This window comes from Sinohyriopsis cumingii, chromosome 17 (genome assembly GCF_028554795.1).
Source record: "Sinohyriopsis cumingii isolate HCF-2022 chromosome 17, ASM2855479v2, whole genome shotgun sequence".
In the NCBI taxonomy this organism is placed as follows: Eukaryota; Metazoa; Mollusca; class Bivalvia; order Unionida; family Unionidae; genus Sinohyriopsis; species Sinohyriopsis cumingii.
In genome coordinates, this window is record NC_142977.1 from 11,050,052 (window position 1) to 11,122,140 (window position 72,089).

The 72,089-nt window shown below is 36.3% G+C and overlaps 1 long non-coding RNA gene across 1 annotated transcript; it reads left to right on the top strand.

Moving 5' to 3' along the window:
* The first annotated feature begins 802 nt into the window (after nt 1–802).
* On the top strand, nt 803–20,170 carry LOC149777739 (uncharacterized). The gene is made up of 5 exons (XR_016415454.1): nt 803–1,686; nt 2,196–2,317; nt 12,782–12,896; nt 19,503–19,609; nt 20,062–20,170. It is a non-coding gene; the product is annotated as an uncharacterized LOC149777739 (long non-coding RNA).
* The last annotated feature ends 51,919 nt before the right edge of the window (nt 20,171–72,089 follow it).

The window sequence follows — 72,089 nt, forward strand, 5'->3', positions numbered from 1 at the left end:
TATATAAAATTTTGTTTTAATAAAACGTAGAACACATCTGAGGGGGAAATACACAAATATAAAATACTTTTTATTTTTTTTGGGAAATGGGGGCATCTGTCCGTTGCCCCCCCCCCCCACTCCCAAAAAAGTGTGTGTGTGTGTGTGTGTGTTATTATACCCATTACATTACTTGCAAAATATATATGGTGCTGACATTTTCGGCAAGAGGGAGACCTACCGATATTCTGCATATAATTATTTTAATGTTTTTCAGAGCGAGAGTATTGGGGCCTGATCTGTTCAATATATTTCTCAACTGATACAGCAGGTATAATCAGAGGCGTAGCTGGGGGGGGGGGGGGGGGGGAAGGGGAGTACATATGTCCCCGGGCGCCAAGGTACAGGGGCGCCAAAATGAGGCTTACAACGTTACATTATAATAAGTAAACAAGGGTAATATTCAAAAATATGATTAAACGGGGAGGGGGCTGGGGCGCCAATTTTATAGTTCGTCCCCGGGCGCAAAATATCATAGCTACGCCTCTGGGTATAATAGAGACCCCCCCCCCCCCCACCGAGTTTGCCACAGAGCGCTCGTGTAATATACGGTTTAATACAAAATACATGATTGTGGGCAGGAATATACAACATTTGGTCGATATACATGATCGTTGGTATCTATTCAAACGAGGGCCATGAAATACATTAGCAAATTCCTACAGTATTTTAAGGCAGGCGATTACGAATTATTTAAACCACGTTTTTCATCTGTCACAGATTTTATAATCATTTTGAAGTGGCTGCTTTATCTCGAGGAAAACGAGCGGTAAGTGTTATACAAAACAAAATCTTAATAGCAATTTGATCACTTTTGCGTCATTTGACAGTAAGAATAGTAATAAATAGAGGATAATTTCTTTTCCTACGTTAGGCCTAATACCTGGTATGTTTTTTTAGTGTGGTACACACACAAAAAACAACCCCAAAACAACACTAACAACATTTTAAAAAACCCACAAAAACGAGTGCCGTGCCGAAGCCACGGGCTAAAATGCTTTATTATCATTTTTTTTTATTTATAGCATCAATCACAAATTGAAATATATACAGTATTAGCGTTGGAAAAGAAAGTTTTCTTTTTGTTATATTTTTTTTTTCTCACCCTAGCGAAACACTTTCTGCAAATGACCTTAATAAAGAAAAATAATAAATTAACCTAAACCACTTTGAATGTCGACCGTATCTTTTATTTACACGGCATCATGCGCGGAAGAAAATACCAACTGAACCGGGATTTCAGACAGCAGATGAATTGAAGTTGATTCATTGAACATCATTAGCAATTGTACAATCAAACAGATGCAACAATGAAAAGTGGAACTATGAAAAATCGAGAATGTTAGATTTGCGAAGGATTTATTCCGAATCATTGTCTGCTAATAGAGAATTCATGTCAGTTGCTGTGTCGGCGATGCCCACACAGCGCGCCGTCCAAATGTGAAGTTGCGTTTTGCTGACAGACATAACACTGTGCCATAATTTATCTGATGGCATGTAAAGAAGCTGCTTAAATTATAGTATTTAAAAGTTTCTTCATTTTGTAAGAGCTCAAGAAATTAATTCTGGTTTGAAAGACAAGATGACGGTAAAACTCAGAAGACGTAGCTGTACAGTACCGTTGGTGTTGGAGACATCATAATAAAGGTAACTGCGTTAACTTCGCTTTTTGTTTGGTAATTTGTTGGATATTATCTTTTGCTGATCTTCTTTGAGCTTGGAGTAAATTTTACATTCTGAACATTTTTATTTGCACTTATCTGCTTAATATGTATTGCTGGGATATCATATAGAATATGAAGTCAGTATAATGGTACTATATTACATATTTGAATGATAAAAGACTGGTAAATGATATAATGATAAACTACAAAATAAATAATTTGCCCAATATCCCAAATATGTTAATTAAAACAAACATTGAATGTAAATTCAGATATAATCAGCAGTTGTAAGAAGTAAGAAATAACATTTTATCCATTGAACCTGTTATGTGTTATCATCATCAGTTTTAAAATAAACACATGGAGACAAGTTTGCTTAAATTCTAAACTTAACACACACACACACACACACACACACACACATGGTATTTTAATCTAATACAGAAATGGTGACATTGATATATGCAGACCAATAGTTTTTTTCTTCTACAGATATAAATTAAAAAGCCTAATTCTGAGAGTTTCACCTACAACATTCATGATGGGAAAGGGCCACTAATTAAGAGCTGACATATGTGGAAGAAAAATACCATCCATGTTGAAAAGGGCTAGAGGTAATGTGAGAAAACATAATTTATCAATCTTATTTAACATTATTGTTGATATTTTATTTCAACTGGTCAAAAGGCTAAGTGGGTTTATGTAATGGTCCAGAGTGTGTTATTTATTTCACATCCCCTTCTGTCTTTCAACAGTAAGAAATTAGCTACTTTGGAGTCCATAGTTCTGATCAATTTGTTTATATAAAACTTGGTTTTGGGCTTAAATCAACATCTTGGATAAATCTAATAATGAGCAAAATCCAAGTATATACATGTGATCATGTATAAGATTAGTTGAGTTTTTTAACCAGCCTAAAAGCCATACTTCCACAATATAGGCTAAAATCATTAAGTTGTCCTTGAAGTTTGATGAGTGTTAACCATTAATAATAATAAGGTGATCTTTCATCTGAGTATGTTACCACCGCATGCAATATTTATACATGTAGTGCAGTTTTTACTAAACGTAGAATACATGCTTATATAAATGAGATCTAGATTGAAGAAGTGAAGATGCATACAAATACATGAGGTTATAACCACTACTGCTGATTCAAGTTTGATCATGCTTGGCCATTGGGCTTATAGAGTCAAGTTTCACAATGATGCTTATTATGAGTGTGATAAAGGTATGGTAGTGAAGTGACCTTGCATCTGATTGGCAGAGTTTCTTATGATTTGCACAACAGTGTTTATGATCCAATTTAGATCTGACTTGTTTAATTATTTGCTTGTATGTCTGAGGCTATAAGCAAAATCTATGCATATAATGTGGTGGTTCTACATCTCACTAGCCATTCTTGCTACTGCTCTTAAAACTATTTCTCATTAATTTCATCAGACTTGGTGAATAGATTTATCTCATCAAGATATAGCAAAAGAGCAATTTTGTAAAAAAAATATTCATTCATATTAAACTCAAATTCTGCATCTGATTGGTTGACCTTGCAAATACTATAAGGGCTCTATTTCTGACAAAAAGATTATTTTGATCTAATGTAGCAGAAATGCTTATATGATCAAAACGTTGAACATATTTGATGACAAATAAGAAATAGTTTTTCATGCAAATTTGATAAACATTGATAAATCGGTTCATATCATTAAAAGCTTGGAAGAGTTTGATTACATGCGAGACCATCACATATTAATCATTCTTTATTTAGAGAATTATTTTTGTCAGGATTTAGTAAAATATGTAAAATCAATATGGACTGGTTTTGTTATGTACAGCAACACTAGTTGTTTACTGAGTACTGAGGGAATTGGAGTAAGGCAAGGGTACATTGCAGTAGGTAACCTGGTTGACTTGATAACAGGATTTTAACACAAACATTTTTATCAGGAGTCTAGCATACTAACCATTGATTCACTGCAGATCCTGCCCCCATTAGTTACCTTTTAATACATAAAGCATTTGGGTTTTTTATGTCACAAATCCCATAGGGATTAAAATTAACATCATAGGTCTCACTGGATAGTTTCGTATTTTGACATCCCTCTAATTTTTAAAGTAGAAGGCATGAACCTAATTATCACAAGCCTAGCATTTATAAATTTACACATAAGCTAAATCTATAATGTGGTTCAGATTTACTTTGAGTTAGGCATGAAAATAGGTTGGCTTGTTGGTGACTGCCTGTCACAGTTAGATGAGCATTGGAGATCATATGCGTAACTTAGTCTGCAAATGAGCTGCCGACTTTTATTTGTGTCTGCTACAGAGGTAAATATAAAAAAATCTTGATGGTAGAGGGGTGATGAAAAGTATGCTAATTTGTTATAGTACTAGTGAACTTTATTCATGCATAAGGCACATACTGATTCTTTTAGTTGCCTTGTCACAGAAAAATATTGAAAATAGCTATTTCTAGTAAAAAATGAATGTAAAATGTACCTGCATCCTTTGACCCTACCAGAACCAAACTAAAAGCTCAAATTTGTGCAGCTGCTTTTGCTCATCACAAACATAATTGGGAGTATAACTGCTAACCCTACCCTCTAGCACACATTTCATTCATTCATTGGATTAAAGTCACGTGCACCTTTCGGTATGTGCGACTGTTTAGTTTGTACACGTTTGTGTACTTTTTGAATTTAGCGATTAACTTATACAATGCCCCCAAGCAAGCAAGCCGAAGCCCAGGTGCCCCAAAAGGTCCCGCCCAGGCTCTCGTCGCTGCAACCTTCTCCATCGTTGTACTCCGTTGGTGGTCTGTTTCTGCATCCTGCATCTCCTTCCTCTCTCATTTCAGGCAGTAACCGAAGCACACCAGCAGCAGTATTATTAAATTTTCGTTGCAATCAATGCCCAGTTCCCTATATTTATTGGGCTATTCCTGTACTATCTTGCCAAACATGTGATTGTCACATACGCTTCAGATATTCCTGAGTTGTGAATTTTCCTATCTTTTGTAAGGTCTATTAAATTTTGTGTACTTTGCGTACTTGAATTTTCCGAAAATTTTTTCACATCTAGTAGGCTTTTAGTAGCCCTTTATTTTGTTTTGGAGATCTCAATTTGGTTAAGTATTTCGTACGTGTGGCTTTAAACCAATCAGTGTGTTTCAGGGCCAGTAAGTTGTTGGTCAAAAGAGGGCTTTCGTGGGTCAGAATGAAAGCCCTATGTGGTAAAATTTGTTTGTAAAAAAGAAAAAAAAAAAGAAAAGAAAAGAAAAAAAAGGTGGGTAGGGAGTGTGTATGCTATATTTGTGTGATGGCTATAGACATTTTTGTTCGTTTTTCTGCTTTTCCCACATATCCCGACAACAGACATTCACGCTCACTTTCTCATTCACACTTATAAGTAGATGTGGGGGGGGTGGCCTTATTTCTTTTGTTTGATTTCGGGAAGGCAATTCTTTTCATACTGGGGGGTGGGGGTGGTTTGATTATTTGAGGCATACTCTTTTCATTGTTTCTGCCTTCATTCCCCAAGGTCTGCAAGTGTCCTGTTCTTTCTTCTTTTACTGCCTTAGGACGTTTAACTTCATTCTGTGCCTTTTCCTGCTCTTCTTTATTTCAGCTCTTTCTGCCTTATCCCGTGTCCGTTTCTGTTTTGGTCTTCTAGTCCTTTTGATACTGCCATGTTCACCGTGAGATGTTTTCTTCGAGGGAGGTGGTTTGATTGCCTTTGTTTCCCTTCGCTTTGACCACTTGGCTATTTACCTGTTATTTTTGTTTAGCTTAGCTATTTGTGATTTATTTTAATGTATATTTTTTTTATTTTTATTTTTTTATATTTTTTTTTTTTTTTTGGAACCTACGGGGCCTAGCATGCCATTATAATTCCAAAACAGTGATTTTGTAATATTCGTCCTTATCTGGTTTTTATTGTTCGGGTTATGAGCGGCGGTGTCAGTCTGTGAACCCACTAGCCCGAGCCGGCCGTCACAATTCCCAAACAGTGATTTGTAATATTTTGATTGGTTTTTTTCTTTTTTGGTTCGATCTTTTAGGTTTATTGGTTTTAATTTCTTTACATGGTCCCTCTTTATACCCAACCCTTCATTTGGTTTAGATTTGTCCCCTTTTGCCTATTTTGTTAATGAATGTCATGATGTTATTATAGGTCATTCCTATGTTATTGTTTTTTGCCACAAGTAACTCCGGGTATGTCCACCATTCTCCTATTTGTTCCTGTTGAGATTTTAGTTCGGCCCTTTCCTGGTTGTATTTGGGGCATATATTTATTAAGTGTGCAATTGTTTCTGGAGTTGGGCAGTAGGGGCAGTTTTCGGTTGGTCCCCTTTTTATGTGTTTCCCTGCGCATCCTGCCAGTAGTATTTTACCTGTTCTTATTCTATTTATTATTGTTATATCGTATGGATTTTTGAAGGTCGGACTTTCGACTTTTCTACTTACTTTTTTCATCATCGTGTGTATTAGACTGTTTGCATCCGATTTTTCCCATAGCTCTTGCCACATGTCATTGATCTTGTCCCATGTTATTGATTTCAGTGACGCTGTATGCTATATTTTGGGCTTTTGGTTCGTTTGTGGCGTTTTTTGCTTCTGCATCTGCTTTGTCATTGCCTGGGATTATGGATGTGAGAGGGTATCCATACGAATTCAACGTGTTTGTTGTTTTTTTCAATCTCTTTAAGTAGCGATCTTGCATGATTAATCATATTAGGTCTGCTCTTGGATTGGTCCGTTGCTAACGATTGTAGTACACTGTAAGAGTCGCTTAGAATGACTGCCTTAGTTGTGGGGTATGTTTTGACGTATGTTAATGCCATTAGTATTGCCATGAATTCTACCGTGTATATAGCGCATTGGTCTGGGAGTCTTTTTCCAACGGCGACATCTAATTTTGGGATCACTATCCCTGCTGCAGTTTTATTTGGATTTTTGGTTTTTGATCCATCTGCGAAGATTTGCGTGTATGTCTCGTATTTGTTGTCAATGTACGTTAGTATTGATGCTCTTAGTCCTATCGGGTCATTTTGTTTTTGTCCTAGTTTACGTAAGCTAAGATCTATTTGTGGTGTGGGACAGGTCCACGGGGGGTGTGGGTAGTACCTTATTTTTTCTGGGTTGATATTTGCGATTTGAAATTTCCTTTTTAATTCTATAATTATTTTCCCACTAGGTATTTTTTTATTTTTTCCTTTTGTATCGAATGGTTTGTCGCATGCTAAGAGGGCTTGTAGCGTGAGGTGGTTGGGTTGGTGTATTGATATTCGAGTCGAGTATCGCAGCATCAATTCCTTCCGCCTTAGGTCTAGCGGGGGTTCTCCTACTATTATTAAGATATCTTGTGTGGGGGTACCATTTAGGATGCCGGTGTATACCCTTAGCGCTTTTGATTGGACTGTGTCTAGTTTCTTTAGTAACGTGGCGTTCGCCGCTCCATATACCTGGCAACCGTAGTCCAATTTTGCTCTTATAAGTGCTCTATATAGGGTAACGAGTGTTTTTTGATGAACCCCCCAATTCACCCCTCTGAGGTTTCTGTGGAGGTTGATGTCTCGTTTGCACTTCGTTACGAGTTCTTGGATATGAGCTGCCCACGTGAGTTCGTGGTCGAATACCATACCTAGGAGTGTCGCTTGTTTTTCGAATTTGATGGGTACCCCCTTTAGGGTTAAGTTTGGAGTGGGTGGGGGGTGGCCACCTCCCGGATTGAAAACTATGCCTACTGTTTTTAGAGGTGACAATTTAAATCCCCATTTATCTGTCCAATTTCCTATATCGTTTAGTCCTTTTTGTAAGTGCTTGGTCGTTTCTCTGCTGGCCGGGTTGCCAGTTTTCCATACGGCGCTGTCATCGGCGAATTGGGATAAGTCAAGGTGGTTGGGTTTTACCGCTGTTTCCAGGTCGTTTATCATTATATTAAATAAAGTTGGGCTGATTACGCTTCATTGTGGCATGCCATTTTCCAGTTTGTATCGTTCGGAGTAGTCTTGTCCTAGTCTGACTTGTATCTTTCTATCGGTTAGGAAGTTAGCAATAAATTTGTATATATTGCCAGTTATTCCGTATGGTTTAAGTTTACTTATCAGTCCCTTAGTCCACATTAGATCATATGCTTTTTCCATGTCTAAAAAGATGGCTGTAACATATCTGGATTTTTAAAATTTTTCTCTAGATGCTAATTTGACAGCGGTTTCTAGTCTCATGAGTTGGTCTATTGTGCTTCGGTAGTTGCGAAACCCGCTCTGTGTATTAGCTAGTAGTCCTTTGCTTTCTAAATGGTATTTCAGCCTGTTGTTTACCATAGTTTCCATTATTTTACATATATTGTCTGTTAGTGATATGGGCCTGTATGATTTTATATCGCTTGAGGGTTTTCAGGCTTAAGAATCGGGACCACTACTGCCTTTTTCCATCTTATAGGTATGGTACCGGTTTCCCATATTTTATTAATGAGGTTAAGTGCAATTGTGACAAGTTTTTTGGGTAGGTTCTTGTACATTTCATACCCCAAAGTATCCTCCCCGGGGGATGTGGTCTTTTTGCCGGCGAGGGCCTTTCTCCATTCGGCTTCTGTAAACGGAAGGTTTAGTGGGCCGTCATTATTTCCTGCTTCCTTTATGTTGTCAGAGTTGCTTTCCTCAAATTGCCTTTTATGATTTTTAAACTTATCCTCTAAGTTGGTATTGCTACACATGTTGGCGAAATAGTTTGCGAATAATTCTGCCTTATGTTTGTTGTTTTGTCCAGGTATGTTGGGGGTTATTGATTTAGTTTTGCCTCTCATTTTTTTAATTCTTTGCCACACCTCCTTCGATTTTGTGTTAATATCTAGTTTTGAGCAGAATTCTCTCCATGAGTTTTGTTTAGCTATCATAATAGTTTGTTTGGCAGTTTTTTCCTTTTCCTTGTAGTAGTTAAAGTCCCTATTATTTTTAGTTCTTTTGAATTTGTTTAGAGCTCTTTTTTTCTCTTTAATTGCTATTTTACATTCATTATTCCACCAGGGCACCGTGGGTTTGGGTGCTACTCCTTTAGTTTTAGGAATTGTTTCTTGGGCCATTGTGTTAATGGTTTCTATTAATTTGTCATTAAAGGTGTCAATGTCCCGGTGATATATGGTTTCTGGGTCGATTGAGTCACCTATCTGTTTGAACCTAATCCAGTTGGCCTGTTCGTATTTCCATCTTGGTGTGAAGGACGCTTTATTTTGAGGTATTCTAATTTGTATTTCTATATTTATAAGGTAATGGTCACTTCCCATAGGGTCGCTTTCATCAACTTGCCAATCAGAAATGCCTGCTAATCTTGGTGTGCATAGAGATAGGTCTATTGCTGATGTGTGGCCTGTTCTGTCATCTATCCGGGTGTGCATTCCGTTGTTTAGAAAAACTAAGTTGCATTTTTGTGCCCATTTTTCTACAATTTTTCCTTTAATGTCCGTCTTTTGACTCCCCCATAGTTCATTGTGCGCATTGAAGTCCCCGCATATTACCACCCATTCTCCACAGTCTTTAATCATTTTGATTGTTTCGTCTGCACTTAAATTGCGCTGCTCATTTGTTTCATAGAGGTTAACGATTAGTACCTGCTTAGTTTGAGCGGTTATTTTGACTATCTGTATTTCGAAGTCATTGGGCGGTCTACTATCTGTTAATTTATGCATTTCTGATGTAATTCCATCTCTAACAAAGGTTGCTAACCCCCCTCCTCTTGCTGTGGGGGATCGATGCTTTAGGTATTTGGTGTTGTAGCCTATGATGTTTGGGATACGTGAGGTATCATTTAGATGGGTGTCCTGTATGCATATAACATCTGGTTTTCTTTCCTGTTCAAGTATTTTGTTATTTAGTTGGTCAGCGTGGGCCCTAAGGCCGCGTGCATTCCATTGCCATATTTTGATTTCTGCTCTGGAATCCATCTCTAGTGCAAAAAGTCTTAATAGTTTGTTTAATTTACTGTTGTTTTCGTTTTATGCGTGTTTCCTACCAGTGAGGGTGCTACCTATTTATTTTGTTTTTGGTATCCTGATTTTTGTTTTGGCCTGCTTATAGTTTACCCCATGGGAGATCATATATTCGACTATTAGGGCTTCTCTAAGATCCCTGGGGCATTCTGCGTGGTTTGGTTTGTGGTTACCACTACAGTTAGCGCAGTGCTGATTGGTGGCGCTACATGTTTTCCGGTCTGGGTGGTGAAGACCACATTGATTGCACCGGAATAGGTTTCCGCAACTCTTAGAGTAATGCCCCCAATTTTTGCAGTTGCCACAGAACCGTGGTTTGTTTTTGAAAGCAAAAATTTTTTTAGCCTCGAGTTTTTCGGCTATTTTGATAGTTTCTGGGGTGGCGCCCTTAAAAAAGAGTACCACTGCAGTGCTATCCTTTCCCCTTCTTGTTTTTAGGCGGATTGCTTTCTCTACTTCCTGTCCTTTACTCCTTATGTAGTCTACTATTTCATTGGTTTTATTTTGAGTTGATACGTATATGACTCCTTTGTTGTGTGTTTTTGGGGGGTTTGGGTCTATGTGTTGTTTTGTTCTGTTGTGTCTAGTGACCTGAACATTTATTTGGCCTATTCTTTCAATTTCCATATATTTGGCAATCTGTTGTTCAGTGGTGCATTTGATTATCAGCAAGTCGTCTCTAGTGCTTTTAAGCGTGAATTCTCCTTGGTGATGTTTGTTCAATTGCCATGCTATGGTTTTAAAGGCTAACTTCGTTATTTTGGAATTTACTCCCTTGACGAAGAGAGTCAGTTCAGCGGGGTGTTTCTTGTTTTGGATATTTTGCAGACTGGTCTTTTTTCCCCTGGTGTTTGTCTCTTTAGCTGACTTTGTTTCGTTGTCCATAACCGGCTTGCTGGGTCTTGTATTCTGACAGTTAGTGTGTTCCTTATTCTTTCTAACTGGTATTTGGGATTTGGTTTTCCTATTATTCTTACCTTTTGTTGAGTCGTGTGTGACTGCTTTATTTGTGGTAGGGTGAGGGCGTTCTGTTTCATCTAGTAGGTTCTCAGTTTGAGTCCCCTGGCTGCTAGTGTTTTTAACCAGCGTGGTCTGGGTTGTTTTTGTGCTTGTTGAGTATTGTTCCTCAGTTTGGGTACTCATGTCGGATGTAGTTTTGCGGTTACTCGGTAGATTGTCCACATTCTCGTTTACGCTTGGTGACAGGTAGAGTCTACTCATCGAGTCAGTTGGGGTCGAGTTGAAAATTGGCGTTAAGAACTGTATCTGTTGTTTTTCTCTTAGGGGGGATGAGACTGCTTCGGAGTAAGTTTGCCTTAGTTTATCTGCCTTTAGGTTGACCAGGCAGCTGAGATAACTATTTGATGATGTGACATTAATTTTGTTGTTATCCATCTTGAGTTTCTTTATTTGATGTAAGGTATATATGACGGGATATTTCTTTAGTTTTAATCCTGGGTTTGTTTTGATTTCTTGCAATTTATTTGAGTTTAATTCTAGCTTAAAGCTATCTGTCTTAACTATACTTTATTCTACTTAGTACTATGAAAAAGCAACAGCTGTAAGGGGATATGCAAATAGCTTTTATTCTGATTTGTGTAATTAATTATTATATTACTATTATCCAATTTAAACTTATTGAAAATTATTTTCTAGCCAAATGGTCAAAGTAAAAGGTTTTACTTACCCCGATCCAATTTTCTTTTTAAGATCTTTAGAGTTTTTAAATACAGCCTTCTAATTATACAAGTTTCATTACATTGGTCAATAATTAGTCACATGTGATGACACTTGTAACTAATCAAACCACAGCAACTGAGAGCAGACTAAGCACTGATATTTATATGGTACAGTGGCAATATACAGTCTGTCTGCCGCAACACATGAAACAAACTGGACAAATCTGAAAGCCTTGAATTTGACTTTATTTATCTGTATGGTAGAACAGAACCTGAGTTGAAAAGCTTTTAAAGAAAGACCTTGATATCAAACCTAATAATAACTGCAGGAGTTATATTATGGATAATTAACCATTCTCTCAGTTTCAAACTGGGCATTCCATCCCATGGGGTTCTAAATGTAAACCAAGTGTAACTGATATCCTAATGAACTGTAACGACCATAGCAGCACAACAGCAGGGGACCAGGTATGTCCAGATCCAGAAATCACAGACCAGTTTCAAACTGATGATGAACCACATAAAAATTACACATCTGCTAGAACTTATGTTATGAAGATAACTTAAATTGCATTATTATTAATCCTCCTCCTCACATTCATCATAATTGAGATGCATCATATATGTTTTATTGTAAAATAGTTTTTGCAACATAATTCAGTGAAGACCTTTGCTGCCAATTTACCAGTGAACCATTTGTTTCAATGAACATATTTTATGTTGTAACAAGGAGCATCATTTAAACATTATGATACACTTATCATACCTGTATATGAAATCTTAATACTAACACTTATACTTGCAATACTACTACTAATAAAAACACCTGCATTGATAATTTGATTATGTTCAATTGGACTTGTATCTAAATGATCACCAGCTGTATGAAAAGACATATTTTAATATATAGATATTGGATGGAATACTAGTTACCACAATTGAATAGTCATATGATAAATGATATATTATTTTAAACAATTTATATTTGCAGTGAAACATACTTTTACATTATTTTCACTTAAATTTCATTTATAGAGCAGTATACTCTGCATTCATTAAATTACTGAAATGGTTATAATACAACAACAAATACTGCAACTTCCAGAATCACAAAAATCAAAAGATATAAACAAAAACTTCCCTACATGTATCAACAGTTGTCACTTAATAGACAGAACTCTGAAGATTTAGAATAGGATGTTAACAAATTAGGTATTCAAGTTAAAAAGAAAAAAATACCAAGTAAGCTTACTACCAAAAAATCAAACAATAACAGTGAATTTTAGTACATTCCCAGGAAACAGAATATATGATTTTTCTTAACTTGATCTGATACATCTTAAATCTATAGAAAATGATTCATATTGTATGACTAAAATATTATGTAAACAAAAATTCCATCACTTTTTTCAGATGCAACATGCATACCCCAACCCATCCTTCTTGATCATAAAGTATACCAGCATTCCACTATAAGATGGGGAGCTGTAGTGGCTCAGTGGTTAGCTTTCTGGACCTGTGAAATAAGGTAGGTTCAAATTCTACCATCAGACCAACCTGGGTTAGCTACCATGGTGTGTCCTTGGGCAAGGCACTATACTTAAAGTGCCTTGGCACTAAATAACTTACTTGTGTTGGTTTACCATAAAAGGCCAAACCAAACATAAAAAAACAACAACTTTAAAATATGAGTTTTGTCAATACTATGTAATTGAAAATCATACTGAAGAAATGTTTTTGTTAATACAGATTAATGGATCTAAAAAATCTCTTTCTTCTGCAGGAGTTTAAAATGTTAAATTAAAAAGGTCATGGTACACATTGCTTTGTTCGTACACTTCAGCTTTATCATAATATTTATTTGAAATGAATTTATACAAATGGCATTAAATTGGGTTTCAGGCTGGTAATGACAATGGTAGTAGTGAATAGGGACGGTCTAGGGACTAGGGAACTTCCATGTTAAAAAGGGTATATCCACTCTGGGGACTATGTAATTTAACATGGGAGGAAAAAAAAAATATTCATTCTAGGGACAAGGGGAATTTAACATGGGAGAAAGAAAAAAAACTATTCACTCTAGAGACAAGGGAAATTGAACATGGGGAATAAATCGTGGGACTGTCTTGGGACTAGGGGAAATGGAACAGGGTCGGGACCCTATTTTAATAAGGTCCCGACCTGATGGGTCTATGAAAATGGAACAGGCGAAAATTGAAACAGGGAGGGGTCTCTATTTTTTTATTATTTTTTTAAACAAAAAAATAAAAAAAGGGGTAGGCAATTGAAAGTCAAGATCTTTTCGAGAGATAGGAATGGCCCTGAAAAGGGCCTTTGGTTTTATGTTAATATACCCTTAACATAAAGGGCATCTGTGACATCTTCTTCTTGACCTTAGGCTGTGCCTGACTGCAGGACCATAGATTAAGACTCTTTTGAGGCATCCTTGATGCTCCACATAAGATTCTTCGCATCCACAGGCTGGTGTCTGTCCTGTGGATAACTGTCCAGTTGGATCGGACATACATTGATATGTCCGTCCGGAACATCATCGAAGACACAAGCGTTGAAGATTGTACATCGGTCCACATGTTGGGGTGCTGAGTAACAGGTGAAGGAATGCAGTGAACTGTACTTATTTATAGGGGGAGGAAGGATTGAAACGGGTTGAGTTTGTTGACCAATCCAAACACGCGTTACAAAATTCAGTCAGCCCACGTCCAATCCGAAGAGAGCAGTCTGTGACGTCACATAGTCTATATAGATTCGCTAGCGCCTGTGCGTAGTCAATCTAAGCAACAGTTTTTCAACATGACGGAAACTCAGAAAACGATCAGTTTGGGTGCACTGATGGTGGAGACTACCCAAGGGAACCCAGACTTACTTTCAGAAGAGGTGAATTGGGATTTTGTGGATTTTTTTACCTTGCAAGAATTTGCTCCTGAACCTTCGTCACCTTCTCCTTCATTACCGCACATGGAAAATTTTAGACAGAGACAGAAAGAAGAATTGGAGAAATTTATACAACAGCAAAAGGAAGCGGAACAAGCTTTTCTCCTACAGCAACAGCAGCAAGAAGAAGAGGTAAGAAAAAAACAAGAAGAAGAAGATGCAGTATGCAGTCCAGAAGTAGGCCTTGGCCATGGCAAAGGCTTAAGACAGTTAAAGTTGATTGTTTAAACTCACCCCTTACACCAAAAAAGGCCCTTTTCAGGGCCATCCACGTCTCTCGAAAAGATATAGGCTTTCAATTGCCAATAACTAATAAAAACCATTTTACCCAATAGTACCTGTCTGTGTATGAGTGTGTGTGAGTGTAGGTTCTTATTTTACAATCAAAACCCAAAGACACTTACCTTTTATAATTAATTTATTCTTTTATAAATATTTACAATTCACAATTCACAACAGAGCACTTTAAAAAGTTCATAGACTTATTCTGTCTCATTGTTCACTCTCTGTTTGTTTAATTTCTTCACCGTCATAGTCTTTTCCTCCTCTTCCTCCTCACTTTCTTCCCTTCTTTTCTTCTCCTGTTTCTTTTTCTTCACCTGTCTGTTTTCTTCCTCTTCTTCTTCCTCTTCCTCTGAAGAATCCCTCTCTTCTTCTGACTCCTCTTGTTTCTTTTTTGGGCAGTCTGGTGACCAATGTCCTTTTTCTTGACAATAATAACAGGTATCTTGACTTTTGTCTCTTCTAACCCCTTTTTTTTCTTTTTTGACGGTCTGGACACTCTGAAGACCAATGCCCTTTCTTCTGACAGATATAGCAAGTATCTTGACTTTTATTTTGAAAGGAAGGAGAGTAGTCCCTCGGCTGGTCTGAAGAGAATTTTCTAATGACCCCTCGCAAAGCTCTGATGAAACGTTCGATCTTGGTAGTCTCTTCCATTGTTGTGCTCAGTTTGAGAGTGAAATGAATAGTGAAAGGACAAGACACATACCCTTTATATACACTGGTCTGCTATGACTATAAATTAATCCATGGTGTTTAAACTTTAGTCATTTGACTTTTTGCTATCGAGATGAAATGATCCAATTCATTTGAGAAGAAAGAAGAAGAAAGTAAGAGGCAGAAACGTGATCTATCGCCTCGTACTAGGGCTGAAGTCTTGGCACAAATTCATGCCAGTGATTTTGAAGAGGACATGAGTGATCATTTAAAAGAGGCTGGCACCATTGCCAAAGCGTGTTCCTTAGTCTACCGACAACGATTCATGCTTGAAAACACTGTGGCTGTCATCAGTCCTCAAACGACCAACTATGTCAAACGTCAATACTCGGTCAAAGCCCCATGCTGGTTGCATTACTTGTGCGACAAGGAAGACAAATGGATTCAGCATGCCCGCAACGGACAGGGCGAAAGATCATCGGAATGCATTCGGTCAATGGCTGGGACTTAGAAAACCCCAAGATCATGTACGAGTTTAACGGTTGCTTATTTCACGGATGTCCCGTCTGTTACCCTGACCGCGGCACTAAAAATCAGTTCTTACAACGAACCATGGAAGACTTGTACCAGGCCATTTGTCAGCCACGCCTAAAGTTAGAACAGGAAGGATACCAAGTGGTGGAAATGTGGGAACACAAATACAATCACCGTTTGAACACCGATCCCGAGTTTAAACGCCTCATGGAAAGTTACCAGTTCATGGACCCCCTGAACCCAAGTAATAGTTTGTACGGAGGAAGGACCAATGCCACCTGTTTGCTGTACCAAGCTGACGAAGAGAAAGGAGAAGAAATCAAATACTTGGACGTGTGTTCACTGTATCCCTACGTGTGCAAATGTTGTTGCTTTCCTGCAGGGCACCCACAATTGTTCACCGAACACATCGACCTAAAAAACATTCGACAATACGAAGGCTTGATCAAGTGCAAAGTTTTGCCTCCCACGAACCTATACCATCCCGTCTTACCTCGCCATTGCCAAGGCAAACTTATGTTTCCTTTGTGCCGTACTTGTGCTGAAACGTGCAACCAAGATCAACCTTGTCATCACACCCAGGAAGAACGGGCCTTGACGGGGACATGGGTCAGCGTAGAATTGTTCAAAGCTCTGAACATGGGATACCAACTGTTAGAAGTGTACGAAATTTGCCACTTTCCCAAGACACAATAATTCCACAAGGGTGACCCCACGCAGATAGGCATTTTCGCAGACTACGTGGATGCCTTTTTGAAACTGAGCAAGAAGCCAGTGGCTATCTGTCCTGGTGTCACACTCCCGAAGACCAAAAGACATTCAGAGAGAAATTCTGGGCACAAGAAGGCATTACTTTAGATCACATTGAGAAAAACGAAGGCAGGCGATCGTTTGCCAAAGTGATGTTAAATTGCTTGTGGGGTAAAATGGCACAATGACCGTGTTTACCCAAGACGGAGTATTTGACCGAACCTTCCCGCTACTTTCAGATGATTCACGACAAAGCCAAATTCATGAAACACGTGGACGTCGTTCGTGAGGATTTGATCTTGGTGAATTACGAAGAAGATCTGAACTTTGTAGAAGATGACCCCTTTGGAAATGTCATCATTGCAGCTTACATGACAGCTCATGCTCGCTTAAAATTGTACGAAGCTTTAGAACTGTTAGGGGAACGTGTCTTGTACTTTGACATGGACAGTTGCATTTATATCGATCACCCGAGTCAACAGCACCCTGACATCGAAGGAGACCGTTTAGGAGCCTGGACAGACAAGCACCCCGATGACAAGATTCTAAGTTTCGTTAGTGGTGGTCCCAAAAATTACGGCTACGAATACTGGGACAAACAAGAAGTGCACACGAAGTGTAAAGTGAAAGGACTTACTCTTAATTATCGTACCAGTCGAGTGGTCAACTTTGGCATATTGAAAGAAGCCTTGCAGTCTAGAGAAAGTGACCACCTATCAACCCAACAAGATTGTACGTTTACCCACACACCACATCGTCAGTCGACCCTTGGAAAAAGTCTATCAGATCGTGTAGCAGAAGCGAGTGCGGCTTCCCACCCACTTTACTTTGCCGTATGGACATGTCGGTATAAAACATTGGTTGTAAGAGGATAGCCACCCACCAGAAGGATGACTTCGCCGCAGCAAGAATCGAGTGAGAAATCCAGTGAGAACTCCAAGTTCAAACCCTACCATTTTCCAGTCTTCTTACCTGACTATTGTGATTGTGCCCGTCGATTGGACACGTTTCAAAAATGGCCTACGGATAGGGAAGGATTACCTTCTTCGTATGTTTTAGCTAGAACAGGATTTGTCTACTTCGGACCTGAGTCAGGATTGGGATACGAAGTACAGTGTTTCGCTTGCGGACTGAAGTTACGAATGGATCTATGTATCTACAAAGATTCAGCTATTCTGGAACATACTCGATGGTCTCCGCACTGCCCTTACCTTTCAATGGCCTTTCCACCCATTAAACTACGGTACAATTATGACGGTACCTTAGAGACGGTACCTTCCAAAACTAGACGTAAACACATTGCATCCTATTTCATTGTTGTTTCTTTTCCACATAATAGCTTATTTTTTATAAAATGTTAAACTTTACTAATCTTTTTTCAAGATCACTTTAGTTTGCAAAAATATATCTTGTCATTTATTGGCATTCTACATTGAATTTTGTAAACTAGCTATAAACCTGACCTAATTACTCAACTTAACTGCTGACAGAAACAGTCTACAGTAAATGTATTTCATTTCTATAGCTCGATGGATAAACATTACATCTTTTAAAGCTGTGCACAGAATAGGCCGACATATCACGAGTCAGGAAAACATGGGGGTGGTATCCCCTGTGTCCAAAATTAACATCATTTTGAATAGAATATTCTAGTGACAATTGCCTCTTTTCAAATGGTAAGCATTGCTTTTTTTTATTTTCATCAATCTGTCAAATTCGGTATGCATTTTGCTTTAATATTTGAGATGGAAACCTTAGGTGCATAGAAATGTCAGACAGCATTGTACATCATGGATGGTGTCCAACATACTTTTATGATCATAAAACAAAATCCTATTTTTTAGTTATGGCCACTGATTTAAAAAATATTCATCCAAGCTAAATATAATAATAATAATAATGAGGACTTTGTATAGCGCCTAATCTTTAGAAGCTCTAAGCACTTTGCAACATTAGACAACATAAAAACATACACAATGATATGATTACAAAAACAAACACCGTGAAATTAGAAAACATAAAAAACATGCTGAGAATATTTAAGGTAGTTAACATTATTAAGTCATTAAGTTTGTTTTTGTAGTCAGAATAAGTAGTTTTGAGAGCACTCTTGAATGGGATCACTGCGTCTTTGTGTCTAAGTTCAGTGGGCAATTCATTCCATGTTGCTGGGCCCTGGTATGCAAAAGAATGCTGTCCATGTGACTTTGTTTTCATAGTGAGAATAATGAGTATATGATTGTCGGAAGAGGAGTGTAAGTATCTTGCTTGTGTGTACACATAGGTGAGGTCGGATAGGTATGTTGGACTAGAGTCTGTCAGTGAAACGTAGCACAGAGAACTAATGTTGTGTTTGATTCTGGATCGAATGGATAGCCAGTGTTGGGTACAGAGCAGCGGGGAGGTGTGCTCTGATTGTAGTACTCTAAGTATGATCCAAGCAGCTATGTTTTGAACTTTTTGAAGTCTCTGCAGTAGATATTAAGATGAACCAGACAGAATTGAGTTACCATAGTCCAGTCTTGAAAGCAGTAATGAACACACAAGTGTTTTAGTGGCATCAACTAAAAGATATCTGAGAATGGAGCTGATGCGTCTCAGCTCAAGATACGCAGCCTTGCATATGTTCATGACATGTTGGTGCAATGTGAGAGTACTGTCCAGAGTAACACCTAGGTTTTGTACTGATTGTGTGAATTTAATGTTGGTGTTGCTGATATTTATTGTGTGAGGTAAAGGATGTGAATGAGAAAGTCTTTGATAAGTAAGTATGGGTTGATTTAAATTGTGTTTTTCATGTGACTTGCCAGAGATTTTTAAATGAATTGATAAAGTAACTTGAGACACATTTCAAAGTACATGTTTTAAAAATATTCCATTGATTATTGCTGGCATTTAGAAAAATGCAATGCATCCTTTGTTGTGAAACTTATTTTAAAACATTGTATTACTCATGCAGAAGCCTGCTTGAAAACTAATGGCAAAGCAAAGGCAAATGGAATGGAAGAGACCATATCAGAGACCCTCAAATATGCACCCAACCAACGCAGAATGATAAAAAACAAGGTAATCCAAATGACTCTTATTTCATCAATATTGGATTCAGTTTCGTCTTTTAAAGCATAGTATTTGCAAAGCGGATGCATTTCTAAACTGATAACAAAATCAGCTTATCCTATTGCCCAGGACTATCAGAGCTAGAGTCCAGCTAACTACAATATGCATATATCTTGTCTGATCGGACAAGTGCCTCCATTTGGAATTTTTATTCACATGAAATATTTGGATGAAATAAATTCATCTTTGTGCAAATTGATTGCACCATCCACTTGCCAGAAATGACAAGTAAGTGCAAAGTTATCTTGTATCATGGCTTAACGATAGTAAGGGAAGCACAAGTGCAGTGAAGAAAATTTCATACATTTTTATAATGCTGATTAACATGACTTCTGCATATGTAACTAGTGCTGAGATGATATGACTTTATTTAAGCATTACAATTTTGTTTTAATTTGCAGGTGCCTGAGCAGAAGAAGTAATAGATAAACTTTACAGTGGAGTTGGAGACTGATTCTGATTCATAATCTTAATTAAATCTAGAAAATAAACATTAAAGTCATATTAAAATATCTGTTGTATTGTTTCCTTCTTTCATTTTTCTCTTAAAAACAAATGTCTGAACCTTTAGTCTGTAAATTCAGTGGATTCCTTATCAGCCCATCTACTTTTACTTTACACCATGCTACTTTAAAAAAAAAATGAATTATCCCCATTGGGGTAGGTCCCCCCAACCCCCCACCCTACTTTGTCAACTTACCTGCCACATTTAAATCTAATGGAAGGCCCTGCTGTAAAGCCTGTTAGTAAAACTACCCAACAAGAGGATTTCATACATTTGCAACTCCTAGATGGATGGTAATGTTTTCATTTTTGTAATGTAGATTTGGACATTCTTGCCACCAGTATGGAATATGTGTTTCAGAAACACAAGCAGCTTTCATCAGATTTGCATATAGGTTTTATATGTTGTGAGTATGTTGTAGGAAGTTTTTTTAAATAACATCATATGAGATGATGCCAGTGGAAATGGCAGAAAAGTGTCTGTATTGTTCACCAACTACACCTTGTTCTTACAAAATGTGGCTGTTACACATTCCCATGATGATGTCACTGACAGCCATCAGTGAGGAATGCCCCAACAAGCATAATACAAATTGCTTCCATTGTAATTGTTACAATTCCATTCTGACCACTCCGGTGTCCTAGTGGTTAGAGCGTCCGCCTCAGAAGCGGGAGGTCATGGGTTCAAACCCCAGCCAAGTCATACCAAAGACTTACAAAAATGGTATTAACAGCTACCTCGCTAGACGCTCAGCATTAAGAGGTTAGTGTTAGGACTGATCGGCCTGGTGTCAGGATAATGTGACTGGGTGCAACATCATACTACATGTTTGCAGCATGATGCCCCAGTGCTATACATCACTATAAACTGCCACACTGCAGACATCGTAGCAATATGACTGAAAAATTATTCAAGCTACGTTAAAAATCCAATCACACACACACAATTCCATTCTACGATCCAGAACCAACACTAATTCCGTACTACAGTTCTTGCATTTCAATCCAATTTTGCTTTTGAAATGTAGTGCCACTCAATTCATAATGAACCCATTCATTTCAAACACTCGCAAATACTTATTATTCCTGTCTACAACTGAAAAATATCTATATAAAAAAACGTGTAACTGTGTTTTATGCAAGGGCATGGAGATGCACAAAAACTTGCACCTGAAGCTTGAATAAAACCCCGACTGTGGATAAGACTTTACCCATCGATTACCCCAGCTTGGGGATAAATTCCGACCGTGGCGATTTATTATATATCCTAGACTGCTCCAGCTTGAGGGCAAAATCCAAGCACATCCCTAAAAAGATAACAAGTATAGCGGCTCTTTACCTTCTGTAAATGCCACTTGAGCTTCCTGATGCTGTTGTATCTGCCATTTGACAGAATCACGAATGTGGATATATTTCTTAATTGCCTCTAGTTGTTGAGCTAGTTTAGCTGTATGAAATTCCTTTGTGCAGACTCACTCATTATTAATATTACAACAGTGATTTAATTACACATCACCTGTCAGCACACCGATGATAAGTCAGTTATTTTATAACACACCAACAAGCTTGCCCCTTGCACCCCCCCCCTTTTTATTTTATTTGGGCAACTGTGGACATGAATCTGCAAGGCTCAAATTGTCATTTTTAATATAAGATCTCAACATTTTTAAGGCCTTAATTTTAAAGACATCCTTAAAACCCCCAAAAGGTTATCAACTGGATCACCAGCCTTCGTTTAGAGTAACAGCAAGTATATATATATATTTAGGTCTAAGGAAACACAATAAAAATGTTTGATTTAACAATGACATATTTGCCTCAGGTCGGTGATCCTGAAGTGAATATTAACTGTCCATTTATTTTCGTGGCTTTTCTTTACTAGGAAATTGATTATAGAGATTTCTGCAATGGTGAAGGCAATGTAAAAATTGGTTACTATAACATACTTTTTACGCCATGTTTGAAAAAATAAATCCAATGGAAAGGTTATAGTCTGAAAATCTTCATTAAATTAAGTTAATATAGGGGAAAAAACTTTAAGAGTTCATAAATATTTTTCAGTGCTGAATAAAGATATAACATAACACTTTCTGCTGTGATTTTAATAGTTTCTGAGAGCATGAAAAATTTCTAGAACTATAATGTATAAATGTTTTCAAAAGATTATATTAATATGAGGGAAAAATCTGTTATGAAATAAACTGACAAGATCTTGTATGAATTCATGTTGTCTTTAAATATGATATTTGTGTGAAAATATCTGGAAGAAAAAACAAGATGGTGCCACTCACACATACAATGTGGTTGCCACAGTAGCCATATTAAGAAACTTTTTATCGCTACTTCTGAATGGATAATTGTGTCAGCGTGTCAACATGTGTACAAAATACTTATGTTGATGTCTAGCAGGTCCTGAATGAGAATTATGGTGCTGTACAGACATCCTATAAGGCCACCAATGTGGCCATCCTGAAAATCTTGGTATAACTACTTCTCCTGAATGAATTGTCATATCAGTGAAAGACTTTTTATGTCTAGTTGGACGTAAATGAAAATAGTGCCAATCTAACCTCCAATATGGCTGTTTTAATGGGCATCTGGAAAACCCCTTCCTTGCTACTTCTCCTAGATGGCTGGTCATTTTGACATTGTGCTTTCACTAGATGACCTATTTGATGTCTGGTTGGCCGTAAATGGAACTATGTATATGGTTTTGATGTCTAGTTGGTCCTAAATGTGGTTTTTGCTGCTCATAAACTTCTAATGGTATTATAGTTGGTTCCTTAATGAAACTGCTGTACAAAATTAAAAGGCCTTCTCACTTTCTGTCAAGTTGGATACAATTATCTTTACCAGCTAGGATTTCTTGATCCTCTTTTTTATACATCAACCCTTCGCATATGTAGTTAGCTAAAACAGTATTTTGAACAATTAATTGCCCTCTTGCAAATACAATCCCAATTGCATGCTTTTACCAGTGTGAGAGCTCCTTATATAAGTAGCTAAGTATTCAGTAACTGAATTTCCACATCCACATGCATCAACTCAGAATTAAAAGTTGCAAAACATATACAAATTTGAAAATCTTGAGACATGTGTCACTTTGCATGGTGGGTGTTATGATTTAAATGCAACAAGGAAATTGAATTAGGGTTAATTTCTTTAAGCTGTATTCAATCATGGGGCCCTGGATTATAGAATGGTCTAGGCATACACATCACTAATCAACTCTCTCTAGTCCAACCAATGTGTGTATATGAGAAAGCTTGCCAGTAGCGTTATGTGTGTTGATTTCTTCCAATAAATATGTTGGCTGCCATGTAAAGTCTATGATGTCCTGAAAAATGGTGTTAAGCTCCATACAAGCAAGCTAAACAATCAATGATATAATGGAACAGTAGACACCATTTTAGCTAAATATGCCAAGAATTGATTTAGAGACTTGGTTAGTGATGATGACTTAAAATTGGCAAGGGATTAAAAAGATAAAAGAAATGACCTTTCATGGCACTGTAATATAACAAATGAGGAAAAACAAAAGTTTATTGCATTTGAACCTTTTGTTTTTTCACAGTTTCAATTTAAGTCATAAGGCCCCTTATTTTGCCTTACCAAACATATAGCAAGTTATTACCTCAAGCCCTAGCACTAATAATGCCTCACAAGTAAGCAGTCTTTTATGAAGTCTCAGGTCTGAGTATATGTCTAGCAATACTTATGTCCAGTTTGTTTATAAAATTCTTTCTCACATGGTACAGTTTTCAGAGAGACACGATAAATTCAACAAGTGTGGTAATGAAGGGACAGGCATTCTTTATTTATGCACACATCCCAAAGGGACATTGCTATGTTTGAATCAACACTGAACTGAAGAATGGAGCATCAGCTGCATCAATTAAAATATTGTGGCCCACACAAAATACTGCAAGGACTATAATCAATTTATGAGTGCAATGGGCATGAATTACTGTAGCAGACTGGAGGAAGTAATCCGAATTTATTAATATCTTGAAGCTAAATATAGTAAAGTTTTCATCTATAATCTGTGGAATCATTTTTGCACACAGTTTGCAGGATTTGTCTTTGGGTCATCGTTTTTCTTTTTCTTCATCTTTCTAGCTTATGGTATCTTGATAAGTCTTATGGTGCCGTGCAACTGCACTTGATGATTACCACAGCCAGTGACATTGTATCAAATCTTCTGGGATCAGATGATTCAATGCAAATTCCACATAACCTATCACCATCCTCATGTTTGCCATCTGACTTACTAAGTTATTTTGCCTAAATAATAATAAAAACAATCTGGTCTGATGTATTGATAGCGTTCTGAATGACCATAATATATTCTCTATATCTATCCTAGAAAATCCTGAGTGGATTGCTGTTTGGTTTTAATAAACCAAAGTAATCCAATAAAAGGCATTTTACAGACACAAGTGTCTGTTTCCTGTATGCAGTGATTAAATGATAGTATTATGTCTTTATTTTTTTAAAACTGATGATACATATGATCACCTTCAATGTGCAATATTAGTTATGTTAATTAACGAGTGGGCAATATTTGAATTTCAAAGATAAAAGTGTATGCCATGATCACTTTAGTAGGATGATTTGTCAAGTGAGGTTATCTTTTCTGTTTGAATAAATATTGTTAACTAAACTATTTTCGCAAGTTATGACATAAGAATGATTCAAAGAAAGAAAATTCATTAAATTGAACATATAAAATGTAATACTGCAACAGAGTCTAGATGAACTATTTCTTCAGAGACACAATCCAGACTCTGTGGCAGCAAAATTATCAAATAGGACACAACTAAGAGACAATCACATTTTCAGTCACAATGGTTTGACAATTATCAATGGCTTGAATTCATTGACTGTGAAGGCAAAGTGATTTGCAGTTACTGCAAAAAAAGTTCCCAAACTGTCACAGATTTTAAATTCTACCAGTGGACTTGTAAGTGTAACTGACAAATTCAGGATTTAATCAAGCAAGTCTCATGATAGTATTATACCTAATAAAGCAAAATGTAGCACAGTATATTCATGACACTTAGGCCAGCATGTACAAAATATTCCTCAAGTTACAGTTGCTAGCACTCCACTAAGAAATGTCATTTTATAATAAATAAAAATGTAATGGAAAAAAAAATCGATAAAGTGATTGCACTCTTTAACATAGCCTACTACCTAACTCAATAATGAAAATGATTTGGTTCATTATATCTTTGTGTTTTATGGAATAAATGCATACATCTGATTGAATTTTAGGCAAGAGACTGAACTTTTGGGTTAAGTTAAAATGTGTGTGGAACAAATGCATTTTCTAAAACTACTTGTATCAGTGTGCATTGTGACTTTTCTTTAAGATAACTCTAAATGGTACTGGGTATATATCATTTTCTTCAACTGCACACTGTTGTCTTCCATTTGATTTGATGACTTACAGCTATACTGTCTACACAGTAGGCCTCAACGTCAGGAAAAATTCTGTATACTTCAGTTACAGCTGAAATAAGTTTTGCATTAGTACCTGAATCAGACAAAAAAGGTTGTGTTCTGGTGTGTGAATAGAAATGGCTAAAAGTAATATAGACAAAAGCCATAAGAGTACACAAGTTACATATGAAAACCACCAATTCACTTGCATGTGTGGCATACAAGTTCAAAGATTTGCTTCATGTTTATTTGTGTACACAGATTGTTCAACTCATAAGATATTTTAAGAGCTATTTCTCTATTGTATGCATAATTCATTTACAAATGTGATTAGTGGGCCACACCGAAGGCCATACTATTAGTTCACTTGGCAATATGGTAACGTCAGCTGAAAAGCATAATCATCCATTAAAAGAGCATTATGATATGAACATTAGGTATTTAGGACATATAGATTTTTCTTTTCCAAATGGAGTCCAAGTAATTATTGCCCAATCCAGGTATAATTTTGTACACAAGTAAAGAACAAAATAAGATAAATCTTCATTTATTTGCAATTGACAATACACTTCTTAATGAATATACACTTTTGCATTTATTTTGTATCACTTGAATAAACAATATTTCTTTCAGTTCATTTTAAACTTTTATTTTATATCACTTGAGTAAACAATATCTCTTTCGTTTCATTTAACACTTAGAAACAGGTTCTTCCAGTTACAATAATCAACTCTGGAAACAATAAACAAACTGGAACTTTTGACCTAATTATATTACATTTACTAGGGTTAAAACAATAAATTCCTTAACATAATAAATTAACAGTTCCAGTTAATCAAACACAAAATCACCTTTTATACAGGGTGTGAACTGTTAATATTTACAGGATAAAGCTTATAGTTTCCAAATTGATTGAAGCTTACATGTTGCAGTTGCTGGCACATATCTATTTCCAGCATGGTTTGCATACATTCCACCTTTAATAATTTTGTTACTTCCCTACCCCACCCCATTCAGTAACAAGTATCAAAAATCAGGCTCATTCTAAGGCAAAGTCTGTAACTTGTGTACCACAGTCATCAGAGAGACAAAGATGCAAAACTTTATGATGCCTGTCAAAGGAAGAAAACAGTTTGTTGTTTACCCAAGTTTTGAACCAGTTAACTTGAATTCTCAGACCATCAATTGCTACAGCCCCACTAATTACAATTGTTAGGGAATAATGAGAACTCACCTTCAGTTATCTGTGTATATATATAATTTTAATAACCAAGAATACCGGATGTCTGGGAACATTATAGCATTCAATGGTAACGTCAGAACTGAGATGAGAGAATTAAACAAGCATAGTACATGACATAATATATCCATAAACTATTGACTGGGAAAAATACTACAGAACACCATTTCTGCTGGCAGTAAGATGTTGAACCTATATGTCATAAATATCAGGTTGGACATCTAGGACAAGTAATATTCATAATGGGCAGTACCCACCCCCCACCCCCACCCCAAGTGAGAAGGGCCTGATTTGTAATCTAAGCCACCCAACCTATCACAGCCTTTATAGTACTTGAAACAAATATTGAGTAATAGTAAAACAAACTCTGAAAGTTATTAAAACCAATTTGTTATATTTCCATAACTCTGCATAGTTAACTGTGCAAGCAGACTTAAACATATCAGTGTATGACAGTTAAATTGAGCTATAGCATCGATTAACAGAAGCTACGAATTCATCAACAAGCAGTGAACACTCATCTTCACAATAAATGTCAAACATTAGCATCCATAAGCTGTCAAGACAAGTTGTTACACTGGATATATAATCATCCATTTATTTCAAGCAAGCTGTGAAAAACGAACCTCACGTCCGCTATATGTACGCTGGCCATTGCAAAGGATGCTTTAATAGATTAATGTTTATCGTCGTGTCTTGACAACCATTTTGCGCGCGCACACCGGAAAGTCATGCTATATATTTGTTACTTGTGAACGTATTCGTGGGCAGTACGCTATATATTGTTCCCGTAGCCGTATTCACGGGCAGAATGCTATATGTTTGTTCTTCGTGAACGTATTTTTGGGCAGTTACTTTGTCATCTTCAACCTAAAGGTCAAAACTGCCCATGAAATATATATATCTGCCCACGAACCGAAAACATGAATAGGACTATAACATAAGTGTATATACTTATTTTCAGCATATACATAATTACTATGTAAGAAATACAACCTATGTATATGTATTTTGATTTGAAATGTAAACTATATCATGTCCTTCCCGTAAACCCACTTTCGGGATGACTGCCCACAACGCACCTAAAACGTGTATATATATATATATATATATATATATATATATATATATATATATATATATATATATATATATATATATATATGTTGTACTGTCCTTATATGTATTCCTCTGAACCCGCAAGGATATCATTTGGTAAGCTAGAGGTTCACATCGGGAATGTTTCGTCTTTCGCAAACACAACCCCCATGTGAGCCCCTAACCTGTCAGACAACAGTCTAAAAGGCCCAGATGGAGTGTTTGGATAATTGTGTTTACCTGTTGCTACAGAGTTTAATTTCGCTTGCACTGGATCACAATACAATATCTTTCAGAACAAGCCAAGTGTTTAACATGGCTAGTCCTTCGACTAAAACAAAAATAAAGTTCTTTATTTATTAAACTGCAAAAGTTGGGTGGACACAATCTTCAGCTAAAATAATAATCAGCTAATCAGAAGATCTACCCTCAATTACGGACATAGCTAAATCACAGAATATAAATTTAACTTACATAACACATCCCCTCATAAAGAGAGAACAGATACATACAATTAAGCTTTATTTTCATATTGGTCTAATATACATATGCTGCCATATGTAATATAAATCTAAACTTACATGGCAAGATGTGTTATGAATGACACACAAGATCAATGAAGCAATATACATTACTTTCCATGGGATAATGCATTTCCTATCCTATTATCTGGGCAATCTGCTTCATTTTTATCTTCCTGAATCAATACTCCACCAACACCTATATCACATATAGCAAGAGAAAAATTTACAGTCTTGTCTAGACATGCCGAAATATTACTTCATGGTCTTATTTTACTGCGAATTCAGAGATAGCTTCGGCCTTGACTTCTGCAGGCTCGACTTGTCCATGTTCCACAATATGTCTTAAAAATAAACACGGCAAAACTCATTTTTACCTAGACTAACCGTCCGATTTTTATCACTATTCGACAAAAGGTGTTCCAAACGGCTTCCATGTGATCATTATAGGTGTAGATGACATCATCAATGTTTTCATCACAATTATCTAGCCCGGATATTATGTTTATCGAACGCTGGAATGTCGCTAGACAAAGTTTCTTATTAAATGATTCCACTTTATATTGAAAAAACCACCTGACGATGCAAACACCGAAATTTATTTTGCTCCTTCTGGGTATAAAATCCATCTAAAATTTCAAACTTGGTTTCAAATTTTGAATTTCCTATTTTTGTCAATGCATTCATGTATTCTTTGCGCTGGAAATGAAACTGTTGACCTTTCTATACTGAGTATACATGCGGAATGCATTTGTTTTAGACACAATAATAGATATATAATTATTATAGTATATTTACTAAGCTCTATACAATTAATGTGTAGGAAATAATGTATTCCTTTTCTTTAACAAAAAATCATTTTGAGAAGTTTCTTGTACAGATATTATACAATCGATCTAATTGCCGGTACAAAGACATATTGACAGGACATTCTTAGTCTTTCCCATTAAACAGTTTTCAATGGTCATTTAGGAGTCGCTAAGACTGATCTCAAGGTCTTAAATCATATTATTGTCCAAAACTAAAAATGATGTTTTTAAATATTGCAAATCTTGTCACACTTATCCAATGGTAAGAAAACTCAATTAGAATATACGCACGACTCATCTACCACAAACGCCTACATTTGACAAACCATTTATCAGAAGAGTGGTATACTGTGTTAGTTCCTTTCTTAAGACTGTCAGGCAATCAGTAATTGATGGCAATAATTTGTGCATCAATAAGATTTCTAGGATTAAGGAATATTACAACAAAATCTTAGTTAAAGCTTTGAAAATGTTTTGTTTTACACTAGTTTGCTTCCCAAATCGGTCCAGTCTGATCAAGGGTCACATTTTATGTATTTTTGTTTTGCAACAAGCTATGTATAAATATGGGAAAAATATGATCCTGTCATATTGGTTTGACACAAGAATGAATTTGAATGAGGATTTGCATTTGATTTTGTTCGCTCTTTTAGAAAAAGTTAAAACATGCTGGGGTTTAGTTCATTTGAATTAGGTGTTGAACATAGTATCCATGGAAGGTTATATTATTAAAATAGAAACTTCTTTCAAATGAAACTTTCAAAATTAAACTTAATCGTCTTGACTATTTCTCCGATTTCAAATATAACATGTCAAAGGCTTGTAAAGTAGCATAATTCCATCGTCCATGTACTCCGATAAATATGAAAGAAGATATGACAGATATGCTATTGAATGGTGTTTTCTACTATGTAATTGAGTTCCGGCTCTCATGCCCATTCTCCAAAATCCTCTTTTGGCTAAATTGTGTGTCACTGTACAATTCAAGAGAAGGTAAATCACATAAATCATATCTTTATTAACCCTAGGAGTATAAAGCAGAAACATATTTGTTATATGAACAAATTAAAAGAGTATTTTGGCAAAGATATCGCAATCAATGATTCAATCAGTTTATTTGCAACTGTTCCACACAACAAGGAAGTGAACAATGGAATGCAATCTGAAGGTAGCGATTTTGATTTAACCAAATTTCGAAATTCAGAAGTAATAAACACTCTGAACCAGAAACTTTCACATCTACAACCGCATGAACTAAAACAGCTATTATTCTAATATGATCACTTTTCCAGATGTTCATACACGACTAACTACAAAGTTCGATTCTACACCTGTCAAATAGAACCTGTAAAAGAAGAAACGTCTCAAGTAGGAATTTTTCAAAGACATGATATTCAGTATTTCCTACACAATACTTTTATAGAGCCAAGTAAATTTAATATAATAAAAATTATATATGCATTATTATGTCAAAACCAAATACATTCCGTATGTGTACTCACTATATAAAGGTCAACAGTTTCATTTCCAGCGCAAAGAATACACGACTGCATACACAAAAATAGGAAATCCAAAATATGAAACCAAGTTTGAAATTTTAGATGGATTCTATACCCAGAAGGAGCAAAATAAATTTCGACATTTGCAACCTCATGTGGTCTTTTACAATATGTAGTGATATCATTTAATCAGTAATATTCTCTGGAAACACTCAAGCGTTTGGTAAACATGACATCCGGGCTAGATAATTGTGATGAAAACATTGATGATGTCATCATCTAAACCTAGAACGATCACATGGAAGCCATTTGGAAACACCTTGTATCGACTCGATTAGTCTAAGCAAAAATGAATTTTGCCGTGACTGTTTTAAATTCTTAAGACATATTGTGGAACGTGGACAGGTCGAGCCTGCAGAAGTCAAGGCCAAAGCTATCTCTGAATTCGCAGTAAAATAAGACCATGATGTAATATTGCGGTATGACTGGACAAGATTGTAAAGTTTTCTCAAATTTTTCAGATGTTTACGAAATTCCTGAACCACTGACAAATGTAAATGTGTTGAGTAAGAAATGCAAGTTTCATTCGTCTGAGAAATGGTAGGAGGCTATAAGAATATTAAGAGTCAACTTCAAATTAGAGTGAATTATTAACAGGTCTCTTGCTATATGTGATGCAGATGTTGGTGGAGTATTGATTAAGAAAGCAAAAATGGTGCGGATTGCCCAGATAATAGCATTGGAAATGCACTATCCTATGGAAATTAGTGTATATTGCTTCATTAATCTTTCGTATCATTGATAACACATCTTGCTATGTAAGTTTAGATTTATATTACATATGGCATCATATGTATATTAACCCTAGGAGTATAAAGCAGAAACATATTTGTTATATGACTGGCTATTTGCAATTTTATAAACAAAAAAGATGTTAACTTTGATTTTAGTCTAAGAACTAGCCATGCGTAACACTTGGAATGTTCTGAAAGAGATTTTGTGACTCACATCCTGAGCGTTGCATTGTGATCTAGTGCAAGCGAAATTAAAATCAGTAGCAAGAGGTAAACACAAGTATTCATTCCTCTTGCTAAGTTCAGTCGCTGAAGATTTGTATGATGTGTTCATGTATAATTTGAGGCAAAACATTATTTAAAGTTTTTTAAAATAATAATTCCAATTACATAGTACTGATTGTCCTTTAGGACTAGACCAAGGCCTTGAGGTTGGCGTGAATTCATACAAAGACATTTTGCATTATGTAAATGTGATACATCAAGACTACTGGTATACAAGGACTCAATATCGGAACTCATTCGGAAATTTCCAAACTTTTGGAATTGTGATAGAACAATTCCGTTTATCTGGAATTTAGTTCACAATAACGTGTGTCCCTCTTAACATTAAACTTTGTAACTTATAGAAATACAATTTTACTAAATTGTGTGCTAGCTCCATTCGGTTGCCTAGTTCAATACCATTCAGCCGTAAATATATATATATATATATATATATATATATATATATATATATATATATATATATATATATATATATATATATATATATATATATATATATGTGTGTGTGTGTGTGTGTGTCTGTGTGTGTGTGTGTGTGTGTGTGTGTGTGGATAGTATTACGCTGTATCAATGATATACCACGAGATGTATAAATGTTTCATTCAAAGGAACCGAGGTTTGCTGAGTTACGATAGTTCCGGCAACTGTGTATTGACTGAGTAAATAAACTCCTTACATCCATGTTGGAGTGTCCGCTACAAAATTTAGCTCTTATTGTTCACAACCATATGCAAATTGATAAGTTGATTGTTCTCTTTTTGAGTTTCTATTTTTATTCACATTCATTAAATCACTATAAGACACACTCGTGATTTAAAGATAAAAATATGGTTTTATGAAGATTTTAGTTCTCTACAAACACGGTTAACTACATGTACACTGAACCTGAACTTCAGGCATTCATGTACTGGCGTATGGAAATTAGCGTATAATAGAAACTAAGCGAAATGACGAACCAACAAGAGGTAATTAATTGATTTTCGCCCTTATCTAGCTACGATAATGCAGATAGATAGATAGATAGAGAGAGAGAGAGATTGAGAGAGAGAGAGAGAGAGAGAGAGAGAGAGAGAGAGAGAGAGAGAGATGGGGGTGGGCGGCCATTTCGATATTTTTATATAACATTATTAATAGTCGATTTTCGAACATTATAATAGGTTTAAAAAATAACAACAACAGCATTAATACACTACAGTATGTATGCCTCGTAACCGATAAATTTAACATACAGGCCTAGTGTCGACTGGCTATTGCAACTATGTATGATTGATATCATGAACACTGTACAGTGTAGATAGATCCCAAGGAAAGCGTAAACATACCGTTACAACGAACCAAATTACTGTAGGTTACTTTCTACAAGTTCAGTTTTAATGTTATCTTCAAGAGCAATACGTTTTTCTCTCTCACTCCGGATTTTCGCTTTTGTCCGTTACGCACGAGAGGAGAGAGGGGAATGGAAAATAGAAAGGATTCTGCTGCAATTGTGTACCTTTTTAATTTCATTTAGAAAACAGAGGTTATACATACTTTTTATCGTTATTTTCATATGTCATTTATGATGAACGAATGAATACAAATTCGTCATTGATCTACAGGCCTGCAGTTGAAAGAATGTTTATATATTCGTATCATCGCGCATTGGGCGGATTACAATTTCATAAACCAATAGTATTGCTTTACACACATATTTCATGCAGCAAAATCAGGTTTCTACTACAGTACTAAGATCACGGAAGATTCAAGTGTTAAGAATTCTTCGAGATCATGAACAAGGTAAATCTTAACGGATAAATGTACATCTTTATCAGGGACCATCGTGTCTCCTGTCGATCTGTCGGGCCAGTTTTCAAATGTCTTACATCATGAAGTACAAGCCATAAAAGATATTCTCCACAACACAGTTTCAATTTGACTGATCATTACTATACAGATGTGGCACGGACTATCAACCACATTCCATCCTATATGTGTAGTTGGTACATACAATTTTGATGACTAGCACTCCAAGTCGTGTGAATTCGATTCGATTCCATCATCACTGCTGCTTGAGTGCTTAGATTCAATGTGGCATTCACTGATCAATATTGTTATATCATCCTGGGAATTCCCAACACTTTTGAAACCTGACATTGTGAAGCCAGTTGTGTACCAGACACTTTAACATGGCGATTTTAAAAAACAGTCGTTATATATTTACCTCCTACCATTGATGTAAAACATCTTTGAAAATTTTGTTCTATCCCAGCCTCTATTTGATCTCAAATTAAATAGTGTCGTTTTGCAATGTACAGTGCGCATATCGCCCTCGCTATAGTAGTGAAATGGACGTTATGACAGTAGTTAACGACCTTCTCTCTACTTTTATATTGGAAATATTAGTCCTCACCCTACATGGTTTGTATGTGTCATTTGAGAAAATATACCAGGATATGTTTCATCACCGTGTACAACATAAAGAACAACACTAGCTGTGACTGGTGCATTATGTAAGAGTTGTACTTTCTGTTAGGCTTTAAAAAAATGTTGTGCCTCTTGGAAACATGTGAGATTATGGTAATTCATATCTAGATCACATTTTGCATCTGTTATGATTTATTTTAAATGTTGTACACATGGCTGAAAATGTGACTGTTGTGACTAGATAACTCTTACCCCTGTCTAGTTCCAGCAGAGTTATCTCTCTTAAATGTAATGGAGTACCTGGTTATGTACATATGAGCCACGGCATTGTTGTCATCTACATGTGCATGAAACACATGCTATCGATTCTACACGAAGTGAATCAGGTGCTTCTTACCTTATTGAGTGCTTCTAAGTCAAGTCTGTAAAAATATTAAAATTGCATCAATAGAATTTTGTCTATATTTTTGTTTTAAATTACAGATAGGATATGCTATAAAAAGTACCGGCCATCAAAAACACGCACGTGTTAATAAACTGTATCAATAGTTTGTACTTATGGAACCCTTACTTAAAGACTTTTAATTTCAACGCCTGTTATACACTATGGCAAAAGGTCCCTTTCTAACAGCAGAAAAAGTTTAAAGAAAATTCTTCAAGCCGATTTTGAGAAACGCGACAAAAAGTAGGAAGTCTAGCAGAACGTATGCCGTAAGATTATATCGTACGTTTACATTTGGGCCATTATGTGTACTCTTTATATACGAACTTTCATTGATATTTTATCTCTACGTGATATAGTCCACCTACGAAGGAAGTCCTGACGAATTTAGTGGAGACGAAACAGCGAGATAATGTGCGGAAAAATTAAGGGGTAAATATATGATGGAGGAATGCATGCAGTAAACGGATTAAATCGTATATATACACACGGACCTTTGAATACCCTTATACAGCGTATTACACTGGCCCTTCTTGATGTCTGAGAACATGTTGAAACCATGAAATAAAACTTGACGAAGTGAGAGGAATAAGTGAAATGGGGGTGTCAATTTCTGGTTATCGGATATAAAAAGAACGTCCAATAACTATCGACTGTATTAATATTTTGTACCTACAGATGCTCTACTTGGAGAATTTCTGTCTATGGATCCGTTCCATCAATGGATTGATTTATTGAAAATTTGTGAAGCCGATTTCTAGAGAGATAGAGTTCAATATATGTTATGTGTACAAAGAGGATAAGGAGATCACATCTTCGGTCCTTCTCTTGCGGTGGAATACTTAAGATAGTTTTCCAAGCTCCCGCCACACAAAAGATTTGATGTCCACCCATAGAACATACATGCATGTGATGCCCTACAAAAAGACATTTTTAAGTCCTTACACTCTAGCAACTGGAGGAACTCCCAGCCTGGAAGATTGGCCGAGATGACAGGCTGTGGTCCAGCTCTAGCATCCAATTATGCTGAGGGTCACCCTGGACATGCGCATACTGGTGGCCCGCAAAGCAGTTTTCCGTGCCGTCTTCGGTCGCAAAGTCGGCATCTTTTTCGATTCGCCTGTTTGCTCTTCTCTCGTCCTTGACTATTGCTGCCAGCGCGTTGAAATAAAAATCCTCTAAGAAAGAGTTCCATAAGTACAACCTATTGATACAGTTTATTAACACTTGCGTGTTTTTGATAGCCTGTACCCCCTAAGGTGCCCCTTATTTTGCAGTGACTGATTGGAGGTCATGTTCTGGTAACCTATGTAATTATCATAATTAATAATTTTACCATCCAATCAGATGAAGTCTTATATCTTAGCGTTTGGAGACTGAGAGTGTGCACGAAGATCTTACTTATACATTTTGGTTGTTAAGTATCACTTAATCTTCTTGTGGCAAGTACTTGACCCACCATCCACTCCCCTTTATGTCACCCCAATTTCTGGAAATCGGTTACAAGTATGCTAAATTTCCTAGTTCCAAGGACTTCGAGACAATATTCAAAATCAACAGAAGGCTTCTGAAACTCGTAAATACTCCACAAGGACATGAAGACAACACGAGAAGTCTTCAATTGCACACTTGTACGCTTTCTTGTGGTTTGAGTCATTAGTAAGCTTTTCGAACCAGAATACCAATACTTCACTTCATTTATCCCAAGATCACAAGATACGACCCAAATGCTTAACACAATTAATTAACCCCTATCAATATCATAAACCATTCCTTCATATAGTCCGTAATTTTTCTACACTTAGCTTCATATTGCACTCGTATTTCTCCAGTCAGGTTAAAATTAAACCAATGCATGCCATAAAGAGCTTCCATCTGCATTAACTAAGTGGTAACCAATTATATACTGAATTGGGAATAATGAATAAATAAAAAGCTCGGTGTGAATAAGGAATAAGTTACCAACTTCATTTCAGTGTCGCTTGATTACGTGGTAGTAGTCTGGTTTCATACAAGTCAATGGGGCTGTTCCATTCTTTATTTCTCTTACCTTCTTTTTAAATTGTATTTTCAAGTTTTGAATTTTTAACGTAGCTTTAACAGTTTGAGTCATATCGTAGCGATGACCGCATTGTGGTAGTTTATATTAATGTTTTACTATCCTGCATCTTTCTTATTTCCAATTTGCTTATGACACTACTGTACTGTTAAAAAATCTGCTTCCAAAGATAATATATTTTTCTCTGTGTTTAAATTTTAAAATCATCTATGGGATGCCAAAGGAAAGATCCGCCCCGGGTGCCAAATACTTTAGGTATGCCCATGACTGGAGGTCAGATTGGCACAAGTTTCACTTATGATTAAATTATACAACATGACTAGTTTCTGAGTGAAAACCCATGCCGACAAGATAATTCATTCAGGATTAGTGCCAACATTTACAAAATAGCCACTCTGGTGGCAATAGTGGATTTCTGAGTTGCAACATTTTCTTTTAGGACCAACTGAGATCATACGAAGTTTATTGATAAAAATCCCATGTTAATATGGCCATCTCTTCTGGAGGAGTATTGAAAAAAAAAAGTTTCTCAGAATGGAAACAGCAGCAGGGAGGATGAACAGGCCATTTGCTTAAAAGTCCATTTGTAAAAATAAAGCTTCTTACAAAAATGAAAATTATAAGGTTAATAACGTTAAACCAAAGCCTCTAACCAAAACCGAGAGTTCTCTAATTGGGTTAGCTCATTTTGTTACTCTATCTTTGTCGTTCGTTTTTTTATGTTTTGTTTACCCGTCGAACACTCATTTCTGGTCGCACCCTACCTGCTGCTGTTTAGATAAAAAGAAATTGAAACAAGAACTGTATAATGTCTCTTAATCTTGAACGTGAATCAGGAAATGAATTTAAAAAATGTATAGATGAAGCTAGAGAAAATCGTTTACATGAAATAATACGACGAATCCAACGTGATTGTTATTCAGAGTCACATTGAGATATTGGACTTAAAAATATTGATATAAAGTCTAAAAATAATGAAAAACTAATATCTTTTAACCAGAGATTTTATCAAGACCTATGCGATATCTCGACCAAGGATCATGCAAATTTATTGTCGAAAATCCCTGTGGGGTAGCTTGTGCTTTTAAAAACTAGTTTTTGAACTTAATCAAGTCAATATCCCTGAACACCAAGTATAATGAATGTTTGGCAGAGTATGTGCATCAACTCCATTAAACACAACTAAAATATTGCAGTTATCTGTAATTACTTTAGGTATTTGTGTATATCGTTGAGTAACGTAAATAACGTCTGTGTTTTTATGCATGTCTCGAGAAAGAATCTTAGCTGGATTTGCTTGTTTGTCCAGCATTTCGTCGTCATATGCCACGAGATTATTAATAAATCCATCGAGGTCATTTACAGATGGGGCTTCATCAAGATCGGTGACAAAATTAATAATATCATTACCATCCTCGTCCAACAATTTGCGATTTTATTAAAATCTTTAAGTATATCGTAGCATCTTTGATCATCTATGGATGGTGCCACTAAATATAATTTATCCTATCTGAGCCATCTATTTATCAGATTAGGCAACAATTGTGTTTTACCCGGCTGGACCTATTATTATCTTTCTGATGGATTTAGGTAATGCTGAAATATATTTTATTGGTTCTCTCTTTCGTGTTTCTGAAAAATATATGGTATCCATGTTGTACAAATGTAATAAATAATATGGATTTATATTGCGTTCGGTGCAGAATATCCTTCCCCCACAAGTGGATTAACAACAATAATAATTAAAATAAAAGCGTGCACTTACAGGCAAATGTGTAAAATGTGGTACCAAAAATACAAATTTATTTATTTCGTATGAAGACAGATGAGGATATTGCTACTCCAGGAACTCCATGGGCTAAGTATCCAGGATAAAAACATCTTCCTGGATGTAATTTTTGTGTCCTGGAAATCGAGTTGATATCCGACTTGACGAGCGATATCAACAAAGACCTGGAGAGTATCCAATAAAAGCGATTGATCAAGCATGTCACGTTCATGATGTAGCGTATAAAAATAAAGATTTATAACAACAAGTTGTTTCACTCGTTAAATTCCATAAAAATAAATCTCTCACACAAAAATCTGTTAGCTTCATAGTAAAATCTGCGATGTAATGTTAACTAGTATAAGGGGTCGGTAATTAATCAACCAATTATTTTTATAACGGAATTGATTTATCCAAGATAATATTGGATGGGTAGAGCAGCGATTAGTAAATTTGCTAATGCAGCAAATGTCACACGATATGATGCTGCAAATTGGTTAGCACGACAGGCAGTATGGCAAATTTATTCACCACCACCTAAACAAATTCAGTATGATCATTTTGATATCAACACTCCTAATGAAGTTCATCAAGCAGATATTTTATTTTTACCACACGATACTATTAAATTGGTAGACGTCAATCACGTACATACAAATACGCGTTGAGTGTCTTTGATGTTGAAGTAGATATAGAGAAGAAGAACCACTATCAGCTGAAACAGCAGCTGAAGTTGTATCTGCTTTTGAACGAATTTATCAACGAGGACCCTCGCGATGGCCACTGTTGCTACAGGTTGATCCTGGCAAGGAGTTTCTTGGTGCAGTATGATTTCTGAGGCAAAATCATAACGTCAAAATCAGACGAGGACATACTTCAATTCATCGCGATCAGGCAATTGTTGAACAATTGATTTGAACACTTGCTTATAGATTATTTGGTAATCAGTATGCGAAGGAAATAATTCAGAAAGATATGAGATCTCGTGAAAGGGTTGCAAGACTACCAAAGATGATAGCTGCGTTAAATAATGAAATTACACGTACGATTTCTATGAAACCCATCAATGCGATCATAAAACACTTAATACCAATACAACGACATGACTTTTAAAAACAACCAGTACTACGTAATGTGACTGTCAGATATTTATATGAACCTGGTGAACTTGAAGGTGGTAAAAAAGAACGAATCATCTTATTTTGAGTAATATTACAGCTACAATTTCAAGCTTGGTAAGATCCACGGGTAGACCTGTAATCTACAAATTAGATTCAAGTGCTCTTGAATGTGGATTTACACATGAACAATTACAAGTAATTCCTGAAGACATACAATTATCACCGCATTCACTTTTGTAAACTAGCAACTCGACGTCAATTACATTTAAAACAGGTCAGCATCACATTTTCGCGTGTGTAATATAAATTACCATTAATTCTGTCTACGGTAAATTGTCTTGGATTATTATTTGAATATTGCCACAACATTACTGTGTTACAGCTCGCACAATGATTATTCTTTCGTTGTTTCAGCGTCATGATAAATTCAACATCGAGACTATAGTCGCGCTTAATTTTTGTCACACTGTTCATAACTAACTCTTTTACCACATCATTATCAATAATATTATCGCTATTACCAGCAGTTTCTGTAAAGTCTATGATAACCCTCTGCAGCTGAGATATTCTTCTGAGTCGAGACACTGCGAGATAAACTATATTAGTATCAGAAATAGTTAATCCTTGTGACGAATGAATCGTTATAACATATCCTATAGTCCACTGAGTTTTGTCCATCAAGCTCTCACCAACACTGACAGGAACTAAAATAATATCATTTAACACAAGAGCTTGTTTTTCTGACGATCCTGGTATATCAACGTCAAAGTTTTGTCTTCGCGTATCTGCAGGTCGATAACATAATTGTACAGGTAAATTTGAATTTTTTTCTTTATGTAAGATAAATAATTGTTGTTGAAATGTATCACAAACTATCTTTCTATTTTCAACTATCAAATCATCAGGTCTCCATAAATTCTAAAAATTGTTAACAGGAGTTTCTGAAATTGTTTCACGCAATATTTCAGACTGAATCTTGTTTGGCTGTAGTCTGATTAATTTCTTAAACTCTCTTAATTCTGGATCAAGCGCTCTAAGATCATCAGTTATTTTCTCATAATAATCTGCAAACCTTTTAGCCATTTATATGGAGACAATCCAACAAAAGGTGGGTTTGGCCGTTATCACCCCACATTATTACAGCAGTATTTTTGGTGAACAACCGATCAAGAAATATTGTTTTATTTCTCCAGTGACACTGTACATATTTCATCTCAGATAATAATCTTTGGAACATATTTTTCACCCGTTCGATCAGGAGTACATGTATCTCCCTTCTTTCAAAAGAAGCTGTGATAAGTATGAGATTTAACTCCTCGTTCGTTCATTCCTCTGGCCAGTCTATGTGTAGGTGTTAAAACAACCATATCTACAAAGTTTGAAGAACTCTGACGTAATATGTCAATCACACGTGTTGTTTTACCAGAACCCTCCCGGTCCATTAAGATAAATAGTCTTATGTCTGGCGACAGGATCATATACCTATGATGCTGATGATAATTTTCATATTTTATTATTTTTGTAATAAATAGTTTTGTTTTCAACGTCGACAGATTCAGAATAACTAAGTATCTTTCCTTATCTATTCGCCCCATGATGAATAAGAGCCTATATGTTATTGTTCTAATAATCCTGCATGTTGTTATTAAATAAAATGAATCTGTAGCGACTCTATCGTGGTATCTTAAAATCGGTTCATCATCGATAATAAATATATCGATACTTACGCATATATTGTTGTTCTTAAATGAGTTAACTGCGGTGACTCACCATCAATATAACTCACAATTGTATAAAATTTAGTTTCATTTGGCTAGAAAACTGTTTTCGACCTATAAACCTATTTCTCTTCGTTGTATGAGCAATTATTAAAACTAGTTCAGCATTAGTTATAATCTATTAAGATGTCGTTTATGATCATATGATCCTCCTTGGGTAAAATTTAGCAATTGTTTTTATACCAAGATCTTTTGCGATTTCTATCTCAGAATCGGTTATATCATGATTTTCATCATCAGAATATTTCTTTTGCTGTGGTAACAAAAGTTGTTTCTGCGGACTATATTATATATTTCTTCATTTACAATCAGTGATATCAGTATTTTTACATCAAGCATAAACCGTAATAATACTGTTGGTGACCACATTTTTTTCCTAACAATTGTTTGCCAAACTGGACATAACAAATTGGATGAAGATTTTTGGCAAATTTAAATGACTCGATACAAGCGAATCCAGCCGGGTCAAAATCTGTTAATGGTCTGTTTATCGATACTCTGGTCATCTCTTGTGTGGGATGCCCAAATAGCCCAAAATTCTTAGAACACTCTCCCATTCTAAGAAAATGTATGGGGTAACATGTGACCATATCAATCGAGATGACATCTATATAATCGCATCTGGTATTTTACAATCCACCATGTCCGTATTCAACACAACTTGATATTATATAATCGAGAAAATGAAACCTCGTAGGCTTTCACGATATTTTCTCTCTAGCAAAATGAGCCGCGAATGATGGAATCGGAAAACAATTACTGAGCAACTTTTCATGCATGACATCGTCATGGGTATATTTCAGAGCAAGACTTTTCATTTCTTCATGGAGAGATTCTGATCGATAAATCTCCCCATTAGGTCTTACAAACTGATCAAACTTATTTTCTTCGATACGGACACTTCCATCGGTTTTTATTAATTCGTTGTGGTTTTCTTAGAACTACGAAATAACCATTCTGATACAGGATCATTCTTACCTATTTTGTTAATAAACTTAAACATATCACCGTTATAGAACACAACAGTTTGATTTCGTGGAAATATTGTTATAGCCGATGTCTACGCATGCTCATTATGATCAATAATACTTATCGGAGATCCTTTCGATTGACATCACTATTGATACAAAATCTGTTCTGTTATTGTTTTTACTTTTATTGGGAATTTTAATTTCTTTCCTAATTCATCAACATCATTTAGTGTAACTCCTTTACCCTTCACTGATTCAGCTCTTGTTTTTTACGTCTTCGATCCGTTAAACCATTTTCATGTATCGGGTTTGTAAAATATACAAATATTCGCTCGGCTACACAATTTATTTTCAAAACTTTCATTGGTTTGAGATCACTTACGCTGGATTTATCGGTTTATCATTTAGCGGGTATATTACATAAAGGACTGCGGTCACAGGATACGCTCTTTCATCATACGGTTTTGTACTACTAGTTAACATTCCTGGTTTGGAAATTTTATTTAACGTAAGAATATTTCCAGTGTAAAGACGGACGGTCATGTTTGTCACGGATGATCCTAGTATTGTCTAATCCCACAATAAATATTTCTCTGAAAAAATATCTTTGATTAACGAGATAATTAATAATCGTCGACGCTCATTGGTCATTCGTTGAAGCATCAATGACATCTTTATTGTTAATGATTTTGAATGTTGATCACACATGAAATGTGCCAGCTCTGCTAAATCCTTTCTTGGCATCACAAATACTTTCAATCAGAGTTTCCGTCGCATCAACCAGAGTTAGCCTCCGCAAGTCAGGGGTTATTCTATCAAGATCGAATTTAGATTTAGAAGGTTCAATTAGTACCAAAACTATGTTTGAAGTGTGGTGTTGGGGTTAGAGAAAAAACGCAGTTGTGTGTGCAAAGTGATGGTAAAAAATACAGAGATCTGAAAAGATATTACGATAAAAAGACAAAACACCGACAATAATGACAAGGTTACAAGAAAACTATCTAGCCAGATTTTAAAGATTACTATTTATACAAGAAATATTAAAGAAATGGTACAAAATGAATTTATGAAACATCGCATCATCAAGGATTACGAGGCATCACGTGATGTTATCACTAGGCAGTGTCCACTAAAAAGAGCAGTTGGCAATGTCATTGATACTGATTATCTCAGATATACTGCTGAGGGGAAGACAAATTATCTCTCTCAAAAATTTGTCTACAAATGTTTCCACGGGGTATTCGAATACGGTCTTGTGGCTGATCGTATCAACGGCAAGAAACTCGTTAATTCCTTGGGTAATTCCTTGTGACTGATCGTATCAACGGCAGGAAACTCGTTAATTCCTTGGGTAATTTACCAGGTATTATACATGGTCAAAATAACAAATTTAGAAATGCAGACGAAGAAATGATATTTGCATTGACATATCCAGCTGGCAAATATTTTGATTTTTGCAGGTGTTCAATACACTGGTCGCAAATAATATAACCAAATCAGTATCTCTCAACTGTGTTAGATACAAACAGATCAAGGTAGATAACTCTGTCAAGGTAAGCCTTCTCCGGTAGAGTAATTAATTAGTTACCCCGCATGTTACTGTGTAATATAATTTTTTGTCATCATTCAGTGTCTAATTAGCTGTTAGTTGAGTAACTTTATTTTGTAATAGTTGAAATTAGTAGAAGGGTATTTACCCCTTTTAATTTTGTCCCCAAATAACTTCGTCAACGACAAAATCAAGACAGAAAAACATTAAATCACACACGCTCCTTTTATGTGTACAATATAGCTAAGTTAGTTTTAGATCTCTAGGTAAATAGCTGTATACATATCTACTTGTATCTTAACGTTGACAAAGTCAAAGGCAGAAATATAATGTGTGTTTATTTTAATACAGTGAGTTCTGGAAAATGGAAATAAATCCACGCTGTAGTTTATTTACTCAGTATAATAATAATCACAGATAGCGTCATAATAATTTCGGAAACATACATCAGCAGGGTTGGTACGTAGTGCAGTGCTAGCGTGTCTGATTCTCTTGCCCCAGTTCCAAAAAGGGATTTCATTTACACCTCCTCTGGGTTTCATATTGGGGTGTGTGTGCATGAAATTGAAAAGCCTAGATAACCCTCTGAATCTAAAAATATTCGTTTCGTTTTGGGATTTCGCAGGGGAGAATTATCGAAAAGAATTGGATGAACCTCCAAAAATAAATCGTTGAGTGATGTGAGCTCTCAATCTACTAAAAGTTATCTCACACAAAAACGTTCAGAAAGAACGTCAGCCAAACTGAAAACGCTCATGGGGTGCCAAGAAGACCATAAGAAAGGTTTCACAAAAGGAGCCTATAAAATGCAAATGAAGGGACCCCTTGAAAGGATATCCGCTCATCGTGCTACGTTTTGTTCTTAAAAATTACATTTTAATATTATTATACTATTGTTATAATAGTATTATTATACATTTTACAATAAAACGAAATATGGAAATATTAATAATATTAAATATTAAAATGCATGCCATGAATATATAAGAAACAAAAGATCTGAATACATACATGATAATAATTATTTCGGTGAAACTCAAGGACATGAATTTATATACAGCTTATTTATAGCAAAATCAAAGGGGTATTGTTTGTAAATATAAGTGGAAAGCTATACAATTTTGTCTGAGTCACCTTTAAAAATAAAATATCCTATACAATCTCCAAGCCACAGCACTGTATATGAAGTTGAAGATTTATAAATATTTAAATCAGTAAGAAACAACATATTCAATATTTTTTCTAATACTTACTTTTTGAAAGGTTATGCACAGTGTATTATATTTTTTATTTTGAGAGTCTGGTGTAACAGAAATGGACACAGAGATGTATTCCAGCATCAGGAAACTAGAATATGGAAGAATCACTTGTCCTCAAACAAGTGTAACGCGAGTATGCGCAGATAATTAAATTGGGCAGCATGACGCAAAAAATAATTCCGGAAATATTGCATCCAGTAGGAAGGTCAATGCAAACAGTTTTTATGCGTATCAAGGTTTAGGGAGATGGATGATGCTGCAGAAATGATAAGGAACAAAATACCCAGAGTAAAAATAATTCCATACAAACATAAAGAAGAGCTTGGTAACATTTTTGGAAATGATCTATATCTTATGTCAAAAATCACAGTTATTTAACAAGTTCAGTGTTTGTTGATAATAAGTAAACTCAGGAAAACAACAGCAACTACAGTGAAATGCCCAAATCTTAAAAAAAACAAGCTTGATGATTACATTCAGTACCATAGGATAGCATGATGAATTACACTGAACAGCAAAATACTATAGATGCAAACGAAGCAGAAAGAAGATAGAGGATCCATAGGAAGAAATTTTTGCCATCATGAGTCTTGTAAAAGTTGTTATATAAAAAAATGAGAGTCTTAGAAAAGATGAACGTGTATTTGACTTTGTTTGCAAGTTCTATCTTTCTAATAAGTTGTTGGCTTTTGCAATTGCTTCAAATGCATTTCATTCGTAACTTTTCACATTTCAAAAGTTTGAAAAATGCCAAATTATTTTTCTTTAATTGTATTGAAAACTGACAAATTCTTCCCTTAGGGTGTATTTCAAAAGTATTTTAATCCATCTTAGTTAGAAATTGATCCATGATTTGCTTTTCAAGCAAAATTCATATTCTTCATTTATTATTACGAATTTGTTTATTCAAAAATGTGGCATTTGTATGAAGATGGGAAATTTGCAGAATGTGTCTTCTTGGATTGTGTAGATTTGATCGCATGTTTCGAGTGCAATGACTGTCCCGTATGCAAATGTTACTTATTCATACTATGTTTTTATTACACCAATATAATGGTATTATCTGCTGTGTGTATGATTCTATAATAGGATGAAGAGAGTAGATACTATGGGTTTTTATTACCTCAATATTGATGTTTTGAAATGTAATTATCTATAGTGTGTATCATTCTATAACGGGATGGTGAGTTGTTGTTGTTGTTGGGTTTAACGCCATTTTTCAGCACACGATAGGCTGGCTATACATGGCGGACAGTATTAATGGTGGAGGAAGAACCCGGGAAAACCACGGAAAGAACCACCGACCCATGAGAAGCTACTGGAAAGCTTTCTCACATACCCACATTGGCTGAATCCGAGACGCGAACCAGAGCAGAGGTGAGATGGCAGTGATCAGTAACAGACAGTGCTTTAGACCACTCGGCCACTCGGGGCCCCGGGATGGAGAGAGTAGATACTATTCATACTGGGTTTTTATTACCTGAATATATATTAATGTTTTGAAATGTAATTATATGCAGTGTGTATGATTCTCTAATTGGATGGAGAGAGTATTAAAAGGTTACTAACTATTTTCAATCAGCACTTTCAGATCAGCATATGCAAACTGCAGTGAAAAATAACATGCTTTACATTTTTTGCAAGAATTTTTTGTTTTCAGGTTACTTTTATATTTTTGTTTTGTTTGATTTTGTCATTCAGAATAAAATCCAGAAAGGGTTAAAAAAAAATTGTTTTTTTGTTACTGACATACAATTTTATTTATATACAGTATATAATTCTTGTCTCACACATAAAACAGACTAAACTTGTTTTACATTCTGGCCGTCATAATACTATTTAACCTGCCTTGAAAACTACCATCAAATACCATAATTTCCATACACATATTAATCGGTCATGTTGATAGAGACCTCCTCCAATTAGATTACTGGGTCTGAGAGACCATATTTTTTGACAGAATTGGTGGTCTTTTCAAAACAGCTTAAACTTTACTGTGGTCAGTGATGTCTTTGCAAGCCTTTTTATCTTTCCCTCTACAGTCATGACCCTGACTATTGCATTACTCTTTTAGAGGGCTACTTTTAACACCAAAAAGTAAATCGTACCAACCTTTCCTAGCCTCAGGCAATTTTTGACTAACATTAGAGTAAAATCATTGCGAGTTTCATTGCTAAATGAAGATGCGTTAATTGTATGGAGACAACATGTCTCAGACACTCACTATCCACTACCTGAATGATGCCCAATCCCATGACGCTCTCTTTCACTAATATTAATTCATGGCATGCGCTATGTTGATTAGCTTTTTCAGTATTAACTTAAAGGCCCAACCATTTAATACAATGGGGTATGTGTATTCTAGGATTCGTTTTCAATATTCCAGCAAACAAAAAGCTTGAAACAAAATTCTATTGCTCTGATTTGCATTACTGAAGACATAATTTAAGTTGGAAAAACATTAATAGGTGATAAAAGACAAAAAGATATCCTCGTCAGAAAGAATATCTGAACAGCCATCCCATTCCGCAGAAAATAAAAGGCTAGCCCCTTACTGAACACTGAATACTCACCTTGCTGAGATGAGTCACAGTGACCTACCCTCCCCATTTCTCTTTATATGCGTTGGATAAAACATTTTTCAAAATACACTGACAGATAAAACTGTACTATGCATTGATCTTTAAAGTTTTGCAAATAACATAATTTTGTATAAATTTACTCTTTACAAATCTTATTAATATGATCAATAATGATTCATTTACAACAAATATAAATTTGTCTATCCCTCTGGGCCAAGGCTACAACTGAAAAATGATAACTGAGTAAAACTAAAAATGTTTAACATTTTCAACTGTATTAACTTCTAGCACTTATTCTGTTACACAAAATATTAAGAACTAAATTGGGTTCTTATTCGATACTCCAACGTTGTAATCTGTATTACTTTCAGGTCAAATAGAAATACACTGTTAGTTGCATGAAAAAGATTTCTTGTAATAATATTTATTTTTATGTCACTCTCAGCACCATTATCCTGATTATTAACAGCAAAATTTGATCATTGATAATCTGCCGAGTTTTCATCTTCCTGTTGAAAGTCATTCATGTAATCACGAGGCTTCAGAAACATTATATTACGCACAACGTATCAGTATTTTAATAATGGCAGTCTCTACTAAAGCTATATGACTACGATTACTACCCCATGTTTACCCATCAAGCTAGATGACTATGAATACTGTGTCAAGTCTAATCATCAAGCTACATGATTATGATTACTACGCCTAGTTTACCCATCAAGCTATATGACTTCGATTACTACCCCATGTTTACCCATCAAGCTAGATGACTACGAATACTGTGTCAAGTCTAATCATCAAGCTACATGATTATGATTACTACACCTAGTTTACCCATCAAGCTCTATGACTTCGATTACTACCCCATGTTTACCCATCAAGCTAGATGACTATGAATACTGTGCCAATTCTACATATCAAGCTATATGACTCTGATTACTACGCCTAGCTTACCCATCAAGCTAGATTACTATGAATACTGTGTCAAGTCTAATCATCAAGCTACATGATTATGATTACTACGCCTAGTTTACCCATCAAGCTATATGACTTCGATTACTACCCCGTGTTTACCCATCAAGCTAGATGACTATGAATACTGTGTCAAGTCTAATCATCAAGCTACATGATTATGATTACTACGCCTAGTTTACCCATCAAGCTATATGACTTCGATTACTACCCCATGTTTACCCATCAAGCTAGATGACTATGAATACTGTGTCAAGTCTAATCATCAAGCTACATGATTATGATTACTACGCCTAGTTTACCCATCAAGCTCTATGACTTCGATTACTGCCCCATGTTTACCCATCAATCTAGATGACTATGAATACTGTGTCAAGTCTAATCATCAAGCTACATGATTATGATTACTACGCCTAGTTTACCCATCAAGCTATATGACTTCGATTACTACCCCATGTTTACCCATCAATCTAGATGACTATGAATACTGTGTCAAGTCTAATCATCAAGCTACATGATTATGATTACTACGCCTAGTTTACCCATCAAGCTATATGACTTCGATTACTACCCCATGTTTACCCATCAAGCTAGATGACTATGAATACTGTGTCAAGTCTAATCATCAAGCTACATGATTATGATTACTACACCTAGTTTACCCATCAAGCTATATGACTTCGATTACTAACCCATGTTTACCCATCAAGCTAGATGACTATGAATACTGTGCCAATTCTACATATCAAGCTATATGACTCTGATTACTACGCCTAGCTTACCCATCAAGCTAGATTACTATGAATACTGTGTCAAGTCTAATCATCAAGCTACATGATTATGATTACTACGCCTAGTTTACCCATCAAGCTATATGACTTCGATTACTACCCCATGTTTACCCATCAAGCTAGATGACTATGAATACTGTGCCAATTCTACATATCAAGCTATATGACTCTGATTACTACGCCTAGCTTACCCATCAAGCTAGATTACTATGAATACTGTGTCAAGTCTAATCATCAAGCTACATGATTATGATTACTGCGCCTAGTTTACCCATCAAGCTATATGACTTCGATTACTACCCCATGTTTACCCATCAAGCTAGATCACTATGAATACTGTGTCAAGTCTAATCATCAAGCTACATGATTATGATTACTACGCCTAATTTACCCATCAAGCTCTATGACTTCGATTACTACCCCATGTTTACCCATCAAGCTAGATGACTATGAATACTGTGTCAAGTCTAATCATCAAGCTACATGATTATGATTACTATGCCTAGTTTACCCATCAAGCTATATGACTTCGATTACTACCCCATGTTTACCCATCAAGCTAGATGACTATGAATACTGTGCCAATTCTACATATCAAGCTATATGACTCTGATTACTACGCCTAGCTTACCCATCAAGCTAGATTACTATGAATACTGTGTCAAGTCTAATCATCAAGCTACATGATTATGATTACTACGCCTAGTTTACCCATCAAGCTATATGACTTCGATTACTACCCCATGTTTACCCATCAAGCTAGATGACTATGAATACTGTGTCAAGTCTAATCATCAAGCTACATGATTATGATTACTACGCCTAATTTACCCATCAAGCACTATGACTTCGATTACTACCCCATGTTTACCCATCAAGCTAGATGACTATGAATACTGTGTCAAGTCTAATCATCAAGCTACATGATTATGATTACTATGCCTAGTTTACCCATCAAGCTATATGACTTCGATTACTACCCCATGTTTACCCATCAAGCTAGATGACTATGAATACTGTGTCAAGTCTAATCATCAAGCTACATGATTATGATTACTACGCCTAGTTTACCCATCAAGCTATATGACTTCGATTACTACCCCATGTTTGTCCATCAAGCTAGATGACTATGAATACTGTGTCAAGTCCAATCATCAAGCTACATGATTATGATTACTACGTCTAGTTTACCCATCAAGCTATATGACTACGATAACTACCCCATGTTTACCCATCAAGCTAGATGACTATGAATACTGTGTCAAGTCTAATCATCAAGCTACATGATTATGATTACTACGCCTAGTTTACCCATCAAGCTATATGACTACGATAACTACCCCATGTTTACCCATCAAGCTAGATGACTATGAATACTGTGTCAAGTCTAATCATCAAGCTATATGACTCTGATTACTACGCCTAGTTTACCCATCAAGCTAGATGACTATGAATATTGTGTCAAGTCTAATCATCAAGCTACATGATTATGATTACTACGCCTAGTTTACCCATCAAGCTATATGACTACGATTACTACCCCATGTTTACCCATCAAGCTAGATGACTATAAATACTGTGTCAAGTCTAATCATCAAGTTACATGATTATGATTACTACGCCTAGTTTACCCATCAAGCTATATGACTTCGATTACTACCCCATGTTTACCCATTAAGCTAGATGACTATGAATACTGTGTCAAGTATAATCCTCAAGCTACATGATTATGATTACTACGCCTAGTTTACCCATCAAGCTATATGACTTCGATTACTACCCCATGTTTACCCATCAAGCTAGATGACTATGAATACTGTGTCAAGTCTAATCATCAAGCTATATGACTCTGATTACTACGCCTAGTTTACCCATCAAGCTAGATGACTATGAATACTGTGTCAAGTCTAATCATCAAGCTACATGATTATGATTACTACGCCTAGTTTACCCATCAAGCTATATGACTACGATTACTACCCCATGTTTACCCATCAAGCTAGATGACTATGAATACTGTGTCAAGTCTAATCATCAAGCTATATGACTCTGATTACTACGCCTAGCTTACCCATCAAGCTAGATAACTATAAATACTGTGTCAAGTCTAATCATCAAGCTACATGATTATGATTACTACGCCTAGTTTACCCATCAAGCTAGATTACTATGAATGTTGTGCCAAGTCTAAATATCAAGCTACATGACTCTGACTACGCCTAGTTTCCCATCAAGCTAGATTACTATGAATACTGTGCCAAGTCTAACCATCAAGTTATATGACTGATTACTACGCCTAGTTTACCCATCAAGCTAGATGACTATGAATGATGTGCCAAGTCTAACCATGAAGCTACATGACTCTTATTAGTACGCCTATTTACGCATCAAGCTAGATTACTATGACTGACGTGCCAAGTGTAACCATCAAGCTACATGACTCTGATTAATACGCCTATTTACCCATCATTCTGGTTATGACCCTGGGCTGACAGATTTTTAATATTTGGGTCAAAATATTTTTGCAAAGGGAAGGGGGAAAATCCAACATTATCTCGTCCAAATTAGCATGAAGTTTGTTATGACAAGGAAAATCAAATGCATGGATGACTATGTGCCGAAAGATTAAATTCAGGATTAACTGGCTGGTTACAACTGACACAGATATCTGTTTGATTAATTGCACTCTCTTATCTTACTGTACTAATGTTAACAAAGTGTTTTAGGAGTGAGATAAGTACCTCGATGTTTAAAGCTCATACAATTCGCTGTATGGTTTTGTCTTTTCAAATACAAAAAGAAAATGTATATCAAAAGTAAATTAGAATTGTCTTGTATTACACTTGAACAGTTTCTAACATCTGAGGAATGTATAAATACAGTTGAGTGAATATATATATATATATATATATATATATATATATATATATATATATATATATATATATATATATATATGTTTGGACTTCTTTCACAAATTTATTTCCTAACGTTTTTATCTTGAGAAACAGTCGTTTGCAGTAGTGTACTTTGATGACCTAACCTATTTTGAGCCTCTCTACATTTTCTAGGTATTCTATTTACAGAATAAATGACACAGCTAGGGAAATTTTGTAACGAAATTTAATATTGGTAGTGGTCTACAGAGATCATCATGATTGCAATAATTATTTATTGCAACTGATTTTGGATATATATATATATATATATATATATATATATATATATATATATATATATATATATATATATATAGTCTGGTTTGAAAAATGCAATCAATTAAAAGGTGAAATATAGAATTAAAGTGTTTTTTGTAATATATCGGATAGATTAATATTGAGATCACCCCTTAATCCAGGGTAAAAAGTTAAGTTATATGACGATGCATGTTTTGCCAAGTTTGATGCACTTATCTTTATATTCCTTGTTCTCGTGACTCACACGACCGGGGTCAAGGTAGGGCATTTTTAAATATGGCAGCTGTCAGAAAACCTGTCTGTAATTTATGGCTGAAAAATAAGACAAACGGTTCGAATGATAAAAACAAGGGATGGGGGAGGGGGCAATATGGAAGATAAAGGTATACAAGAGTCTGAAGATGAAAATTAAATGGTGTCTCTGATGAATGTATTGGATACATTTGTTTTTGAATCTTTATTATTTATGTATTCATCGGTTATTACGTTTAAATATATTTTTATTTCATCTGCAAACAAAGTTTTCAAACACATCACAATGTATTATTTGGACATTAAACAACACAGAAAAATTTGAATACCATAGTTATTTTCATATACGTTTCATTACAAGCCATAACGCATGCAAGGCTTTGGGATTGAGATATGCCAGTATGTAAAAAAATTCAATCCTGCAATAACTATATAGTTTGAACTGAAACACTGATATCCTTGGAATAAATTACCCTCTCTTATCTAACCATTGTGGTTGCAAACAACGTGTTTTATGAGGGCAATAATGTATTTCAATATTTTGAGTCCATAAAAGGCACTGGTAGATTGCATCCTTATAAATTATATATATATATATATATATATATATATATATATATATATATATATATATATATATATATATATATATATATATCAGTGAAATTGAAATTGCCTTTTCTTCACATGTAACAGAGTGGAACATCCGTAAAATATAGAAATACAAGTGACTGAAGTGTTTGTCTTCCTTTACTTCTTTCTATCCTACTGTGTTTTTCTTCCTAAACAGCCATGTGCAGGTGTGTCCCATAATGACTTATCCATTTTTATGCCTCACAATTTTTTTCTAAGTATTCTATTTACGGATTAAATGAAATGACTAGGAAGGGTTAATAACCGAACTTAAGTGTCACACTGGTAGTGGTATACAGAGATCAGTGAGATGGGGTTTGGCTACCAATAAAGCCTAATTCCCAAAATTATTGATTGTAATTAATTTAGGGGTTTCGAAAAGCGACATATATAACGAATAGTCTTTAATCAAATATATGATCAATGTGAAATACAGAACTAAATTGTTACTTATGAATGTATATCATATATTAAAACTGACAACACCCCTTTATCCCCAGGGAATGATGATACATATCATACCCAGTGTGCTGCGGTGTACTCATGATACTGAGGGACATGCCAGGGCACTTGAAACATGAGAAGCATGATATGCTGTGTCTGGAATTTAAGTCTAAAGAATAAATAATGAAAAGTTATAAACATAGCAAGATGGGGGAGAGTGATCAATTATAAATTGTGTGTGAGTCTTGGATTTTTAATGTAGCTTTAAAAACATTTCAGTCATATTGCTTTGATCTCAGTGGTGTGAGAGTCTATAGCGATGTCTAGCACTGGGGTATCATCCCGCCGCAGACATGTAGTATGTCCCACCCAGCCACATTATCCTGACACCAAGCCGACCAGTCCTAACACTAATCTTTTAATGCTGAGCGCCAAGCGAGGCAGTTGCTAGTACCAGTATATATATATATTGGTATGACTTGACTGGGATTTGAACCTGCGACATACCGCATCCGAGGCGATTGCTCTAATAATTTGGCCAATTATAAATGGGAAAACATATATAAATGCAGAAAGTGAACTCTGGCCCTTGAAATAAATTTATTTTAATCATGTATTTTTGTGACTTGCTCTGATTTTGTTATTCTCAGGACCTCATCTATCTTCACTTATTTATTCATTAATTTGTTAGTAGTGAATGGGGCCACCCTACGTACAATGGGAATTAGCATTACAGGGACCCCTGGGCCACTCTACGTACAAGGGAAATTTAACATGGCGAAAAATCGTGGGCCACTCTACGTACAGGGGAATTGAACATGGCGAAAAATCGTGGGTCACTCTACGTACAAGGGGAATTTAACATGGGGGAATAGAGTTTGGGCTTGTCTAGGGACAATGGGAAATTTAACATGGGGAATAGATCGTGGGACTGTCTAGGGCATGGGGAAATTTAACATTACGGAAACCCCTGGGGGATATAGCCTCAAGGGAATTTAACATATGGAAATTGAACATGGTGGATCTGTATAGCGTCAAGGGGAATTGAACATGGTGGGACTATCTAGGGACAATGATGGTAGAGGGTCAAACACAACAGAGACAGAAACATACAAACACTAGTACAAGCGTGGGATTTATATATAAAGCGTTACCAAGACCTGAAATCTTGCTGGGGTGTTCAAAAATTTGCATAATTGTAATGATGCTATAAATAGCTATAATCAAGGAAATGCTCAACGACAAAATGGATGTGACTAAAAGTAACGTTAAAATGACGAAATTGTCCCAGAATTTAAAGGAAAATAAACATATCCCCGAAAATTAAGTTACAATGGTTTAGACTAAAATGGATAAAATTAGTAACTACTTACAATATCAACTTCTGTGACGATCGTGGATAAATACCTATGTATCTATAATCAGCTGAAATTCCTATGAAATCCCACTATCTATTTATAGCTCCAACTTGTGGGTTTTTCCTTTGGAAAATCCCACTATCTTTTCATAGCCTCAGCTTGAGTGACGTTCCTGTTTATGAATTCTAGTATATATGTATAGCTACAAAATGTGGAAATCCCCAAGTCGATATTTATAGTCTCAAAATTTCCAGCGTCAGTGACGTCACTGTACTGAACACTAGGGGATAAATGGCAACAGTGTTGCAAGTGGCTGACCTGAATACGCGCTACTGTAGGTAGGTAGGTAGAGTGTATCTGATAGGGATAAAGTGAGTTTTATAGGGACAAACAGAGACCAACACACACACACACACACACAACATACGCGCGCAGACACACTCACACACAAACACAGAGGGAAGAGGAAAAAACAAACCCCAAATATACTATCCACACTCGGGAGGAAGAAAAAAACAAAAAAAAACAACCAAATATACGATCTACACAACTTACGCTAACACACACACACACACACACACACACACACACACACGCACACCACAGAGGGAAGAAGAAAACCATTATACACTATCCACACGGAGGGAAGAAATAACCCTTTATATATATATATATATATATATATATATATATATATATATATATATATATATATATATATATATATATACTATCAACAGAGAGTGAAGAAAATAACCCATTATATTCCATCAACACAGAGTGAAGAAGAAAAAGTTTTTTTTTGAAAGCACCTAAGCCCTCACCTGCAATGACCAACTCTGCCAAACACCTACACCCCACCCCACCCCCACTCCCAACACTACAAAACCCATTTAACCCGTTATTTTATGGCATCAGTGTGTGCTTTAGGAAACATCAAGACACAAAATGATGGATGAATAGACTGACTATTGTTTACGGACCTGCATGCTTAAAGAGCGTGCGTGAAGGAAAACATCCTTCCATTTCAATTCTAACTAAAACATGATCCAGAGGGATAGAGAGAGGTGAAAGAGCACAATTTCATAAAGTGTGAGTAAAAACCAAAACACGCCATCCTTATTATACAATGTCAAGACCAAGAGACACTTACGTTTTCTTTCTGGTCTATTCTCTTTTAGAAGGTAGTATGAAATTTCACATCAGGGCCAACACATCGGCTCACATTGTCAATTTTTCCATTTCCATGTCTTTACTGGCGCAAGTTCTTCATCATCTTCAATTTCTTCTTCTTCTGAATCCCTCTTCTCTGTTTCGTCTTGTTTTTGTTTCTTCTCTTTTCTCGTAGGGCACTCTGAATTCCAGTGTCCTTTCTCCTGACAACGATATTAGGTATCTTGACTTTTGTCTCTCTTTCTTAGACGAAGCAGGTATTTTGGAGACAAATACCCATTTACCTTTGCAGATATAGCAAACTTCATTAGCACTTACACACTTTCGTATGACTCTCATCAAATCAACGACCAAAAGAGTAAGTTTTGTTGCCACTTTCGCCTGTGAATTATGCTTTCGTATGACTTTTAGCAAATATTTGACCAGCAGGTCGATCTGTGCTGACTCTTCCATCTTCTTGATCGTTTGAGAGTGGGATGAATACTCTGACGCTAAGACACTCTCCTTATATACAGGGACCTGCTGCGTATGAAACCTAGTCAAATGTAATTTTGCAATAAGATGAAACGATTTCATTGAGGAAGTAAAAGGCAATGATGTACCGTATCGCCTCACACAAAACCTGAAGTGTTAGCTCAGATCCGTGTCAGCGATTTCGAAGACGACATAACTGAGCTTTCATCAATGCTCTCCATTTATGCAACAAAACCACGAGTCCTGATTCACGCCAAAAGAAATTTCGTTCGGTCCATAAAAAATAGTATCACATCTGAGAAACGCAAAAACGAACTTCCAGAAAACTGAGAACGACGGCTTTCACCTACAATGTGAAATGTATGAGTTCAAGTAGTGCGTAAAACTTAGTCAAATTAAATTTTTATAGTCAAGACGAAACGATCTCTTTTCGAAGAAGAAAGCAGACACCAAGCGACAATGGCGATCTGTGTCACACATCACTTTTCAAAATGTATATGATCAGAGGTTTGTTCTAGCGATCTGCACGGTTAAATTAAATGTTGATGTATTTTATAATAAGACGGACACAATTTCCATGGGATCGCCCATGGAACAATTGTTCGTGCATTAGTTTAGTTTTTAAAATATTTTTTTTAATATAAATCGCCTATAGGATAGACCCAGTAAAGCATGGCCATTCTCGTCACTGTGTGAATAGCTACTCAAGTCAATTCGAAGTGAACGCGGTAAGAAAATAAGTATAGCCAATGAAATGGCTTACAACGGGTGATGCATTGTTTTGTTCTAGAACTGTGGCATAATAATCCCTATGTTCTTGCGTTGTTACCATTACAGTGCAGACAGACTGAAATGTGAACTTACAAGCCCTCTTTGTGTGTGTTGTACCATTTCTTCTTACCACATCAAAATACTGAGCGTCACAGTATTGGTTCGAGTTTTCAAGCTGACCATTTTTTTTATATCTCACTTAAACATTTTAACATAAACACTCACACTCACATCGGTAGAGTCAGAACAGACGTGTTACAGTACGTACTGAGGGGCATGTTATCTTTTTTTTTTTTGTTTGTTTGTTTTTTTTTTTTTGTTTTTTATTTTTTTGTTTTTTTTAAACTAATAAATTTGGGGTTTGTATGAAGTAAAGAACCGAAAGTACAGTGAAACTCAAGGATGATGACCCAATCTGTCTGTCTATTGATGCGTGTATTTACTTAAGAAGAAATATGACCTCTAAAACACAAAGAGATACGGCAAGCATGATTAGAATGAACACAACGATGTTTTCCTTCACGCCCGTGTAATTTAGAGCTTCAATCCTCTTTGAAGACAAACTTGGTCTCCTTTTGTAGGGCTTGAAATAATAAAAAAACCTGAAAAAATCTTAAGCACTTTGCTATAGATAATTTCATCAACAGACTAAACAACATAAATACCGTTACAACACTAGAAAGCCTTAAATCTTCTATCAAAAAGAAATGCATGAAAAAATTAAAGATTAACGATAACTAACCAATGAAACCGAATTTAACAAAGGCAATGACATGTGAAGAAATGGCTCTCACTTTGGAAAAGGTAGGCGAATGTACTCTGTAATGCACCATGAACTTGAAAAAAAATTATAAACAGAGAGAAACCTGAATTCAAAATTCAGTTGTTTTTTTTTTCTCCAAATTATTTCGTTTCTTTTTTTCTTTTTTTTTTTTTTGGAACAAATCTAAGCACTAATATAGAGTGGAAAAGGGAAAATGCACATACAAGCTTTGATATTTCTGAAAAAATGAGGGGATATTCCTAACGTTCATAAACACCTATGGACTTGGACTTGTCTGTGACTTATCCACAAAACAAGATGTACATATTTCTGGTCCAGCTGCAAGTGTGTGCGTGTTTTTGAAAATGGTAAAAGTTGGATATACAATTTTCTCGTGACACTTATAAAGTGCAGAGTCTGTGCAAGTGTCAAAAGCCCAAGTCATATAAGTTTTGTATTTTGTACGGCTTGTAAAGATTTCCACTTTAGAAAATGTGAAGTATCACAAGTTATTATCACAAACAGAAGTGGAACATAGGGGCTTGCAAGAAAGAAAATAACCCAGACAGTTGGTGTCATCAAGAGTGCTAGAGACGGTACCCGACCTTGCTTGCTTGCTTACTTGAATTAAAGTGATTTTCGCTCTAATGGAGCATATATCACTGGTTTAATAACGCACCGCGTGATTTTTAATTACTCCTGGGGAAGGAAAGAGAGCCTCATCCCCCAGGCTTTTATGTACTCACAGACTACTTTTAAATTTAGCCACTCAGGTGTAGGACTAACTAGTCCTTAACAACCTGACTGAAAGGCTTTAAACATGAGTGGGAATAGTCTCACCACACAGTCATTTTTCTGTCCGAGCGTGGTGAAGGAGGAAAAAGGTGCTCAAAAAGACAGCCATGGGTGTTAAGTACTCAACAAAACGCTAGCCCGTACTTATTTCAGATCAAGTCCCGTGTTTGCTAATGGACAGTAAAAAGTACCAATAATGTGTTAACCACTTGTGCAATTAGTTTAAATCTAACGAGTCTGTTAAATTTCCTACTTCCTAACATATCTATCTAATATTAGTACTTAGTGCACATAAAAATAGCCATACTGATCTTATTTAAATTATTATGTCCAAGAGACATATACCAGTTTAGTCACTGTTAGGTTTAAAATGTTAAGTTTGTTGCGGTGTTCCAATGGCTCAAGTTTGTTTCGAGAATAGTTTAGTCAAGGAGGGATACCAAGCCAAATATGGTTCCCTAGTTAATAAAAAGCAATCTTTTGGAGCCCTAAAAAAGGCTGTTTTTTCTGTTAGAAGGTAACACGTCTCTCTTTTGCTTTCACGTTCTTTCCCGCACTCCTAGTCTCATGAGTCTTGATATCAGGAAATGCGTAGCCATGATGGGCGGCAATGTAAGCAGCGGCTTCTACCAGTTGACTGATGGGGTATCCAGTGTAGGTTTGTCTGTAGAATTGGGGAAGAACTCTGACCCTAATCCCCATTGAGAAGGTCTTGGTTTAAAGGTGTCTAGAGATTTGTAGGCAACGTATTGTATGGCTCTAATAAACTACCCTGCTTTGTTGACGTCATACAATGCTTGATCTAGTCCCATTTCGGTGTACTTCTCAACGAGGGTCAGCGTCCCCCTCCTCCTCCTCAACCGCCTCAATTTCCTCTTCCGGTTCTGATACTAATTCTTTAGTTGAGGTAGATAGTTTCAAATCCGCTGTTATGGTGTCTGTCGCTGTTATTGCTGCTGTGGTTGTTCTTTCAGCTGAGATTGCCTGTAGTATCGGAGTGAGAAAAGAACGTTGTTGTTGTTGTAGGGTTTAACGCCATTTTTCAGCACGCGATAGGCTATACATGGCGGCCAGTATTAATGGTGGAGGAAGAACCCGGGAAAAACCCGGAAAGAACCACCGACCCACGAGAAGCTACTGGCAAGCTTTCTCACATACCCACGTTAGCCGAATCCGAGACTCAAACCCACGCAGACAAAGGTGAGATGACAGTGGTCCGTAACGGAGAGCGCTTTAGACCACTTGGCCACTCGGGGCCCCAGAAAAGAACGTAGTGCCTCCGATAATTACATTTGAGTTTGCCTTACCGTTTGTCTAACATAATTGGCCCTTTGTTTTTGCCACCACTCTTTCCGGGGCAGGTTGTTTGTTAGGTATAGTCGGATGTTGACTAGATGTTATTTGTGTTCTCGAGGTGGGTGGAGTGCTAACTAGCTAGGTCTGCATTTCTTGCTCCCGCTACTTCTGTTGCGTATATTTCTTCCCTCCACACCGAGTTCTGGGCCTAATTCTTTTAATTTCGTTGTACCTGAACTTACATTATCAATATTATCACCAACAAAAATAAAACGCACAAACCTAAAAGAAACACTCAGTCACTTTTTTACAGAACATTACTATTTTTAAAATTTTGGTAAGCGACGGAAACGAAGGACTTAGAGTCACACTTTCTAACCAAGATAAAGAAATCATGTGCTGATAGACTCTTCTGTATTTTTTCTTCTAACTGACTAACATATCATAGGCAATGGAATGTTATTTCTTTTCGAGAGTATGGGGTAGCCCTGAATTTTTTTTTTTGGAACTTGAAGTCATGGCGGTCGCTTAGGTTATAAGATGGCGACCTCCTCTGACGACAGGCTTTCTCACAGGATAAGGTCTGCTTCTTCGGAAAAGAGAAGAAGAACTCTTTGGTGTCGAAACAACTGTTGACAAAGCCTCTGTCAGGTTCATGCTGCTGCTGTTGCTGCTCTCTCTGCTGTTTATGAAGTCGGTACTTCTCCATCCATTCTTCTTTCTCCTTCTTGAATTCCTCCTTGAAGAGCTCTTCCTTCAGGTCTTCAGTGACTTTTAGCATTCTCACATTTTCTATTTCTTCTGGCTTCGGTATCAGACTGTGTCTGACCCTATGCAAATTCACGTAGGCTTCGTTTAGCTTAGCTAGTTTGGAGCACATCTTCGTAGGAGGATGAGTTAACAATGGATGGGCAGACTGGAAACTTCCCCCGGTTCTTAAAGTCAAAGCGCGGACGTGAAGGAAAACATTACTACACGGTTTTCTAGCCGGAACGTTCAAATAGTGTATGGGAGGGATAGAGAGAAGTCAAAGAGCATGAATCAACATTCCTATAGCCAAACAAACCACAAAGGCATTTTTTTCTTCAAAACACAACATTTTTTTATTCATACTAACAAACAACTCTAACATTTTTTTTAACAATAATCCAACACTATAACATCAAACATTTTTTTCAAATACCAAACATTTTTTTCAATTCACACTCTACTTTAAACAGGGCTGACAACGTTGTGTATGAAATTGTGATTTCCACTGTTGGAAATCATAAGGCCATTGATGGACACTACGTTTCCTAGCTTGAGACAAAAGATAAGCATAATGGTCACAAAACCATCGATCTACTTTCACATCGTTTCTCGAAGAAGAACGAGGATCAAAATGAGTCACTAAATGTTCTAAGGAATAACCCTGGCTGCGATGATGCAGAAAATACACACAATATTGTCCACACACCAAGGAATATGTGCCTTGTTATTTCACATTATTGAATCGTGTGGTCTGAGCATTTCTTCTCATAAAGTCAATGATATCGTCTTCCAAAGGGGGCAGTCCATAGGAATCAAAATATTCCACACATCCTTCTTGAGGAAAGTAGACGGCTACCCAGTGGGTTCCTGGGAGATGACTGTCGTCCGTGTTGATCACGTAAGCTTGATGGTTTTGAGGTGTGCAATGAGGGAGTTCATCTTTAGCACAGACGACAGGATTCCAAGACGCAGTGTACAAACTGTGGTTCAAAAGGTAATAAAGTTCTCAGGTATCCATTTTTTGTTTTTTTTTCTTCTTCACAGGTAATGATAAGTGATCAATTCGATCCTGACTTTTTTGCTTGAAAATGTCTGACAAGTAACCGTTTCTTCGCCTTGTCTCCCAACTCTGATCCAACAGAGCTTCGATGCGATGGATCTCTTGAGTTGTTAATGGAGGACAATAATGTTCACGCAAGCCTTTATACCACTGTTGTAACACGTCTTCTTCCGAGATGAGACTCCAAGCTTCGTCCAGATATTCGTCCAATTTTTTCTTCTTGACTCAGCATCAGGCATTTATCGTGTTGAATTTCACTGGGATGATCGTTATGACATCCATAGCAATCTTTCTTGATCAATTCCTTATTTTTTTCTGTCAAGACTATAGCATAACAGGAAACTAAATGTGATTCTTGTTCCGGCCATCTAGACTTCATCATGATGACTTCTTCGTCTTTGTCTTGGGGTTCTCCTTCCTCAGGATCTTCACATTCCATGTCCAAAGAATCCCTACTATACAAACATTGATAAAAGTCTTCCATGACTTCTAATAGTCTAGAATGACTTCTCTCAAACTGTTGGTTTATATCGTATTGTCCAATTCAGCATACAGGATGACGTTCACCGTATTATCTGCGCGTAGATTTTCTGCAAACTGAAATTCCACACGCATCTGGCCGGATTTTATAGGGTGAAAATGTCTCTCCTCGCTGTCTTGACTTACAATTCGTTAGAGAACCGTTTTCGAAAATGGAGTTTCACTGTAACTTTCCCTTTGGAGAATGGAATATTTTGTCCCAGATCTCCTTTTATAGCAATGTTGACAGTGTCTAAATACGACTTACTGACGGCCATATAGTGAGGATGTACAAATTCACGGTGTACGTGATAGGTGTTTGCACCTTCCTGGTCATTGTTTGTGGTACTATCCACCTTGAAAGGAATGACACGCAGTAACGGCACAGAGGTGTGTCCCACCACGTTGTACTCCACCACATCGGAATACACAAAGATCAAATTAAGTCCTTGGTTCAGTTCTACCGGGTTTCCAAAAGCTCTGTAAAAATCCATATTACTTTTGATCTTGGGGCTCATATTGTTTGCGACCATTTCTGCATTTCCACCCAAAATTTCAAACTACCATTGAACCTGAGGGACAATGTGTCCGTATCTTGAAATTTAATCACGAGACGATGAGCCACTTTATGGTACTCAATCTTCACACTTTTTTGGCTCTGTTCAGTGCTTTGCCAAAGGCTAAGTTGAACCTGTCCGCAATAGTGTCCACCAAATGTTCACCACTAAAATAATAACCTGAAGGAATTTTCAAGGTGTAGATAATGAAGGCTGGATTGCTGGCTGGTCTTGTGTCCCTTAAAAACCCGATTTTGTTGATTTCTTCCTCCAATTGGGCATTCAGGATTTCCACCTCGAAAGTGTTTTGCTTTTCGGTGATGTTTTTGATTTGTGTTGGGTGAATGATTTCCACTAAAGCCACTTCCCAATGGGCTGCGTGATCTAACTGGATGGCCTGAGGTAATTTGACCGTGTAACAGCACAACGTGTTGTTGGGAAACACCTCCATGGAACTGTCACTGGGTAAGGTTAAGTAAAATTGGTTGTTATTGCTCATAATTCCAGAGTTTTGTGGCTCTCCTAGGCGATACTGGAAGTTAGAGGAGTGTCTCCGCCCAAAATGGGGTTGTTGTTGTTGTTGTGGTTGTTGTTGTTCGACCGGTGACTGGCACTGGCACTGGACACTAGGTTCCCGTGGTTCCCGTTCGAGGAGAATTTCAGGGAGGGATTAGGAAGCAGGTAACCGATGTAACTGCTCAATACAATGGTTCACACGTGTTTGTCTCCTTGTTGCAAACTCAAATTGGCAATGGATGCACCGATGACACAATACACCACAAAGGTTTGGCAGAAAAAGACGATTTGCGTTTTAGGCACACGTTTTCCATACCACACCCACAAGGGTTGTGTTTGTAAATCTTGCAGAGAAGAATTGGGTGAAGGAGTGATCGCAGTAGCTGAATCTGTGTGAAAGGGCATGATGGTCACTTCTTTTTATAGTGCGAAGCGTCGATGCAAGAATCAAAACTGGGTGGATATCCTTTCCAACGTACTCTGACTTCTTTGACACGTCGTTTGCCCACTTTACGGTTTCTGCGTTTGACAATGCCTTTGATGTCGTACACGTCGTTTTTTTTGGTGACACGACTTGATTTGAAATCAGCACGGGCTAGCGTGTTGTTGAGTACTTAACACCCATGGCTGTCTTTTTGAGCACCTTTTTCCTCCTTCACCACGCTCGGACAGAAAAATGAGTGTGTAATGAGACTATTCCCACTCATGTTTAAAGCCTTTCAGTCAGGTTGTTAAGGACTAGTTAGTCCTACACCTGAGTGGCTAAATTTAAAAGTAGTCTGTGAGTACATAAAAGCCTGGGGGATGAGGCTCTCTTTCCTTCCCCAGGAGTAATTAAAAATCACGCGGTGCGTTATTAAACCAGTGATATATGCTCCATTAGAGCGAAAATCACTTTAATTCAAGTAAGCAAGCAAGCAAGGTCGGGTACCGTCTCTAGCACTCTTGATGACACCAACTGTCTGGGTTATTTTCTTTCTTGCAAGCCCCTATGTTCCACTTCTGTTTGTGATAATAACTTGTGATACTTCACATTTTCTAAAGTGGAAATCTTTACAAGCCGTACAAAATACAAAACTTATATGACTTGGGCTTTTGACACTTGCACAGACTCTGCACTTTATAAGTGTCACGAGAAAATTGTATATCCAACTTTTACCATTTTCAAAAACACGCACACACTTGCAGCTGGACCAGAAATATGTACATCTTGTTTTGTGGATAAGTCACAGACAAGTCCAAGTCCATAGGTGTTTATGAACGTTAGGAATATCCCCTCATTTTTTCAGAAATATCAAAGCTTGTATGTGCATTTTCCCTTTTCCACTCTATATTAGTGCTTAGATTTGTTCAAAAAAAAAAAAGAAAAAAAGAAACGAAATAATTTGGAAAAACAAACAACTGAATTTTGAATTCAGGTTTCTCTCTGTTTATAATTTTTTTTCAAGTTCATGGTGCATTACAGAGTACATTCGCCTACCTTTCCAAAGTGAGAGCCATTTCTTCACATGTCATTGCCTTTGTTAAATTCGGTTTCATTGGTTAGTTATCGTTAATCTTTAATTTTTTCATGCATTTCTTTTTGATAGAAGATTTAAGGCTTTCTAGTGTTGTAACGGTATTTATGTTGTTTAGTCTGTTGATGAAATTATCTATAGCAAAGTGCTTAAGATTTTTTCAGGTTTTTTTATTATTTCAAGCCCTACAAAAGGAGACCAAGTTTGTCTTCAAAGAGGATTGAAGCTCTAAATTACACGGGCGTGAAGGAAAACATCGTTGTGTTCATTCTAATCATGCTTGCCGTATCTCTTTGTGTTTTAGAGGTCATATTTCTTCTTAAGTAAATACACGCATCAATAGACAGACAGATTGGGTCATCATCCTTGAGTTTCACTGTACTTTCGGTTCTTTACTTCATACAAACCCCAAATTTATTAGTTTAAAAAAAGAAAAAAAAAAAAAAAAGAAAAAAAAAAAAAAAGAAAAAAAAAAAACAAAAAAAAAAGATAACATGCCCCTCAGTACGTACTGTAACACGTCTGTTCTGACTCTACCGATGTGAGTGTGAGTGTGAGTGTTTATGTTAAAATGTTTAAGTGAGATATAAAAGATGGTCAGCTTGAAAACTCGAACCAATACTGTGACGCTCAGTATTTTGATGTGGTAAGAAGAAATGGTACAACACACACAAAGAGGGCTTGTAAGTTCACATTTCAGTCTGTCTGCACTGTAATGGTAACAACGCAAGAACATAGGGATTATTATGCCACAGTCCTAGAACAAAACAATGCATCACCCGTTGTAAGCCATTTCATTGGCTATACTTATTTTCTTACCGCGTTCACTTCGAATTGACTTGAGTAGCTATTCACACAGTGACGAGAATGGCCATGCTTTACTGGGTCTATCCTATAGGCGATTTATATTAAAAAAATATTTTAAAAAACTAAACTAATGCACGAACAATTGTTCCATGGGCGATCCCATGGAAATTGTGTCCGTCTTATTACAAAATACATCAACATTTAATTTAACCGTGCAGATCGCTAGAACAAACCTCTGATCATATACATTTTGAAAAGTGATGTGTGACACAGATCGCCATTGTCGCTTGGTGTCTGCTTTCTTCTTCGAAAAGAGATCGTTTCGTCTTGACTATAAAAATTTAATTTGACTAAGTTTTACGCACTACTTGAACTCATACATTTCACATTGTAGGTGAAAGCCGTCGTTCTCAGTTTTCTGGAAGTTCGTTTTTGCGTTTCTCAGATGTGATACTATTTTTTATGGACCGAACGAAATTTCTTTTGGCGTGAATCAGGACTCGTGGTTTTGTTGCATAAATGGAGAGCATTGATGAAAGCTCAGTTATGTCGTCTTCGAAATCGCTGACACGGATCTGAGCTAACACTTCAGGTTTTGTGTGAGGCGATACGGTACATCATTGCCTTTTACTTCCTCAATGAAATCGTTTCATCTTATTGCAAAATTACATTTGACTAGGTTTCATACGCAGCAGGTCCCTGTATATAAGGAGAGTGTCTTAGCGTCAGAGTATTCATCCCACTCTCAAACGATCAAGAAGATGGAAGAGTCAGCACAGATCGACCTGCTGGTCAAATATTTGCTAAAAGTCATACGAAAGCATAATTCACAGGCGAAAGTGGCAACAAAACTTACTCTTTTGGTCGTTGATTTGATGAGAGTCATACGAAAGTGTGTAAGTGCTAATGAAGTTTGCTATATCTGCAAAGGTAAATGGGTATTTGTCTCCAAAATACCTGCTTCGTCTAAGAAAGAGAGACAAAAGTCAAGATACCTAATATCGTTGTCAGGAGAAAGGACACTGGAATTCAGAGTGCCCTACGAGAAAAGAGAAGAAACAAAAACAAGACGAAACAGAGAAGAGGGATTCAGAAGAAGAAGAAATTGAAGATGATGAAGAACTTGCGCCAGTAAAGACATGGAAATGGAAAAATTGACAATGTGAGCCGATGTGTTGGCCCTGATGTGAAATTTCATACTACCTTCTAAAAGAGAATAGACCAGAAAGAAAACGTAAGTGTCTCTTGGTCTTGACATTGTATAATAAGGATGGCGTGTTTTGGTTTTTACTCACACTTTATGAAATTGTGCTCTTTCACCTCTCTCTATCCCTCTGGATCATGTTTTAGTTAGAATTGAAATGGAAGGATGTTTTCCTTCACGCACGCTCTTTAAGCATGCAGGTCCGTAAACAATAGTCAGTCTATTCATCCATCATTTTGTGTCTTGATGTTTCCTAAAGCACACACTGATGCCATAAAATAACGGGTTAAATGGGTTTTGTAGTGTTGGGAGTGGGGGTGGGGTGGGGTGTAGGTGTTTGGCAGAGTTGGTCATTGCAGGTGAGGGCTTAGGTGCTTTCAAAAAAACTTTTTCTTCTTCACTCTGTGTTGATGGAATATAATGGGTTATTTTCTTCACTCTCTGTTGATAGTATATATATATATATATAAAGGGTTATTTCTTCCCTCCGTGTGGATAGTGTATAATGGTTTTCTTCTTCCCTCTGTGGTGTGCGTGTGTGTGTGTGTGTGTGTGTGTGTGTGTGTGTGTGTGTTAGCGTAAGTTGTGTAGATCGTATATTTGGTTGTTTTTTTTTGTTTTTTTCTTCCTCCCGAGTGTGGATAGTATATTTGGGGTTTGTTTTTTCCTCTTCCCTCTGTGTTTGTGTGTGAGTGTGTCTGCGCGCGTATGTTGTGTGTGTGTGTGTGTGTGTGTGTGTGTGTGTGTGTTGGTCTCTGTTTGTCCCTATAAAACTCACTTTATCCCTATCAGATACACTCTACCTACCTACCTACAGTAGCGCGTATTCAGGTCAGCCACTTGCAACACTGTTGCCATTTATCCCCTAGTGTTCAGTACAGTGACGTCACTGACGCTGGAAATTTTGAGACTATAAATATCGACTTGGGGATTTTCACATTTTGTAGCTGTACATATATACTAGAATTCATAAACAGGAACGTCACTCAAGCTGAGGCTATAAAAAGATAGTGGGATTTTCCAAAGGAAAAACCCACAAGTTGGAGCTATAAATAGATAGTGGGATTTCATAGGAATTTCAGCTGAGTATAGATACATAGGTATTTATCCACGATCGTCACGGAAGTTGATATTGTAAGTAGTTACTAATTTTATCCATTTTAGTCTAAACCATTGTAACTTAATTTTCGGGGATATGTTTATTTTCCTTTAAATTCTGGGACAATTTCGTCATTTTAACGTTACTTTTAGTCACATCCATTTTGTCGTTGAGCATTTCCTTGATTATAGCTATTTATAGCATCATTACAATTATGCAAATTTTTGAACACCCCAGCAAGATTTCAGGTCTTGGTAACGCTTTATATATAAATCCCACGCTTGTACTAGTGTTTGTATGTTTCTGTCTCTGTTGTGTTTGACCCTCTACCATCATTGTCCCTAGATAGTCCCACCATGTTCAATTCCCCTTGACGCTATACAGATCCACCATGTTCAATTTCCATATGTTAAATTCCCTTGAGGCTATATCCCCCAGGAGTTTCCGTAATGTTAAATTTCCCATTGTCCCTAGACAGTCCCACGATCTATTCCCCATGTTAAATTTCCCATTGTCCCTAGACAAGCCCAAACTCTATTCCCCCATGTTAAATTCCCCTTGTACGTAGAGTGACCCACGATTTTTCGCCATGTTCAATTCCCCTTGTACGTAGAGTGGCCCACGATTTTTCGCCATGTTCAATTCCCCTTGTACGTAGAGTGGCCCACGATTTTTCGCCATGTTAAATTTCCCTTGTACGTAGACTGGCCCAGGGGTCCCTGTAATGCTAATTCCCATTGTACGTAGGGTGGCCCTATTCACTACTTTTGTTGTTTTCTATACTACATTTGCAAACCAGGTTTTATAACACTTCATAATGTGTTCTGCAGAAAATACGTGAGCACAGACAAATTTGAATATCATGGCTATTCTGATATTTGACATATAAGAAAAACATAAAGGACGTGAAGTTAGTTAAAAAATACCAAGTTTGTTCAGTACTGAGTTAGCTTTGCCTTATAGGCAATAATTTATGCAAGAAGACGGGGCCAAGATATGTCGGTATAGGATGGCGAGATATGTGATTAACCAACCGATATCTCTACCTAATCATATCTCTTGTTAAAATATACTTATAATTACTTACCACCTAGTACTTTATGACAGGTTCAAATTCCAATAAAAGAATTTAAAGTAAGTTAATATTTTTAATAGATGATTTGCGATATTTACATTTTATCATAAATTACTCTAGTCATCGTTTTGGGCTGACACATTTTTGATACTTGGATCAACACTTCTAAGTATAGGGCAGGGGTAAAAATCGAACATTGTTCAGTCCAACTGAACCCGTCGTTTGATATGACTAGGGAAAAAAAAATACATGAGTGGCTATGCGACCAAAGGCTGAACTCGAGATTTTGGTTTCTAATGTACCTGAACCTAAGGCTTTATAAAAACATAATTATTCTACATTATCCTTTTTGAAGCAATACATTTTTAATTAAGGCCACTATGTCACTTTTAATTACATTCATATGGGTTATTATGGACTTTTAGAAATAAGCCGAAGCTTGGATTAAGAAATCTGAGGATGCCAAAATTCCGGAGTTTGACAACTACCCCCAAATCTGCCTAACTTGTGTTATACAATCAGTAAGTCCTCGCTGTTGCATGTTTGTACCATCTGCTTGAAACACGCAATAACTGAGATTTAAATGTAAACACAGACGTCCTTGGAATGAATCGCACAATCTTATCTAACCTTTGTGCTCTCAGCAAAGCGTTGTCACTGGGAGATAACGTACTTCAATGATTCGTGATCATACAAGGCAGCAGTAGCTTTCGTCCTGCCAAATATATATATATATATATATATATATATATATATATATATATATATATATATATATATTATATATATATATATTAAAGTACAATTGTCTGTTAATCACTTGCTTTAGTTTACAACATTTGGAAATGTATTTATGCAGGTGATACGTGATATATATTTGATCTTCCTTCACTTCTTTCTTCTCTACGGTTTATATCTTCTGAACAGTCAATTGCTGACCTACCCTATTTTGAACCGCACACATATTTTCTAATCATTCTATTCACAGAGTAAATGACACAACCACGACGTTTCAGTTAGTAACCGAACTTAAGTCTCATCTTGACAGTGGACAGTAAAGATAAAAGAGATGGTTATTGTTGTTGTAGGGTTTAACGCCATGTTTCAGCACACGATAGGCTATGCATGGCGGCAAGTATTCATGGTGGAGGAAGAATCCGGTAAAACCCCGGAAAGAATCACGGACCCACGAGAAGCTACTGGCGAGCTTTCTCACATACCCACGTTAGCCGAATCCGAGACTCGAACCCATGCAGACAGAGGTAAGATGGCAGTGATCCGTAACGGAGAGCGCTTTAGACCACTCGGCCACCCGGTGCCCCATAAAAGAGATGGTCTGACTACCTATAAAATCTAATTTTCAAAAATAAAGGATTGTATTTCATCGTGGAGGTTTGAAAAATGACGTAATATTACAAAGATATGATTAATTACAATATAATATGATCAATTAAATGTGAAATGCAGAATTAACGTATTATTGGTTAATGTATAGGATATATTATTACTGATACCACCCCTTAATGACTTGGAAGTAGTGAGCTACAGGACAATGCATGTTGTACACAGTTTATTGCAGGTATATTCCTTGTTCTCATTTGCTGCTCGACTCGTGTCTGACGAGTGCATCTTTAAATGAAAATGAACCAGCATTTTCAATGAGTTTATTAGACCAATGCGTTTTTATGACCTGCTCTGGTTTTATTTATTTATTTATTTAGTTATAAATCAATTTTACTATATTTATTTACTGAAATTTTATAACACTTCACAATGTATTGTGCACAAAAGCTACATGGTCTACAAGTTTGAGTTGGTCAAAGTATACATGTTAAGTTCTTGTCACAGATTAACAGACATTTTTTGGGAGAGATTAAACTGAAAGTAAAACAATATGATCTACATTTTAGTTCTGAGCTTTCTTCAATGCCAGACTACCTTGCACTGTTGCCAAGCAACATGCAAGCAAATCACAGTGCTCATGCGCAAAGGACAAACAATTTCCTTTATACTAAGAATAACTCAGTTGAAGAAAAGAATTAACACCAAAGGTAGAGAGGACAAATATTCTGACAATAAACTGAGACTACATTAATGGGAAGTAATCATTAAATATTAATTGTAACCAGGTCTTATTAGGCCAAATTGTTCATAGCCAATATTAATCAAACCCTTATATTAGCATGTCACGCATATTTCAACTTTACTCATGAAATCTTACTGACTTTTATGGCAAACAAGGAATGCAACAACAATAAGAAAGTGTGACAACAGTA